The sequence below is a fragment of the Lampetra planeri genome, chromosome 3, assembly GCF_965212315.1.
Source record: "Lampetra planeri chromosome 3, kcLamPlan1.2.h2, whole genome shotgun sequence".
NCBI classification, from domain to species: Eukaryota; Metazoa; Chordata; class Hyperoartia; order Petromyzontiformes; family Petromyzontidae; genus Lampetra; species Lampetra planeri.
The window spans coordinates 6,427,292-6,493,279 of record NC_136109.1 but is presented as its reverse complement, the minus strand read 5'-3'; the positions used below and the strand labels follow the sequence as shown (position 1 = coordinate 6,493,279).

At 46.7% G+C, this 65,988-nt stretch overlaps 1 protein-coding gene across 5 annotated transcripts; it reads left to right on the top strand.

The window, feature by feature from the left end:
* Positions 1–13,306: 13,306 nt before the first annotated feature.
* On the top strand, positions 13,307–55,336 carry LOC144736897 (chymotrypsin-like elastase family member 2A). Of its 5 annotated transcripts, none has more exons than XR_013588845.1 (10): positions 13,307–13,911; positions 32,408–32,475; positions 33,681–33,778; positions 43,522–43,647; positions 43,877–44,013; positions 46,743–46,882; positions 48,550–48,708; positions 50,104–50,226; positions 51,104–51,181; positions 54,397–55,336. XR_013588845.1 is itself a non-coding variant. In XM_078619568.1 (9 exons), exons 1-8 carry the CDS (start codon positions 13,761–13,763, stop codon positions 50,191–50,193), a joined length of 969 nt encoding a protein of 322 aa, XP_078475694.1. In that variant the 5' UTR covers positions 13,307–13,760; the 3' UTR covers positions 50,194–50,226; positions 54,397–55,336. The 5 variants fall into 5 exon arrangements, 3 of the variants coding, with proteins under 3 accessions (XP_078475694.1, XP_078475720.1, XP_078475710.1); XR_013588844.1 differs by having other exon boundaries at positions 51,101–51,181; XM_078619568.1 differs by lacking the exon at positions 51,104–51,181.
* Positions 55,337–65,988: the final 10,652 nt, after the last annotated feature.

The window sequence follows — 65,988 nt, the reverse complement described above, 5'->3', positions numbered from 1 at the left end:
CTCGTGCTTCCACGCGACGCGTATAGCGTTAATTGCTTAGCTCTCGTCACGTTAGACGTGTTTAACAATCATGGGGCTCGTGCGGCGTGGAACGAGTTCATTTTATTTGAATGGGGGGTAAATTTGTAAATGCCGAGAGACGTAGCATAGTGAGTCACACGGACTGGAGTTTGGGAAACCGTGTTCTATGAGTTTTTTTTTATTAAAACTGTGGTTCGCTGGTTCGAGCTGAGACTCCAGACCCCTCTCACAAAGCAGATGCAATCCACAAAAACACTACAGCACTTACTCATTAGACACATTAATATGAATAAGAATGCGCTTTTTTAGGGTCCTGCTTTGGGATGTTTAGCCAATTCCATGAATGAGTGGTTATTTTAACTCGAGAATTCAGCCTTGAATTACTCTATACTGTTCCAGTGTCCGGTCCTGGAAGACATTTACAGGGTTGCCCAGATGTCGTGTGACGGCCATTTAATTCTCTTTAACTTAAAGGTTAATTTAATATATAAATGAATATATGTAATAAAAGACTTGACCACGATATCTGGCTCAGTGTCCTTTATTCGGTCCGTACTGCATTCCCACACGGCTGTCTCTCTTATTCTCTCAGTGCTGGTTCCGATGTCACTCCAGTCACCATCAGCAGCCCCGCTGCTGTTCTTTGTCGCTCTTGCAGCCCCACAGCAGCTCCGCTGCTGTTACTCACTCTCAGCCCCCTTGGCTGTAATCGCTGCTGCTCTTCTCGCTCTTGCTTACTCCGCAGCGCTCTGACAGACTCGTGCTGTCTCTCTCTCTTCGTCGCTCCTGCGACTCTCTGCAGCCACACCGCTGCCTCTAACACACAGCCTTCCTGGCTGTACTCTTCTCTCTCTTCGTCGCTCTTGCGACTCTCTGCAGCCACACCGCTGCCTCTAACACACAGCCTTCCTGGCTGTACTCTGGGGTCGGCTCCCGCTCGCCGGCGGTGCCCCCCTCCTCTCATTCGCCCTCGTGGCCTCACCCTTTTCCATTCACAACCCGACTGACTTCTCTTTCCGGTTTACCCGCTTAAGGACCCCAACCTTTCACCCACGTCACCTGGCTCCGCCTCCTCGTGACGTCACATCCGGAAGGTCGCTTACACCCGCATTACACCACCCTCCCCCATAGAAAAAACCCAGCCGACCTCGGCTGAACAATACCAAAGCGTAATGCGGTGAACCGACCTTCCCCCTTAAAGGACACTAAGCATGTAATATAACAACAAGAACAACAACAGCACAAAGCACAACAACGCACATCCGCATGTCGTACACGACAGCCACCCGGCCCCAGGATAGTGGAGATGATGTAATTCCGGGCCGCTTAAGAAAACCCCAATAATTACCCAAATAACCGCGATGGACGCCCCAGTATTTACATTTTAACAGCAATATTATTTACACGTGAAAACAACAACAACAAAAAAATTTCTGCTCTTACCCACCAGCAGTCCTCCCTTGAGGACCAGCACAGACCTCAGACGTACACAGCATGTACCCACAGTCACTCTCAACAAACCAACAACCCCTAATCGCACACCCTCGCGTGGAGAGAGCCACGCTCCCCAGCGGTAACGTTTAATTCGCCGTAACCCTCACCGTGGTCGTCAACCCACGGCAACATCCATTTACCATACTCTCAGCTAGTGCCATTTCGGGGATGAGCAGCACTCGGCCATGCTCCTCCCTTACTATCCCATCAGCGATGGACACACACCAGCCTTGCCAAAAATAATGACGTTGCAACGTCAACAAAGTCTTCTGCACCCCTAAATGCAATAGTGTGTCACAATGGAGAGTTCTCATCAACTCGAATCGCGAGGACGTTGGTAGCACCACACGCCAGCTTTCCTGGAACCCTTCTCGCCACATAAGCAGACCATCTCGGAGAGCGGTTCGCGGCCCCACAGCCGTACTCGGACTCCCATTGTCCCTCATAGACCGCTTCCGCATGGACAACAACAACTCATCCATCATTTGTTCCCGAATCCAGACAGACCGCGGCAGATTCAAAACCCCGTCAGTCGGTCCCGGTTCCATCGGAGTATCCGACTTCTCGACGGCCAACGTAAGCGGCTGAGGGGGGTTTAGAATCGGCGAACACCTATGCGTCCCCGATGCACATTTACAAGGGGCGCGCCCTGGTAATCTGGAAAGTGCGTCAGCGTTCGCATGGCGCACTCCCTTCCGATGTTGAATTTGGAAGGAAAATGCCTGTAGCGTGTCCAACCAACGTGCCCACTGTCCCGATGGCTGGTCCATTTTAAGTGCATATTGCAAGGCCGCATGATCCGTACCCACAATAAAAGAACGACCGTAAAGGTACGGTCGAAATTGCCGTAGGAAAAACCAACCGCCAAAAGTTCTCTACGAGTGACACAGTAGCGTGTTTCCGCAGGCGACAAGACTCGGCTACCATACGCCACGACGCGCTCTACGCCCCCTTTAGACTGTGATAATACCGCCCCATTATCTGTGTCACTCGCGTCCGTATCAAGAATGAAAGGGCGATCAAAATCGGGATAATCCAATGTCGGGGCCGTAGCCAATAGATCACGCAGACTCCGAAAGGCCGCCTCTTCCGGCTGTCCCCAAACAAATTTCCGTCCTTTACCCGTAAGGAGATGCAAGGGCCTCGCAATCGTCGCAAAACCCGGCACAAATCTTCGGTAATACGAGGCAAATCCCAAAAACCGCCGAACATCCCCCACGGTGGCCGGAGTAGGCCAATCCCGGACGCACGCCGTCTTTTCCGGATCCGTGGACACCCCCTCAGCACTCACAATGTGCCCCAGATAACGAACGGACCGTTGCAGTAGGTGGCATTTCTTTGGTTTAAATTTTAAATTCGCAGAGCGCATCCTCGTGAACACTGTCTCCAGCCGTGTTAAATGTTCCTCAAATGTGCGGCTGAAGACAATGATATCGTCCAAATATATAAGACACGTCTGCCACTGCAACCCCGTCAACGAGCTCCATCAATCTTTGAAATGCGCTTCATAGCCAAGGGAAGATCAATCCCTCGGCAAGGCCAGATATCAACGACCCCCCCTACGGGGTAATGTTCTCTTATAGAGACAATAACGCCCTAACCCAAAACCCGTGAGCCCCCGGCACACCAGGTTCAGTCTGCCTCCGCACAACTGAACCATGACTCCCCGAGCCATATGAGCACACGGCCCATTAGTTTAAGACATACCACGGAGGTCTCGCCTCCGGGCTGTCAGGTCAGCCATCAGCCATAGGCCGACGTGACCACCCCTCATGCATCACCCAATCAACAACGGCAGGCATAACAGATGGAATATTTGCCCCACCGAGGTTTTTCCCGCGCGCTCAAAATGGCGGCCCCCTTCGCCCAGCGCGTTCGCGCAATATCTCGCGCGCACTCAAAATGGCGGCCCTTTCCGCAAAGCGCATCGACGCCATACCCCGCGTGTGCGCAAAATGGCGGCCCAACGTGCGAACACGTGGCCAGTTTTCTCCATTCGTGCACCCCAGCTTCCCTTTGCTGGGGGTCACAAATTGCTTCCCCCGTCTTATTGTAACAATCCCAACAACGATAGACGCACAGCCCCAGCTTGCTGCGCGCCGCAGTCATATCGGGGAATTTTTAACCAATATTTTACCAACCACATTGGTTACACAACCCAACTCGCAAAGCAACTCGTGGCTGCATGCGACCAACCGAATACGCGCCGCAACTTGGCGCCAATTTACGGTCCCATTAGCATTAACCCTTGAGACACCCACAACGGTGTCATCACGCACCCTCAAAGCGCGCTCTCTCTCTCACAAAGTGCCGTTACCCATAATATACACAAAATCGCGTGTACATAACATCGATACGACCAAATAATAGGGTCCCCCTCGAATTTGTTACCAATTTCCAAACAGGTACGCACAATTAATAACATCCCAACCCCAATAGTCAATCAATGCATCGCACCCCATAACCGTACAGAACGGTGTAACAGCACATACAGTCAGCATATCGCGATCACACGCGCACATTTAAGCACAATAGCAAGCCGATCTGCAGGTAACCAACACACCATTAATCCAGTCGTAACATTGCAGCAACAACACAAATATTCTCTCTCTTGCAACAACCACATCGCACATAGCACCTCGCAGCACAATACACCAAAAAAAATATATATATTTTCCAATTAAGCCCATCGCACAAGGTAACCCACGAGATGATACAGCGCAAGATACCCGACGCTCCCGAGTTAATAATTAACTTCGCCATCAATATAACAACTCCACACCGCAGCGCACACACACAATTTAACACTCAGCAAGCACAGCATACTCTCCGTCCATTCTCAACACACGTACACACTTTAATTGACACCGAGCAACAAGCAGATAGCGCGTTCATCGTTATTACACACACATACCCACAGTCCGAACCGCGCTCCGCACAATCGAGTCATGAGAGAAAACAAAATCGCCCCCACCCGGCCCTCGAAAGATGGGTGAGGTGTGTGTAAAGGCCGGTTGCGTATCGTTACGACCCGCCCGGGGCTGCAGCAAGAAGAGGACGGCAGGGCGGCAACTTGAGTCGTCTCGCAGAACTCGTTCGGCGACTTGACTGCTCCGTTGTCACGCACCCGAGCCAGGACGGGAGAGCTCCCGCCCCAGCAGCTGTAGCGTCGTCGTCCTCTCCTCGCAGCTCCCCCTCGCAAAACAGCAGCTCACAGCAGGCTGCTCTCCCCGCGGCACCTCCAGATGGCAGCGCAAGGCTGCCTCTCCGCCGCGATGTTGAAGATGGCGGCGTCTCCCCGCCGCGGTGAAGACAAGATGGCGGCTTCCCGCCGTTTCTCCCCTGCCACGCCCAAGATGGCGTCTTCGTGCCGCGTGGCAGATGGCGCTGGCAGCGCAGGCAAGGCCTCGGCCTGCAGACCACCATCGGCTCTCTCCACTGCCGTCGTCGGCGTGGTGAGCTCACACGGTTTCGCCAGCACGATTTTCCAGGTCTCCAGCTGCGCCATCTGTCTCAATCGTAAGTCGGATGATGTAGCAGATGATGGCACAGGAATATTCTTTCTTCCGAGCCGTCTTGACAAGCCGTTTCACTTCTGACACCAGTGTAATAAAAGACTTGACCACGATATCTGGCTCAGTGTCCTTTATTCGGTCCGTACTGCATTCCCACACGGCTGTCTCTCTTATTCTCTCAGTGCTGGTTCCGATGTCACTCCAGTCACCATCAGCAGCCCCGCTGCTGTTCTTTGTCGCTCTTGCAGCCCCACAGCAGCTCCGCTGCTGTTACTCACTCTCAGCCCCCTTGGCTGTAATCGCTGCTGCTCTTCTCGCTCTTGCTTACTCCGCAGCGCTCTGACAGACTCGTGCTGTCTCTCTCTCTTCGTCGCTCCTGCGACTCTCTGCAGCCACACCGCTGCCTCTAACACACAGCCTTCCTGGCTGTACTCTTCTCTCTCTTCGTCGCTCTTGCGACTCTCTGCAGCCACACCGCTGCCTCTAACACACAGCCTTCCTGGCTGTACTCTGGGGTCGGCTCCCGCTCGCCGGCGGTGCCCCCCTCCTCTCATTCGCCCTCGTGGCCTCACCCTTTTCCATTCACAACCCGACTGACTTCTCTTTCCGGTTTACCCGCTTAAGGACCCCAACCTTTCACCCACGTCACCTGGCTCCGCCTCCTCGTGACGTCACATCCGGAAGGTCGCTTACGCCCGCATTACATATACAATGAATATACAAAGGAAAACATGTTATGGGTCAATTAATTGAAGGTCACATGACATCTGCACCACTCTGTACAGTGCAAGTAATAATGTGTAATTTCATATATAGGCTTTCACAACCAATATTATTACGATTCTGATTTATTTTCTATTTGGGCTAGATCGTGTCGGTATAGTCACGTAAACAAAATGTTACTCTAACCCTCCACCACCTGATATAATCAATCAGCTTCATTTGTTTGGCTTTGTAAGGTGTTGAAGGTTTACGATCGAAATCAATTATGAATAAGCAATAATAGTTCATTTGCTCACTCAAATAATTCATTATTTATCCCTCTATGTAATAAGATGTTAAATGTGTTGTATAACATCATGCAATAGCGGGTAAAGTGTCTACAGAGGGCATTGATACACTTGGTCTCTTGGACCCAGGGTCATCCAATGATTAAAGCTGTGGTTAGCACGGTTGGCTTCGTACGGTGCGAAATAAGTTCAACATACATTGTGTACCATTTTTTTCTCCTCATTAACGAAGCTCCGTGTCTATGAAGGAGGCAGAGTGTTGTTGTGGATTGTGTGTTCCTTTAGGCTAAGGCTTTGCGCGATAATTCTGTTAGATTCTGGCCTACCGCTGTCATGAATATAGGTATCAACGTTCCCACAATATAGCCTGACAGCCTAATCACTGCACCACCGCCCCCAATACAGACACACACACACAGTCACAATAATCATTAGCATCGGTGTGAAGATTACAAACAACGGGATAAGTGGACACAATTTCAGTCAACATGGATCGTTGTTGGAAAATTCTAACAACACGCCAAAGTTGGATGTTAACTGAGATGTCTCCAATACATAATTAAAATCTGAAATGAATATCTATGGTATACAAAGACATTAGTGGTGCTGCTTGGTGCACGGTATTGCAATGTGTGCAATCTCTCTTTAATAATCGCTGGGGGTAATTTTTATGAAATTAGTTTTTACTCTTGGAGTTTATCTTAAATATAATTGTTCATTCATAGGTTCAAGGAGCCGTCGGCAAAGTTGCACAGGATAACGGAAGCTAGCTGTTCACCATTGAACAAAAAACTCAACCCATTCGTCAATAATATTGTCCCCTTAAAAAGAAAAAAAGGTTATAGTAAGGGACGTTTCGGGCAATGCCCCTTTTCACAGTACATAGGAAAGAGAAGCCATTGCGTGAGACATCGCTGATTGTATCTTACGATTATTCAAGCCAATCGTGACGCTGGTTTCATGTCAATACTGCGATTCACATTCACGCCAGCGGAAGGCGTGAATGTGCCTGTGGATAGACTTTAGCCTCCTCATGCCGAGGCGGGGCCCGGCTGATATAAATTTATTCTGAGCTGTTTTTTTTAAATAGCAGCTCAATAAACGTGTCACGTTTACTGGGGGGTCGGGTGAAGGCAACATGTGATTTGATTTAAATACGGTGGTTTGTTTTCAACACCAGTTTGGTTTTCTGCATATTTGAATATAAACACGTCCGGTGGTGTAAACATCTCTATATATACCAAGTGTGGCAAATATCTGGTGTGTAAATTTCTCTGAAGTGAGAAATAAAGGCTTAAGATTGCTGAAAAATTAAGTGTTATATTTCAAAGTGCGTACAAAAAGTGTCTAAAGTGTGTGTGTGTCGGCGCGGTGGCACAGCAGTTAGTGCACTACGCTACGAACCCGGCCAGTTCGAGTCCCGCTTACGGCAAAACACCAGTGGTGAATACAGTATCTAACCTGGTTGTAGGCCTCCCCTAGGTTGACTCAGCTTCAAATGAGTACCAGGTGTGCTGAGTAAACATCGCCGCTTGGGAGACAAAGGTGGCTGGGAGTGGTGCTGGCCACCCATCCTCTTGTGTGTTTTGCTGGCCTTCATCCGTTCTTGCCAAAAGTATTTGTCCCTACAGTCTGTTGAGGCTATACGTGGGATCTTTGTTAACTCAAATGAGATTTCGTTAAACTCATCAAGTTTGGCAGTGTTCGCCTTGTTGATGCCAAGACCATCCAGCCAATCACAGCAGTACCATGGCCATAGCGCGTTCGCCGCTTGTTGCATGCAAGGTTCACGGATTGAATCCAGTTGGTTATAACCGAGGTTGTAATAATCATATTAATACTTCACAGCGGATGTTCAAGGTCCCCTGACGTCATTCACAAGAGGAGGTCACTGTGCGCCGGCGTTAGGGTCCAACATTTTCCAATGCTAAAAAGTACCGTCTGTTCTCCTGTAACGCCGGGTGTTTTCATAACGCGAGTTGGATATAACGCGATGAATGTATTAGGGATGCGAGTTGGTGTAGCATCACACAAGGCGAAATGTTGCTGAATGCTTCTAGATGCTACCCACGCACCTCAGTCTTTGTTCAACCTGCATACGCATATCACGTGATATCACGGACCGTGCTTTATCCTATTTTATATTATTATAACGCGATTTTCCATAACGTTGTGTTCTTCAGGAACGTGACTACCGCGTTATAGGAGAACAGACTGTAACCCATAAAGAATACTCGGTTGGGATGACAGTATTCCCTCGTTATTCACGAACTGCGAATCGCATCTGGAACTCTACAGGACTGCATCGAGAGAGCGAAAGAAAGTGATGCGAGAAAATGATGAGAGGAAATATGACGAGATAAAATGATGAGAGATAAAGTGATGAGAGATAAAGTGATGAGATATAAAGTGATGAGAAATACAGTGATGAGAGATATGATGCGAGAAAGTAATGCGATAACTTGATGAGAAAGTGATGAGGTTACTTTCCCGTATTGAATAGCTTATTTGTGTATTTAAGGTAATTCATTAACAATATGTTTTTTCATTAGCAAATATCATTGTCCGCGAAATGTAACATTAACGAGCATCTCCAAAACGTATTCCTCATGAAGGAATCCTGTATACACACCAGCAATCAGCAGACTAATGCCCCAGGTCGCTCTTGCAAATTAGACTTAATCCTTGTCTCTTGAGTTCTCACTGCATTAAACGCAATAAACGCAATAAACTTCGAGCAGTGCTGCCGCAAATGCAACAACACTCCAAAATGGCTTTCGTTAAATTTGAGAGTTGCACATTCAACTATCGTAACATTATTTGCACCCTATGACAAATAAAGCCATCCTGAAAAAAACACGTGCAGTTAAAAACAACACTGCAGGAATGTTGCACCGTTTTAACATCAGCGTATTACTGCTGAGTGCTGATCCATTTGTGTTGTATGCAATTGGTTGGATGGAAAGTAAAAAAACAAATTCACGTAAGTGCACAACATAAGCAATAACAATAATGAGTATTTATTATAACCGTGACTTCCCCTGTTGTCGTTTTCAGATCTAGGGTTGCCGCGGTGTAATTATTGCACGATGCGATATTAATGTTCACGATATGACAATAATCACGATATCAGTGTCCTATAACTTTTGTAATCGTATTTCACAATTGTATTGCATTGTTTTTGTGTATTTCCAGTAAGTATACTACACTTTAAGGTTCTCATTCACCTGTTTATCCCTTCATATATTCTAAAGGCATATTAATCATTGTAACCACACCTTCTGCATGGACATATGTCGAACTTCTTTCGTACCCGTACATAGCCAACCGTGCTAATCGGAGGTGCTAATCTATAACCATAAAGCCCCGTTAAGAATTATGCTTTTCCTTTCCATTACCGCAAGGCCGTAGCCATGGAGTCAACATGGGGGGGGACCAAATCTTCCAGGGGTCTGGGGTCCACCCACCCCAGAAAAAAAATCTAAATTTGAAAACAAATTTCCTGCCTAAAATAAATAAAAATTCACTAACAATTCATTTTTTACAATAATGTCTAATAGTGTATTGTATTACATTGCTCTATTTTTTCTTTTTTACCTTTTTTTTTCATTGCATGTAATGGCAAAGATTAGGGATTAATAAAGTGCAACCTTAACCACAATCATATGAACAGAAATCTATTTGATAGCAATATATTGGGGGGGGGCATTTTGAGCATATTTGAATATTGGGGGGGATGTATCCAGAACGGGATGTGTCTCCCACCCCCAATATATATTATAATTACGGCCTTGCATTACCGACAATGTCAGTCACTCGAGGCTACGCGATGGACGCACACATCAACGAGTCACCCGAGTGATCTCCCCCCGTTGGCACTCTTTTTCCGCGTTTTCGCTCATTGCGGGAATTGCTAAATCCGCTATTCTGCTAATAACAAACATTCTCACCTCCCCCTTCGCCTCTGTCGATCCGCTTCTGGATGAAGGCCACCCCATGTTTGTCATCCATGGGGGAAGGGTGGTGGTGGTGGGGGCTGTATTTGTTTAACTATACTTCACCAAGACAGAACCAGTTCCAGATATATCACTCGCTAGTTTTGTTCGCCTCAACACTGGATAAAGCTTGGGGCTTTTTTTCCGGAGTTCATAGCGCAGGAATAAGAAAACAGGTATCTTTAGCAAGAATATGTAAAGAGAGTAGAGAAGGGGAGATATTTTGATAAGATCGATGAGAAAAGTTGGTGAAATTAAGAGGAATACTTGGAAGACAAAGGGCACAGTCAATACTGTAGTGATCACTGTAAATAACAGGGAAGATTGAGCAAAACGTAATTTAAAAGTTGTTTGAAATAACCAGCTCGAAGATGTTGCTGTTGGAATTTGTAGAAGACGTAATAGATTTAGTCAGACGAAGGGTATCCAGAACGGACAAGAACATGAAGATCTAGAGGGTTGTCAACATGGACATTCAAATCACCAGCAATTATTACTGGAGTGGACATGCTCAGCACTGAACCATATCCTGAGAAGTCCGATGGTGGTTGATCATCTATTATCCGGCGCGCGATTATCTGGCTTCCAACATTATCCGGAATTTCTGGACCGATCCGGCAAAACTGCTTCAAAGGCTGTAAACCAGTCCGGCGATTGGCACCACGTGCGTGACAAAAGAGTAACTATGCTTGATTTCAGTGTCAAATATGATATACAGCACATTATACACTGCATACAATGTAAACAAAAAATACTACACGTATATACGTTTCAATGACTAATAACTACAGAATAAAAACATAATATACAGCACGATCCGGCGAAAAGTGCGTTGTGCAATTCGGCGTCTAAAGTCTACATCATCTGTCAGGCGATCGTCAAACACATCGAGTTGTTGACACAAGAGCATGGTACGTACATCACCCCATGCAAAGTCGTCGAGATTGGAGTGGTAAGTACAGTAAATACAGTAACTTTTAATAGTAGGATATTTATCTTTGTATATTTGTACGTTTTTTATGCAAATTTCATATAGTATAAACATTTAAAACACTCAAAATATATATATATACAACACCTAAAACATGTTATACAAGAATGTGCAAAATGGTGATTATCCAGTGTTTGTGAAAATCCGGCACCCCCTTCCCCCCTCCCGAAGCCACTGGATAATCGATTATCTTACTGTAAAAGTTAATTAGTCTCGGGTGGGCGGTAAACCATAGGCAGCTTCAGTTAAGAAAAATAATGGTGATTTAAGAGGAAGGTGTTCAAAGGTGGAGTAGCTGGAACATTTAATCTTAACGAATTTAAAGTTCGATTTTGCAATGACTGCAACACCACTACCCCGACCTGAAGACCGAGCACATTCAAAGAAGTGGTATACTGAAGGGACAGTCAAGAAACGGAGAAACATCTTATCACGAATGCCACGTTTCAGTGAGGCAGATAATATCAGTAGCCCCTCCAGAAAAAAGTCATTAATAATCGGTATTTTGATAATTGGTTCTTTACCCTTCTATCTGGCAACAAAACTGAAACCTTTTTTTACAAGGAGTCATGTTTGCATAGACCGCAATACCTGCAGTCATAATACAAACATGATGATCAGAGTTATGTTCTTTTGTTTGTATTATGACTGCAGGTATTGCGGTCTATGCAAACATGACTCCTTGTAAAAAAGGTTTCAGTTTTGTTGCCAGATAGAAGGGTAAAGAACCAATTATCATATTTTTACTGGCAAATGAGGTTCCCATAGAATCGGTATTTTATTGTAAATTGACGGAATATTTAATGAGGATAACTTTTAAAAAGTAATGGCCATGTGGTGCAGGTGTAGATGGGAACCGAGACAGCGAACAGAATAAATGGTGGGTTTGTTGGTATAAACGAGTCAGGCCAATTGATGAATTAATTCTTCCACTGCGACTCGACCCACAGTGTTTCATTTGGCCGTCGTTGTAACATTCCCAGCAGTTGACAAGCCGAGTAGACAAGCTTGGGTCAGGATGACGCGAAGTGTATTTCAAGCCCAGCAGAAATTTACGGGAGTATCTCGTTGCCATATTTCAGAAGTAGGTGATGAGTATAAGTGACAACTTTGGACCAGCTAGCCGGGGTTGTCACAGCACTTATGTACGCAGGTAACTTCCCAGCCACACAACACCCCTTAACTATGAACCAGCGGGCAGCAAGGTCGTAACCAATGACCACACAGGTGCCCAGGGTAAAAGCAGCAGTGGATGAAGGTGTTGTATATGTCGGGTTATGAAATTTTGATAAAAATTAAAAAAAATAAAAAAAATTGGAAAAAGCAGATTTCGCGGAAATTATGCTAATGTATGTGTAGGGGTGATGTAGTGGGGATACGTGCTGGCAGGGAGGATCGTGAGACAGCGCGTGGTGATTGGCTACATCGCGGTCCGCAGGCGGGTGCTCACATCGCGGTCCGCATAGGCCCCGCCCCCTGGAGCGGAGGGCTATGTAAGGCGATGCGCGGAGGCGCTCGGGGAGTTGGTAACCGGCGAAGACAGAAGACGGAGGAAGAGATAGGCCCTGGGACCCCTAGCCCCGCTGCCCTTGTAAGGGCCGGGGCTCTGTGAGGCTCAGAGGCGAGGCCTTGGGATTCACGGCCCGACGCCTCGTAAGGGTCGGGCTGTGTAACTCAGTGGTCGAGACCCGTGGCCGGGCAGGGCGGGTCTGATAGCTTCCCGTGGGGAGAGCGTAGCCGAGGGCCTGAGTGCAAGGCAGAGTTAGGTACGCGTACCCTACGGGAGAGAGTGAGTGCAAGGCCGAGTTGGGCACGTGTAGGGGTCTGATAGGTTCCCGTGGGGAGAGAGTAGCCGGAGAGCCTGAGTGCAAGGCAGAGTTAGGCACGCGTACCCTACGGGAGAGACTGTGTGCGTGGCCGAGCCAGGCACGCGTAGCATAGGCGTTATTTAGGTTGTGCCTGTCATTGTGCAACCATTGTGAATAAATAAGTGCTGCCCCGTCAACTCGTCTCCCGCCATTATTGAAGATATTACATATGTAATTATATGCATATATTATGATAATCACGGAGATAATCATATTGATTTATGCGAATGCTTGCTTTGTTATCCAGAGTTGTATCAATCAGGATAAAACGATTATCTTTGATTAAACATTTATTGATCATCTTGTGTGTTTATGTTATGTTAGGTCTCCAAATTCATATCTCAATGCAGGATACAGTTCTTATAAATAAGAGTTTTGCATGGACTTGGAAAGAAACACTCAACCACTTTGTGTTAAGAATTTTTTATTCTAAAAAACATATGACACTCTAATATGCAAAGGCGAAAGCATACGTCAATAGATTTATCGGCAAGATTATGCAATTAACGAAAATAAATTACTAAAACACTTCTTATTCATGTAACTCGATGGGCAGCAACTGCTTTTCATGATCAGTTGATATTTAATGCACCACCCTTAAATGGCAACCCTTTTCGAAACACAAAGATAACTTTTTGAAATAATCTTGTTCGTGTGTGTGTTGTGTGTGCGTTGTCCCCTTGTAAAATAATTTTTTTTTAGAGCCGGGAGTTGTGTTGTTAGCTTGCGGGGGGTGGGGGAGGGGTATACCAGCAGCAGCAGCTTCCCGCTCTGCTCCCTCGCTCGGGCGTGTCTCTGCTCTTTTGCTCACTCTCTCCACTGCTAGATGAGTGGCGTCGGCACGACGCTCGCCGTCGTGGTGCGCGATGATTCCGTCGTTGGATAGCGCGCAGCTCCTCCACTGCTGGATGACGAGTCGGCACGACGCTCGCCGTCGTGGTGCGATGATTCCGTCGTCGGATAGCGCGCAGCTCCTCCACTGCTGGATGACGAGTCGGCACGACGCTCGCCGTCGTGGTGCGCAATGATTCCGTCGTCGGATAGCGCGCAGCTCCTCCACTGCTGGATGACGAGTCGGTTCTCAGCGGGTGCTGGTCGATGTGTGTATGTATTAAACACACGGCGCATTCGATGGCGCTCTCCTCTTCCTCACGGGCGGCCGATCAGGCTCTTTCCACAGCTCCGTTCTCTCTGGCGATGCACGTTGGCTCTCGTCGCTCATCCGCTGCTGCTGGTCCTCGATGCTCGCTTGGTCGATGCTTGGCGATTTCCGCCCTTTTCTCCAGGTTGATTGCTTGTTATCGCAACTCTGTCGGCTCATACCGAACTCAGCCCCTAACAACCCCTCCTCGTCCCATCTCCCCTCGAGGCACGCACCCATGGTTGGTGTTGATGCCTCGGCAAGCCTCCGCCCCAACTCCCTTGCGAGCCTCCCTCGCAACGCTGCGTCGCAAGCCGAGTCACAAGACTGAGCGCGACTCGACCCAAACTGAACTGCGTGATGTGCGTTTGTGCTTAAAACCCAAAAACGTGAACCCCTCCCCTCTGCGCATCTCTTGCGAGAGAAACAACAACAGAAAAACAGACGTCCCAGGAATGTCAGGTCACAAACCCCTCCTCGCGACCGATCTAACCCCCTAAGTATTTATGGCTGTCATGTTTTTGTGCCGAACCGTTGGAAGACAAAGGTGGCCGGGGCTTGGTGCTGATGTTTGCAGTTTTTAATGGCGTTCCGCGTTTTTTTCAAATGCCTGGCGTGGCCTGTGAGGAGTAGCGGGTTGTTTTCATTATTTAATTTAACAAAATATATATATTGGCCTAATTATTCTTAATATAAATTTTTGGAAAAAGGGGCATAAATATAACAGAGGGTCCACGAGTTGGGTGGAGAAGGTTGAAGAGATGGTGGCCACCAGCGTATCCAGATGATGATTGGTCCAGAGGGAGAGGAGAGAGGCACGTGAGGGGGTGGGTGGCCAGCACCACACCCCCAGTGGCGATTTTTACACATCCAACCAGGTACTCATTTGATGCTGAGTCGACCTAGGGGAGGCCCACTGTGTTGGCCTTGAGCAGGAATCAAACTCGTGTCACCAGGGTCATAGCGCAGCATGCTAACTGTTGCACTGCTGATCCCCACGAGCAGCGAAGAGCGTCTTGACAAAATAATTTGCATATCAAGAGGAATTTTGCATATTTATGGGAAATGCAGATATGCGATTAGCACTACTTGTGAAATCGCGTAGGAGGTTTGGCGAGGGGTTTAAAGTCATTATGCCCCTGCATTATGCAGGATTAGCAGCATAAAAGGGAGGGAGTAAGGTCAGAATTAATAAAGGGAAGGAATGTTAATAATAAGGCGCCGCATAAACTAATATGCTTATTGACTATACCTTGTCATATTACACTATGTTTTATTCTACCCACTCAACTGTATAGCACACTACTATATATTCACTATAAAATTACGATACTATATATTACCTTATACATTGTATTAAACATTACACTTTGATACTATGTATTATTATTATATAATATGTTATACACTATACCATAAACCGTCGCGTGAAAGGTACAAAGAGGAAGCAATGAAATATGTCAATGGGAGAATGGTAGTAGGAAGCTTGCAGCGGAGCAAAGAATCCATTCCCTGCAGAGTGCATATCAAGAGGAATTTAGCATATTTATGGGAAATGCAGATATGCGATTAGGAGGATTGGCAAGGGGGTTTAAAGTCATTATGTCCATGCATTATGCAGGATTAGCAGTATCAAAGGGAGGGAGTAAGGTTAGAATTAATAAAGGGAAAGAATGTTAATAATATGGCGCCACAGCAACTAATATGTTTTTAGACTATACATTGTAATATTACACTATGTATTATCCTACCCACCCAACTGTATACCACACTGCTGTATATTCACCATGCAATTACGATGCTATATATTACCTTATACATTGCATTAAACATTACACTTTAATACTATTTATTATTATACAATATGCTATACACTATACCACTGACCGTCGCGTGAAAGGCACCAAGAGGAAGCAACGAAATATGTCAATGGGAGAGTGGTGGTAGGAAGCCCGCAGCGGAGCAAAGAACCCATTCCCCGCGGAGAATACAGGATATATAGTCAATGTCAGCGTGTGGAACGCGGTCCAAAAGTCACCGTAAACGTGGATACAATTAGTTAAGATCCGAAATGGTTTATTACGTCCTTCCAATGATTGCTAAGCTGGAATCCATCTTCTCGGTTGAAATTGTCTCTGTGTTTGTATATGTGGATCGCCTCATGAACGAATCTCTCATGGTAGCCAGATGGCTTGCAGAGAACCTCTGTCTTGGAAAAGTCAATATCATGTGAACCCACTGAATTGTAACAGTGATCTGCCACGGCTGAGGTGTTTGTCCTACCGTGTTTCAAGTCTGCTTTATGTTCACGGATGCGGTCCGAGACATGTCGTTTGGTTTCTCCAATGTAACTGCTACCAAAGAGGCAAATCAGTTTGTAGACGCCAGGGTACTGTATGTCTGGAACCACATCTTTTATAGACGGGACCAGATCACGGATTTTATGTACTGTGTTGAATCGGACCTGGATCTTGTGTTTAATCAGGATTTCGGAGATCTTTTTTGTGACCCCAGCAATGTAGGGTAAGGTGATGGTCTTGAGAGGCTCCTCAACAGGATCCTTCTTGATGGTTGGAGTGATGGCTTTGCGGATTGTGTAGTCGGAGTAACCATTAGCCTAAAGAGCTTGGCGTACGTGTTTGAGTTCACTGGCAATGTGTTCCTGGTCGGAAATGCATTGGGCTCTATGGTATAGAGTCTTGATGAGGGAATTCTTCTGGGATGGATGGTGGTGGGAATCCGGTTGTAGGTAAGCATCCGTATGGGTGGCTTTCCTGTAGACAGAATGGCTCATTGAACCTCCCTTTGATGCTGCTAATCCTGCATAATGCATGGGCATAATGACTTTAAACCCCTCGCCAAACCTCCTACGCATTTCACAAGTAGTGCTAATCGCATATCTGCATTTCTCATAAATATGCAAAATTCCTCTTGATATGCAAATTATTTTGTCAAGACGCTCTTCGCTCCTCCATCCCAGCATAAATAGTCGCTCCAAGCCTGGAGCGTGACATTCAGACTCTGTCTACTTGACGGACCTGTTCTCCACCTGAGGACGGGTGCTTGCGTTGGGGCCGAAACGTCGTGAGAATTATTTTATTATGTTTTTTTATTTTTTATTTTATTACTTCCCTTCTACTTGCCTTTACCGAAAGAACCAATAAAAAGAAACAACTCTGATAATGGTAATGATATGCACTGTCCTTGAAGTTGATTGGTCCACACCCGGGACAGCTTTCCTTAGAGCCTAGTCTCCATTGGTGTTGGACCAGATAACGCCAAAAGGCGTACAACTCAAGAACAGTGCACTATCAGAGTATTGAGAGCTCGGGGTAAGCATTTACACTATGAGACCGCTTTACCAGTGGCTAAATATAGTAGTAGGTTTTTACCCTTTAAACTGGTACAAAACTGACACCTTTATGCAAGGCATCATGTTTGCAATAACCGCAACACAAGCAGTCAAAATGCAAACAAAAAGAAACAACTCTGATAATGGTAATGATATGCACTGTCCTTGAAGTTGATTGGTCCACACCCGAGACAGCTTTCCTTAGAGTCTAGTCTCCATTGGTGTTGGACCAGATGACGCCAAAAGGCGTACAACTAAAAAACAGTGCACTATCAGAGTACTGAGAGCTCGGGGTAAGCATTTACACTATGAGACCTCCTTTACCAGTGGCAAAATATAGTAGTAGGTTTTTACCCTTTAAACTGGTACAAAACTGACACCTTTATGCAAGGCATCATGTTTGCAATAACCGCAACACAAGCAGTCAAAATGCAAACAAAAAGAAACAACTCTGATAATGGTAATGTGGACCAATCAACTTCAAGGACAGTGCATATCATTACCATTATCAGAGTTGTTTCTTTTTGTTTGCATTTTAACTGCTTGTGTTGCGGTTATTGCAAACATGATGCCTTACATAAAGGTGTCAGTTTTGTACCAGTTTAAAGGGTAAAAACCTACTACTATATTTAGCCACTGGTAAAGGAGGTCTCATAGCGTAAATGCTTACGCCGAGCTCTCAATACTCTGATAGTGCACTGTTTGTGAGTTGTACGCCTTTTGGCGTCATCTGGTCCAATACCAATGGAGACTAGGCTCTAAGGAAAGCTGTCTCGGGTGTGGACCAATCAACTTGAAGGACAATGCATATCATCACCATTATCAGAGTTGTTTCTTTTTGTTTGCATTTTGACTGCTTGTGTTGCGGTTATTGCAAACATGATGCCTTGCATAAAGGCGCCAGTTTTGTACCAGTTTAAAGGGTAAAAACCTACTACTATATTTTGCCACTGGTAAAGGAGGTCTCATAGGGTACATGCTTACCCCGAGCTCTCAGTACTCTAATAGTGCACTGTTTTTGAGTTGTACGCCTTTTGGCGTCATCTGGTCCAACACCAATGGAGACTAGGCTCTAAGGAAATCTGTCTCGGGTGTGGACCAATCAACTTCAAGGACCGTGCATATCATTACCCTTATCAGAGTTGTTTCTTTTTGTTTGCATTTTGACTGCTTGTGTTGCGATTATTGCAAACATGATGCCTTGCATAAAGGTGTCAGTTTTGTACCAGTTTAAAGGGTAAAACCCTACTACTATATTTTGCCACTGGTAAAAGAGGTCTCATAGTGGGCACAGTACTGTTTATTCAAATGGTGCATTTGCACGAATATTGTGCAGTTGAGGTAAAGTATAGCTTTGAATAGAAACGTCACGTGAATCAAACACAACAGTTATAGTCGGATTAATTTGAGCAGATTCAACACATTGATGAAATGAGCAGCAGTCATGATCTCTCACGGCAACGCAATGCAAAACATCGCTGCTTTTCTCCACATTTTCCTCCTGGGTGTGTCCCCTCCTTTGGCTGTCACCCCATCGTCCGTCCTGACCACAAGCCGTCACCTCTCATTTGTAACACAAAGACCAAACTGGTTCAACACTCAGATAAATGAGGCACTGTTGCATTTAACAGGGAGTTTGATTGATAGGATTGAATTGATATTTATTTTTGCAGCTATGCGGTGAATGTGTCTCGGTCCTCTAGGTAATATGTAAGCACATACTAATAATAATTTAATTTTATTTCGCGTCATTCATTTAATTGCATCCCACAACGCTGCACATCAATCAGCCAATCCCTTACACAGATTATACAAAAACAAAACCCCACAACTTACATGTATCCATTGCCTACTCTTGTAACTGTTACACTTCCTCTAGATCTGAACTTTCTATGGGTACCAGACAGGTTTGCCTCCTCCCCAAATACGCAGCTCTGTGTGATGTTAGTCAAGCCGATGGACACAACCATCCTCTGTAAGGAAGATGTTCAAGGAATTATCTTTAATAATTATTAAATTTAACATCAGAAACTGTGTCGCAGCGGATAAAATCCTGTTAATAATGGCAAAACCAGATAACACAATCCCACCATTCCGGAACAAGGATGTTAGCATACGCTCTCTTCTTCTGTGAGCAGCCCATTCTGTAAGCCAGGGGTGCGGAACCTTTTTTCTGCCAAGGGCCATTTGGATATTTAAAATATCATTCGCGGGCCATACAAAATTAACAACTTAAAAATTAGCCTGTTATATTTGGTCAAACATTTAATTAAATCACCCATAATGTGATGGCTGGAACTGCTTCTCTTTGATGAGGCGTGTGATGTTAGCTGGTATTGATGATGTTGCTACTCACAACTGCTTTTCCAGGTTTGCATCGGTCAGTCTGGAGCGCAGTCGACTCTTTGCGATGGTAAGTTTTGAATAAAACTGCACGCAGCAGTAAGTTGTTCCGAACACAGATGCATATTTCAATGCATATCTCCTCAAAGTGGGAAATTCATCATTGCTTATGTAACATTTATATAACTCAAGCAGTGGGAGGTTCTTGTACCTAGCTTTCAGCTCATCATCGCTTTGCAGCTGAATTATTTCGTGTTGTAGGTGATCAGGCACATCAGCTGGTTCCACATTGAACGGTATAGAAAAGATGTTCAATTCCATTTGTTTACTTTTCACGTCCTTCAATCTTTCATTAAATGCCTCAATTAGTTTCGCATATTCACCAGCATTTTCAAGTGTCGTAGAAGGCTTTTGTCCTTCCAGAGTGGGGAAATGCAACGTGTTATTCCTTTCGAGTTGCACTTTCCACAGCCTTAATTTAGCTTCAAATAATTTCACGTTTGAAAGCAGGGAGCTGAGAAGCTGGTTGGGGCCCTGCAGCTTGACGTTGAGCTCTGAGAGGTACTTGGTAATGTCCACCATGAACGCTAAATCACACAGCCACTTGCTATCATTGAGTAACCTGACATGTTTTCCCTTCATCTCCATGAACTGCTTGACTTCATCCCACAGTTCGTAAAACCTCAAGAGCATGTTCCCGTGACTCATCCACCACACTTCACAGTGATAAACAAGATCACCGTACTCAGAGTCAAGATCATTCAGTAACTCATTAAACTGGCGGCTGTTAAACCCTCTGCTTTTGACAAAATGTATGCATGATACTACTGTTGACATCGCATTGTTGAGCCGCAACGACTGTGCACAGAGACTTTATTGGTGTATGATGCAGTGACATATAATTAAATCACTTGGATCAAGACTGAGACGATTCAGTTATTTCTTGACAAATGAAATTAACCCTTTTTGCGAGCCAACCATGGCTGGAGCTCCATCTGTAGTAAAGCCACTTAACTTTTCAAATGTTAGCTCAAGTTTTTTCATTGATAAAACAAGTCTCTGAAACAAGCCCTCGCCTCTTGTAGTGCCATGCATGGCTTCCAGTGAAAGCAGTTCCTCTCGCGTGCGAATCTCTGCAGTTATCCCACGAACAAAAACGGCCAGTTGGGCAGTATTTGTTATGTCCGTTGTCTCGTCACAAGTCAGAGAGAAAAATTGTAAATCTCCTGCAGAATCCTTTAGTGTTTTTCAATATCTTGTGCGAAGTCAGTAATCCGATCTGAGACGGTTCTCCGAGACAATTTTACTTTGTCTGGTGCTAACAACTCCACAGCAGCCACCATGCACTCTTATCACAAACCCTCCCTCTACATGAGGCCTCAGCTTCTTTGCGATTAGCTCACTCACTACATAACTCGTCTGAATAACGTTGTCTCTGTCACAACGAGGCCTAGTGAAAGCGGCTTGTGATTCCATACTCCGCTGAAGAGCATTGATTTTATCCAGACGCATTTGGCCTCCCAATTCATTGAGTTTAGCATGTTTTGAGCTGTAACGACGCTCCAGATTGGCTTTTTTAATTACTGCTAACACATTGCCACAAATCGGCATACAGGTTTGCCTTTGACTTCAACAACATTTTTTTTATCCATTTCTCTTGGAAAGATCCATACTCTGTATCAACTTTTCTTTTCTTCGTAGTCGCCATTTGTAGGATGTCACACCACTTAAGTTTTAATAGCTATCCAGTGTGTGTGTCGCCAGCGATGTGATTATTCAGTAAAGCAAAGCTACCGAGCGGGGTGGGGGCCGTCACGTCATTGTGGACGGGAGCAACGTCGCCATGGCTCGCGAGTGGAAGTGAGCGAGTGAGTTAGGAGGTCGTGATGGCGTGGAGGAGGCCGTGATGGCGGGGAGGAGGCCGTGATACACTCACTCATCATACACTGACCCACTCACACATCATACGCTGACTCACTCATCATACGCTGACTCACTCACACATCATACACTCACACAACCACTGACGTATTCACTCATCATTCACTGATTGACACATCATACACTCACTCACACTACCACTGACTCACTCACACGTCATACACTGACTTACTCATCATACACTGGGAGTGACTCATGCTGCCAGCTATGGCTGGAAGATTGGTCGTACATGTTATGTATATCGTTTATTGTTAAATTTGAACCACAGTTCCTATGATCACTGTTGTTACATTGTTTTTATAGCTTTATTTTGGTGATTTCGAAAACATGGTTAAGCCATGTTTCTTGCAGAAGTGCGGAGTTGGCCTGATAACTTTAATCTAAATTGTCTCATGGTTATTGTTTGACTTGCATCACACTGGGATTTTTGCACACAGCGTTGTAATACGTTTTTTTTTTCTGGAAGATTTGCTGGTTTATCCAGGATATTTCTGTTGCACGTCGTCGCTTTAAGATGTTCTCTGTTCAAATTTTGTTTGTTGCGGTTGCACCGGACTCAAGAGTTGCATGGCTCACAGGGCTATACCTAATAAATGAAACTTGATTTTGCTTTGATTGCTGTTCTAATCCTGCATCTTGGATTTGGAACATATCCAACGTTCGTATCATCGACTCTTGAGGTCTTTTCTGTGTACTGTAATTTCCTTAATCTGCATCAGAAATTCAGTTTTTGCGAGGATTTGTTGATCGTGGACGTGTGGATAAAGGTTGGATTGGAGGTATTATCTGTGTCGACAAATAATTCGACAACATCGTCGTCAATCATCGGAGGCAAGGTCATCTCATCGCATCTCGTCTCATCATCACCGTATCGCCGTAGTTTCGCCGCAGTGTGTTAACACTTTCGCAACATGTACACTCCCAGCCTGCCTGGCACTGACTGTCCTCTGAGTCACCGCAATACAGGCAGACGGGCCGTGGGCAGCCGACGAGAAGCATACGTGTCTGTCCCGTCATGTAATCGTATGTGTCCTGTCTATCACATAATAGACATTCCTTGCTTGTCCATCAAAATTTACGTTATTATTAGGATTCACTTAATATAAATTTATGTTGCTATGAAAAAAGCTCCTAGATTGATTGAATTTCGAGTCCCGCCTGCGGTTGCCTTGGCAGGGCCAGACAAAATGATTACGCAGGCCTTATACGGCCCGCGGGCCGGACGTTCCCCACCCCTGCTCTAAGCAAACGTAACACTGGATATAGACCAAAAGATAATACGTGTCGTCATACACATTCAGCACCACCTTTGCATTGTATTATTTACATAGCATATGCAAATAAAGGGGTGTTGTAATGTTTTACGTGTTAGGTGTGTTTACAATCTGTGCAATAGGGGTTCACAACCCAACGTTAAACATTGAAAAAACAAATCGTGCCAGTCTCTAAGGGAGCCTTGTAACAGACAGAGGATTACTGCACAGAGTTCAGGAGACTCGCAGCAATAACCCGTCATGCTCCATCATCTTCTGATCTATGTGGCTCTTGGGGCAATGGGTAAGTGCTGTTCTCATTAAGAATACTCACGAATCAGTAAAGCATTTTAAACCAACGCCAACCAGTAATTTAATCACAAGTTCAAAGTGATGTTCTACTCAAATGAGTATTGAGCTGGCACTTAACTCCTGTTTTACAACCCTGTGAGCCTTTGGTGGATATTCAACATTTCCTCTGGTGGGGAGACGTGTTTATCCATAGGAAAATCACTGTTGACTTCTGAGACGACTGTTAGTAATTGTATCGAACCCAGAGGGATGATGGGCTTGTCAGTCCCTGCAACCAGAATTTGAACCTTTCGGTTGCGAGCTGCTGGTTCTGCTGCTCAGCCACCGGGTCGGATATGGGTTAATCTAGCCCTGGCTGTCCCGCTCTACTGTGATAGTAATGCGCCGTGCTGCATGTAATTCGCACTCCCCAGAATGTGCGCTGCCCCCAGTCACCATTTGCCGTGTGATATTTATTACCCCCGGGTTAGGCTTGGAGTTAGGGTTCCACAGTGGCGAGATGTGAACTACCTCGCCTGGTATGCAGGAGGTTGTGGGATCGATCCCGATCCTGACGCATGGACATTTGGAGTTTGCATGTTCTCCCCATGGTCGCTTGTATTTTTCTCGGGTTCTTTCGGGTTTTGCCTCCACATTTAGAAACACGCGTTTAGAGTATTTGGCTGTTTTAAAGTTCCACATTATTGAGATATAATTTGTGGCTCGGTCGCTTCTGAAAAATATCTGTATAGCTCAGTAGGCCATACCAGGTAAACAGTATATAGTTTGTCTATACCTCAACAGATTTTCAAACTAAAGGTTGTAGAATCGAATACATTTATTGACTCTACAACCATTATTAGACGGGTACAGGTTTATCCGGGAGATTGGAAATGACAGTGTGCGGTAATCTTATGCAGGTTGAGGTTATTTAGGGACACCCTGAAATGTATCGTGAATGTTGCTACTGGCGTATAACATTTTGATGGCCTACAAATTGGTCCCCCAGCCAGACTATGCTGGTGCCATGTACATGTGCAGGCGCCCAAGAGGTACGAGACCAGAGACAAGGGGCTATGTGGCCTGTATAGCGGGAGAGGTCAGGACACAGATGGCGAGCGTGAAGACGAGTAGTAATAGAGTGTATATATGTCTACTCGTGCATTAGCACCGTGGTAAAGTTGGTTTGAAGTTCGATATCCATTTGGTTTTCGCAACCGCATCTCATCTACACGCCTCAAACCTGAAATCATGGCCAGTTGTGAATTCTTTCATGACCTTCGCTTTTTGCTGTTAATGGCCTATGGGGAAAAATAGCTTGCCCATTTCCAAGTGTAATAGGCGCGTGTATATAAAAAAATGTGTATAGGATTCACAGCAAAACTCACTTATTTTCCAGAGCTCACCCCACGACCCTTTAATCTCCCTCTCGTAACCACCACCGTTCCTGTTCGCTCTTCATATTCCTGTTACGTCCACAAATTTGCGTGCGTAATGAATAGCATTATAATTATTATGATATGGCTATCACTCATTCATTCAATCCGTCATCATTTACTGTCATCAAATTCGCTTTCACCGAATTCACGCATCACAGATTTGCCCGTCGCTTCCTCCCATGTATTTTATTCACCTCATCTCCACCATGACATGCATTAGTACCGTTCTTAATTTTTTGTAAAGCGCCTTACTTAAGACGCTACATACATTATGTTAAGATGAGAGGTGGGAGGGCAGAAAGGTAGGAAACGAAGGCAGAATGGAGAGGTAACAATCTGATAGGAGAGGTGAAACGGAAGGTCATAACCGTTGGTCATTGGGGTTGTTTGACAATACTTCACCACGCTGCACGGTGTGATCTGATAAATGTAAGTGCCTAGGTTCGTTTCACACATCACCTGCTGCTGTTGTTAACCATGGCGGGGAATCAAGCCACTGTGGTTTTAGCGTTACATTGCTACACTTAACAACTACTGTAGGTTCAAAGTCTCAAAGCAATAACGTGTTTGTGTGACGCCACACACTACAGTCTCTCAAGTTTTAATATCTGCACAGAGGGAGCAAAGAGTGAGATGAAATGAAGTGGCCTATTTTTAGCGATTTTACACATGACAATCAGAAGTTATAGGCATCGCTTTCATGTTTTAATGCTCATCATATAATGTAGTCATATGATGGCAGTCAAAGTGCTCATCTTTGTTGGTGGTCCTGAGTCGTTTGTGGAAATTCCAAATTCTTTGGACGTGATCCAGTCTCGCTTGACCCCATTTTTGACTTTCCCCAAAGTTTGAGGCCCGACTCATTATAAGCGATCCTGGAGAGACAATGTATTGGTGGAGTTTATCCTCAACTTGCATTCGCACTGGCCCCCTTTCAAGTTTGAACTCGAGATCGGGATGTCATCTTGGCCAAAGCCATTAACGCCACCACACCTCGCCAACACCTTCTACCCTCTGCCAGAATATACAGCTGCTGCACAGTAGATACGTTACTTCCACTATCCACCCTCAGGATTTCCCACCGTCCGCTCTTAGGTCTTCCCCTTGGTCGTCGGACTCGTGGAGACCACTCCAATGCCTATCGCAGTAATTGTCCCTCCTCCGCCCGGCACACGTCCCACCCAACACCAAAACACTTGTCTACAATGTTAATTTCTTCTGCATTGCTGATCCCATTCTGCCATGCAATTCCCAGCCTCACACAGCTGGGCTCAACAACAATTCATTTTCAAGCTGCTTAATTAGAGTTCAGATTTACACTATGAGATCTCTTTTACCAGTGGCAAAATATAATAGTAGGTTTTTACCCTTTTAACTGGTACAAAACTGACACCTTTATTCAAGGCATCATGTTTGCAATGACCACAACACAAGTAGTCAAAAAAGCAAACAAAAAGAAGCAACGCTGATAAGGATGATAATATGCACTGTCCTTGAAGTTGATTGGCCCACACCCGAGACGGCTTTCTTTAGAGCCTAGTCCCCATTGGTGTAGGGCATAGGCTCTAAAGAAAGCCGTCTCGGGTGTGGGCCAATCAACTTCAAGGACAGTGCATATTATCATCCTTATCAGAGTTGCTTCTTTTTGTTTGCTTTTTTGACTACTTGTGTTGTGGTCATTGCAAACATGATGCCTTGAATAAAGGTGTCAGTTTTGTACCAGTTAAAAGGGTAAAAACCTACTATTATTAGAGTTCAGATCTCTAAGCCATACAGTAACACATGGAGCACTCCTGCCTCAAATACCCTGTTCTTTACACTCAGCCCTATCTCTCTTCACTTCCAAAGTCGTTATGTAGCCCATCACAACCCTGCCCTGCTCTAGCAATACCCTTCTTTACCTGCTTCTCATAGACCCCTGCATTTTGAACGTCACTGCCCAAGGACACAAAGTCCTCAACTACGTCAACATTCTCTCCTAATGGGACTCTTGACCATTCCTACTATAATCACCCAGGAATGTCTCTCCTTAACGCTCGTGACGTCACTACACATCGACCAGCCCCCCTCATTAATATTCATGAGCAGGTGACATCACTCAATATGGAGTACTCCCCCCCCCCCTCACTAATAATCATGAGCAAGTGACGTCACTCCACATCGAATAGCCCCCCTCAATCATAATTATGAGCAGGTGACGTCCTCCAAATGGACACCCCCCCAATTCAGAATAATTAGCGGCTGACGTCACTCCACGTGGGGGGCCGAGGCGCCTCCTCCCCCCTCCTCGGAGTCAACTTACAACCCTCACTACCAAGGCAGTACACTCATGTCACGCGATCACCGTAACGTTATTGAAACATCAAAGTAAAAATGACGTCATGATGAATAAGGGATTATAAATCTTGACTTAAAGCTTTCTTGACTGCACGAATTCATATTCTTTGGGTCTTTCGGTAAAGTCACGTAGAACAAAGAAATTACAAAAAACTGCAATGTTTCGATTGCAACACAATCAATCGTCATCAGGAGAAGAAAATAGGGGGAAAGCTGCTGAGGCAGGATGTTTTAAAGGTTTTAAATGGGTGTAGTCCAAGGGTCATAAACGAAGTGGGAGGAGCTAGTGATGTTAAAGTGAGAAATTGTCATGCAAATGTAAGCAGCAGGAGGAAAAAAGAGGGGGAAAGCTGCTGAGGCAGTATGTTTTAAATGTTTTAAATGGGTGTAGTCCAAGGGTCATAAACGAAGTGGGCAGTGCTAGTGATGTTAAAGTGAGAAATTTTCATGTAAATGTAAGCAGCAGGAAGAAAAAAGAGGGGGAAAGTTGATGTCTCGGCCTTGCTTTGCGCTGCGTTGCACCACTATCTGACTAGATAACCTCGTATTCAATTTCGATTTAAAGCTTTCGTGACTGCAGGGATTAATCTTCTTGGTTCTTTCGGTAAAGTAACGTAACCTCGTATTCAATACACCTTCAGAGCCAGGGTGAACATCCGACTCCAAACATATTTAATGAATTGAATGAGTTAAAACTTATGGGAAAACACAGCACAAAATACAGGATCTGTTAATATTTGGAAATATCAATACAATTAATGAAAACTACAGCATCATAACATTGTCTTAGATAACATGAAACTCAACAATAGATCCTGGATGGACCAGGCACCTACATTAGTACTGAATAGCTATACAAGAGAATAATCTACTGTGTTAAATAAGGGCACATCGTGTAATCACCATACTGTAGCCTAAATGTACAGCACTGCACATAACACTGAACTGTGGATGAGATATTTTGTCATCCTTGCTCTCAAGATCGCAATAAGGTTACATGAGTACAAGTCTGACTGGACTTATTCAATTAAAAGTAACATTCACAATAATGCAAGTGGCAGGCTTCGTTGTTAACTAGGCCTCATATTTATAATAACAATTCAACAGCATTATAAAGGCATTTACAGCATTATAACGGCCATCCATACATTATAAGAGCATTCCCAGTATTATAAGAACATAAACAAACTTACAGACAATGCTTCTTAAAGTCCTACAATGAACAGATGTACCTGTCTTCACTGAGACGCTATTTGTGCCTCCATTTTGTACTCTGTGTAATGGCTGACACCCTGCCGCATGGCTTAGAGAATGTAAAATCGTAACTTCCTGGTCACGTGACCAAACTCAACATCAATACAGGAAATTCCTGTGTATACACACCCCCACACCTGCCGTGAGGCAGAACAGTTGCTGAGGCAGGCTGTATTAGAGGTTTGAAATTGGTGTAACCCAAGGGTCATAAACGAAGTGGGCAGGGCTAGTGATCTTAAAGTGATACATTTGCATATATAATTGGATAGCTACCTCCACAACGAGGGTGCAGAGGTGGCCATTGTATTGTGAGAGATTAGCATGTCAATGTAAGATCGCAGAACCGCCGCCACATCGAGGACAAATAACTACTTACATCGGAAGGTAGGATGGAAACATCACAGCCAGTTATGACTTAAACTGGTTAATAACGTCCTTCCAATGATTGCTCAGTTTGTACCCATATTCTCGGTTGAAATTGTGTCTATATATCTGGATGGCTTCATGAACGAATCTTTGTTGATAGCCAGTGGGTTTGCAGAGTACCTTTGTCTTGGAGAAATCAATTTCGTGTGAGCCCACCGCATTAAAAGAATGATCAGCCACCGCCGAGGTATTGGTCCTACCGTGTTTCAGATCTGCCTTTTGTTCATGAACACGGTCCGAGACATGTCGCTTAGTTTCCCCAATGTAACTACTGCCGCAGACACAGCTTAGTTTGTAGATGCTGGAGTATTGCATGTGTAGAGGTATTATTGTGCATTCCCCACGCTGTTAGCCGAAAAATATCTATAAGGGGCGGAAGAGGGGCTGAGCCCCAGTGGTAAGGGACTATGGCCAATGGTAACCAGAGATGCAGACCCCAGATCCTAGGAGGGGGCTGGGGGATGACATCACCCGCAGGTCCTGCAGGAAGGTTCAGGAAGGAAGGCGTGGCCGGGGCGGAGCGAGCCATGGCCCGAAGACCGAAGAGCCTCCTGGAAGAGAAGAGCCCAATGGGCAGAGCCGTACCCCTCGCAAGGGTCGGCTCAAGCTTACACCAGTGAATGTTTGTAAGGTCTCAGACAGACATCGGGCCATTATTATTTGGTTCTTTCGGTTAAGTCACGTCTAAAGATAAAATAATAAATTAAATTAAATAATAGAATACGACGTTTCGATTGCAAACACAAGCAATCATCATCAGGTATAATGAAATAGCGACATAATATCTAACCAGAAAACTATAGACAGACATATTAGCAGACAGATATCACCAAGATACATACATAGCGAGAGCAACACAGATAACAGAGAGGGGTGATCGTCTCTGTGGGGTGGCCTTAAATAGACAGAGGGGGGGGGGGCGGAGGCAGAGAGAGGGAGAGGGGGGTTAGAGGAAAAAATTAGCATATCAATGAGTGCTCCAAAACACAGGAGAGAAACACACTAAAATTAAATAACCTAGCAAAATATCGAAATGTAATGTAACACAACACAGAGGGTCGGTCAACACACAATTCACGCATAGCCTGGTTGATTACGTATTTCAAAGATTGCTAAGTTAGAATTTAAGTGTGAACATTCTAAAGAGGACACAGGCAGAGAAAACAAGTCGCCAGAGAGAGAGAAAAAAGAAAAAAGACAAGCTTAAAAGATTAGACATCGGGCCAGTTTGTCGGTGGGTGAGTCAATGGTGGAGACGATAGGACGAAGTGGTGTGCCATCTTTATGGAATTTTGGTAAGCCCTACAATCTGGGTGGTCTAGCAACAGAGGGTTTTAAGAAAAACCGCTTGGTTGGTTCGATTTTACATTGACATTGACATGCTAATCTCTCACAATATAATGGCAACATCCGCGCTCTCGTCGTGGAGGTAGCTCTCCCATCTTACATTTACATGTCTCGCTTTAACATCACTAGCCCCGCCCACTTCGTTTATGTCCCTTGGACTACACCCATTTCAAACCTCTAAAACAGCCTGCCTCAGCAGCTTTCCCCCTATTTTTTTTCTCCTGATGACGATAACTTGTGTTGCGATCGAAATGTCGTTTTTTTTTGTAAAAAAAATTGTTCTATGCGACTTTACCGAAAGACACAAAGAATAAGAGATTATAACTTTAAAATGAAATAGGTTTGTGTCATCGCACTCTAAAAAATTGCACACGCATTAATGCAGTATCACGTCGCGGTCTGCTTTTCACTTGAAAGTTTCAGATTTACTGCAATACACCCGTCCTTGGACGGGCAAAAGGCTAGTTATGAAAGAATATCTATGCCCCCTGGTATTTCCATCTGCAACTTAAGGTAGTTGCTGTCACCCTAGTTTTTCAATATCCATCACTTAATCCTGATATGCCTGCAAACTACCACGCTATTTCAAATCTTCCATTCTCACCGAATGTCATCAAACGTGCCATATACGATAATCTAATTAACCATTTTCTTTAACAGTACCCTCTTTGACCAAGTTCAATCTGTTTTTTTTCTAATCACTTAACCAATCTGCTTTAATTCTTGTCTCAAATTACCTTTTTTTCCCCTGACTCTGGATCTCTTTCTTCCTTGGTTCTCATGTATTTATCCTCTGCATATCTGCATTTAAGACTATTCATCATTCTATTTTCTTCGAGTGCCTTCACATTCATGTCGGCTGGTTAGAAAGGCATCGAACCAGCCGACATGAATGTTAAGGCACTCTCATCGTCTGTATTACGTTTCTAGAAATGGTGTCACATCCTCTCACAAGCTTCTGCTTTATGGTGTTCCCCAAGGGTCTATTCTGGGTCCTCTTCAATTCACCATATATATTCTTCCGCCTTGGCAAACTCATTTCAAGATTTGGTATAAAACACAATTTCTACGCGGATGATACACAGATTTATATTCGTTTAAATCAACTTGATTCACATTCCCTTTCCACCCTTTATTCCTGTCTTGCTGCAGTGTCTAACTTGCTCACAGCAAATGTTATTCAACTAAATAACTCTAAAACTGAAGTTATCTTGGGGGAAAAATCAATTACCTCACAACATCAGCAAATCTACTGTTCATCTGCTTGAAACGGAATTTCATGTTAGTTAACAGGCACAGAATTTGGGTTGCATTATTGGCTCTAACCTCTCCTTTTCTTCTCACATTTCCTATATGTGCAAGACCACTTACTTTCATCTTCAGATTTCTCGTATCCACAATTATTTCTCTGATACAGCTACAGAAACAATAATTAATACATTTGTAACTTCCAGGCTGGATTATTGAAATCATCTGTATATGATGTTTGTTCGTCTCTCATTCAACGCGTGTAGTATATTCAATACGCAGCTGCAAGAGTACTCACTCATAGCCATAAGCACCATCATATTAGTGGGCTAGTAAAATAATTTAAAAAAATGTAATTTACATTACATCCAATTTACGATTCATCCACTGGCTACCTTTTCAGTCCAGAATCACTTTCAAGATTGCACTCACTGTTTAAAAAATTCTTCCCGTGCTAACCCCTGCCTATATTACTCCTCTGATTTCAGTTGACTCCCCTCCCCAGGTTCTCCGTTCATCTTCTCTAGGTCTGCTCTCCACCCCAAAAATAAAACTTAAAACCATTAGTGAATTAGCTTTCTCATGCACAGCCCCTGCAGTCTGGAATGCCCTCCCACTACACATCTAACAAGTCCAACATATTATTCAAATGTGAACTAAAGGCTTTTTATTCAACCAGGTATATGCTGAAAAATAGGTAATCACTTTTGGACATTGGACCAATTATATTAAGTTGTCGTAACGTTTTGAAACTTCACCGCCACCCCATCTGGCTTGGTTGGTAAGTTGGGATTGTGGTCTGGGATGTGTATACCTAATTGACTAACTTCTTTCTTTTCATAACTTATTTGTTGTTGTTTTTGTGCAATTTCTTATATTTTTTTCCATTTTGCTTGGTAGTAGGGATTTCATTTGCGTTGTATGTATGTGTGTGTTGGGCTTCTTTCGCACCGTACGTAGCCAACCGCGTATATGGGATTTGGTCCTTATAAAATTAATGTAAAGCGTTGTGGGATGCTTTTGGCATTAATGGCGCTATATAAAATTCAAGTATTGTTATTATAGCTAAACCGGGGTTATTGTTGTCTTTGGGTGTGCTCTTTGAACCTGAATGTTGTAGCGTATTGTGTCTCTTCAACAGGGCATGTCTCAGCTCAGAACCGCATTGTCAACGGGGTGGAAGCAGCCCCACACACATGGCCCTGGCAGGTATATACCTCACACAGCAACAGCTGCCTTTCCCCACGAAGTGATGGTGACATCCTCCTTGGCGTTCGTGCCAGCAACATCTGATTGAGCATGTGTTGGCTGGGCACGTGGGCTACATGACCCATCTAAAGTTTCCCTCACCCGTCAAAGGGCTTTTTTTCGAAGGCATTTTTTGTTATTATATATAAGCTCCCAACATAATTCAACCCTGATATAACCCACTATTATTGTAAGCAGGTCAGCCTGAATGTTTCAAGCCAGCATTAGGTGTTCATGTAAAGGGGTTCAATTACAGATTGTCCTCGCTTTATGGGGGGTTTGGTTTGTGCGATTTCATTTAGATGTGGCTAACCTGTTTCTACCCAAAATTCGCGATATGCGGTTTGAATTCACTCATGCCGCTATGCAGTCGGACGTGGGATATTGTGCATACTACTGTATGTGCCACTTTGCATGCCGCTGTCTCGTGCTGTGCATTGTGGATTGGGTGACTGCAGTCTATGCTACGCAATTCCACTTTGTGAGCCCTTATTTGGAATGCATCTACCGCATAAATCGAGAGAAACCTGTACATAGCATAAGATTTGCATACTGGCTGCAAAAAACCACAAGGAATTACACATCAGGCAGCTTCACAACAATATTACATCACCAATGCAATGCCAAAGCCACTCATCTGATTGAGCATAAGACCTCTTGCCATCAGCACAATCTCCTCCCATCCCTCTCAACAACACCATCACTCAGATGAGGGACGGTAGCAGACCCGATAATATAAAAAAAAAACCCAGATGGTAGTTAATCCCCACCTCTTCATGGATACTTTCAAGGGTAACAGAAGGATCCCTCCCTCCTCAGAATGGGTGGGCATCAGCATACTCTCCATGCCATTGTGGAGTAGTGGGGATGACGTCATTTGCGTGGTCTCAGTACACAGAGTTCAATGTTATAGGACAGAGGTCAATTTCCACCGTGTGCAAATTATCCCATGATTATACAGTGCACACAGTTCACCCTTGCCTCACTGGGGTGGACCATCAGTGAACGTGTCCACTAGAGCCAACTGCCGCGGGTACACGCACTCTCCGGGCCAGCCCCGTACCATTCCAGTTCCAGCACGGTTCACGAGCGGCTGTGGATATAATGCTTGATGTCCTTCTGTGTGCCTCAACTCGATAAACTCGACGTTTTTTTTCCCGATGCAGGCGTCGCTGCAGGCGCAGACGGGGACTGGCTGGTACCACGTGTGTGGTGGCTCGCTCGTGCGACAGCAGTGGGTGATGACCGCCGCACACTGCATCCAGTGAGTTGTGTTTGTGTGGCACAGGGTGTCAGGTAAGGGTCTGAGAGAAACTCCACAGCCCCTCCCCATTAAAAGTCCCACATCAAGGTAATTTTAATGGATCGCGGAGGGGGGGTACTAAGTAAGGTACAGTATTCATACGAGCTGTGTAACACTGAAGCTGCGCCCACCCTGCACGCATGCGCATTCTACAGTTTGTCAGCGTCTGATCCGGCTGGAAACAGCCAGTACCAGCGGAGAGCCATGGGGTATGGATGCACGCCTCCATACGGCGTGCACTTCTTGTGTACAGGTTTCGAGTTGGAGTTCGAGAATAAAACGGAACCCACCTGGAAGAAGCCTCACGTCCATCGTTGTGTGCAATGCGGACACTAGAGTATGTTGGCATACTATCTTTAAATCAAATGTGCAGCCACCGATCTGGGCACGAGCTCAAACAGTTCGTAAGAGCTACATTTTCAATGGTGTTACAATCATCATCATTGGCCACAATCCACTAGATGAAGACCTCCCCAAGCTGTAGTTGTAGGGGCCGTTGGCCCCCGGGGTCTCTCCCGCCATCATCCCCTATTCCGTTTATGTTACCCCACCTCCCTAATACCCGCTAGGGTTTCGCCGGCCTTCGAACGCGACGCCCCTACCCATACGGCTTCACGCAGCGCTCCCACGCTGCAAGCATACGTGCGCACTCGCGCACACAGCTCCCCGCGGCACCCACTCACCACGGAGCACTCACGTTGTGATCGCACACCTGTATCATACACGTAGCGAACGTACGCGCACTCACGCACACAGCTCCCCGCGGCACCCACTCACCACGGAGCACTCACGCTGTGATCGCACACCTGTATCGTATACGTAGTGAACACACGCGCACCCACACGCGCACCGCCCTGCGCAGCGCTCCCCCGAGGCGAGCCGCAGCACCACAGAACCACTGCGTACACACGCTTCCCCACGCGCTCAGCTCCGCGCAGCGCTCACTCACGTGGCGAACCACTGTGTGCACCCGCGCCCCCACACGCTCACGCTGCACGACAAGATCACGCGAGACCACGCTTCGCTATTAATGATTTATTATCTGCTACGATTCTAATTCACCTTCTTACTCACTGTTAAGTGTCCACGGCGGTCCGCTGATCCTTGGGCTAACAGCGTGCCTCGGCGCGTCGCACGGACGTCCGGGTCGCTGGCTGGAGCTGCGTCTGGTCGCCTGGCGCTGGAGTAAGAGAGAGCTATACCTCGCTACGCTCCCTTTTTTATCCTAATTCCCGGACTCAGGCCCCTACCCCCCTCCCATGCACCGTGCGCCTTCGCTATGCTAATTAATCCCCTGTCCGCGCGGCGTAAACTCCAAACAATGGCACGCGCCCCCCTCGCCCGGGCCAGGCAGCTCCGCGGTGCCTTTGTTCCGCTAATCAATGAGCGACCTGCACGGCGCAAAGTCCAATCAATCCTTTTCTCACGCACCGTGCGCCTTCGCTATTATTGCAGTTCAGATGCGCTGCGCGTTTTCTAATGATGCTCCTCCATCACAATGCTTATTCCCTCTGCCTGCCCCGTCGATACTCGCGTGTGTGGGGGGGAAATGCGCCTCAACCGCGGTGGCCGAATGCCCCACGCCGCGACCACACCATATTAAGGCCGGCCGCAGCGCCGCGGTGCCATGTAGCACGGGGGAGGTCATCCAATTCCCTGATCGCCGGAAACCGTGAGGGTTAATCCCGATAAGGGTTCCTCGGATAAAAACCGGTCGATCAGGTGACCTTCCCTTCCAGCTCTATGGGGGGGGGAAATGCGTGCGGGTGTGTGCTTATGTGGGGGGGGTGATGGGGGGCAGTGCGGTGGGGGAAGCAGGGCGGCTCCCTGGCTCGGCAGAGCGGCCCTGTCGCTGTGGCACCACATAGCCCCCCGGGGTGCCAGTCCTCGTCCCGGGTTGACTGGAGCACCTCGCCTGGGTCGCCCCCACGAGGTATCGCCGCGGGGTCCGCGGGATTCGCCCGGACCTTGTGGCTGGCCTCGGGGGTGGCGGCTCCGTCTCCTGGGGCTCCGGCGGTGGTCTCCTCCTCCATTCCAACGGCTCCCCTCGGCCCCTGGCACCTGCGGGCTGGGGAACAAACTCAGAGGCGGTGGGGTTTAAGGGTCGCCGTCCTCGTCGCCCCCGGCCCCGCCCGGGGCCCCTCGGAGCCCGGGGCTCCGTGGGGCCCATATACTGCGCGAGGCCCCCGGGCACGGGGGGTGGGGGGACCCCGGGGTTTCGGGGTACTTGGACGGCGGGGCTCCCCCCCTCGGGGGCTGCTCGCCACGGCTTCAGTCGGCGGATGTTGACCACCATCTCCCGGCCCCTCTCTCCTCCCTGAATCAGCACCGTCCATGGTGAGATCTGCCGTCTCACAATCCAGGGTCCTCGCCAGTAGGTGGTCAGCTTCCCCACCTGTCCGGCACCGACGTGGGGAGTGTACAGCCACACCTCGGAGCCCGCAGTGTAGAAGGGGGGCTCCATACGGGGTCGGGCGCCCTGCTCTTGCCGCTGGTGCGCGGCCTCTCCGTGCGGGTAGGCTCGGCCCCTGGCCCCTCGCAGGGTCTCCAGCAAGTGCTCCACGGGGTGGCTCCCTTCCTCCCGTTGCGGCGGAGGGACACCAAACAGCAGATCTGCGGGCAGGCGAGACTCGCGACCAAACATCATTAGGAACGGGGTCTGTCCTGTAGATGTGTGAACGGCGGTGGTGTAGGCGAACAGGGCATAGGGGAGGTGTTCGTCCCAGTCCTGTTGATTCGCGGCCGCCATGCGTTTAAGCTTCCCGGCCAGAGTCTGGTTCATCCTCTCTACCATCCCGTTCGCCTGGGGGTGATACGCCGTGGTTCGGTCCTTCTGGATCCCGAACTCTCGGCACAGCGCCTGGAATAGTTCGGCCTCGAATTCACTACCCTGGTCGGTAATGACTCGTTCGGGGATCCCGCACTTAAGTACGTAGTTTTCCACGAAGGCCCGGGCCACTACGAGGGCTGTTTTATCCGGGATAGCCACCGCCACGGGGTAGCGGGTGAAGTACTCCACCGCTACGAGAATATATCGATTGCCCCGGTGGGATCGTGGAAATGGCCCCTGCAGGTCGATTCCGACCAACTGATTCGTCCGACTGACTCGGAACGGCCTCAGGGGTACCTGGTACCTCGCCGGCTTTTGCCCACACTGCTGACAGGCCCGGCAGCCCTGCACCCAGGCGGCCACATCTTGCGCCAATTTAGGCCAGAGATACTGGCGATGCAGAGTCTCCCGGGTGCGCCGTTCCCCATCATGGCCCCCGAACGGGTGGTCGTGTACCAGTCGTAGTAGTTGGGGTCGCACATGGGCGGGAACGCAGATGCACCCCGGCTGCCCAGCATCGGCCAGTTCCCTCACCACCCCGTTTTCTACACACAACCGGGCATACAAACCGCTCCAGGGCCCTGGTAGTGCATCCTTCTTCTCTCGCAGTGCCGCCTCCACCGCCGCCAGATCCGGATCCCGCTGCTGGGTTTGTCGCAGCTGCTCGTCGTCCAAGCCCGGGAAGGCGCAGCCGACATCCTCTTGGATCCGCCCGGTTGGGGTGGGATGATCCGTCTGTCCCCGGGCTCCTTCTGCAGGTGTTCCTGCGGCGCACACCGCACTCTCTCTCGGGGGGGGGGAGTTTAGTTTCCGCGCGCTCCTTGGGTTCTGCTGCCTGGCGGCAGCGTCCCCCCGTGAAGCACGGGCAGGCGTCTCCCTCCCTCGTCTCAGCGCGCACCGCGGGCCGTCTTGACAAGGCGTCCGCGTTCGCATGTGTCCGCCCCGCTCGGTACTCGATTTGCACGTTGTACTCCTGCAACTGCGCCAACCACCGGGCCATCTGCCCCCGCGGCTCCTTGAATGTAAGAAGAAACTGCAGAGCATAATGGTCAGTGCGTACGCGACATCTCCTGCCGTACAAATACGGCCGGAACTGTTTGCATGCGAAAATCACGGCGTACAACTCTTGGCGTGTCACGCAATAGTTCAGCTCGGCCCCGCTCAGGGTCCGACTGGCGTACGCGATGACCCGCTCCGTCCCACCCTGTACTTGCGACAGCACCGCGCCCAGCCCACTGCTGCAGGCGTCAGTGTCCAAAATAAAATCGGTGATGAAATCTGGGAAAGCCAAGGTGAGGGTGTGGGTGAGGTGGTCTTTGAGTGTGGTGAAAGCCGTCTGACAGGCCTCCGACCACTGATAGGGGTTCTTAGGGGAGGTGAGTTGGGTGAGGGGGCGTGCAATCTCACTGAATCCCTTTACAAATCGACGGTAATAAGTGGCGAGTCCCAAGAATGACCTGATCTCCGTCAGGTTCCTCAGCCGCGGCCAATCCACTACGGCACGCACCTTCTCGGGATCGGTGCTCACCCCTGCCTCGCTGACTCGGTGTCCGAGGTACCCCACCTCGCGCTGCGCAATGTAACACTTACGCGGCTTGAGCTTGAGATGGGCTGCTCGCAGTCGCTGGAATACTTCCCGCAGCCTGGACCAGTGTTCGGACAGCGACCTACTGAACACTATTACGTCGTCCAGGTAAATCAGGCACTGTTCCCACTGCAAGCCCCGCATCACCAACTCCATCAACCGCTGGAACGTCGCGGGCGCGTTAGTGAGTCCGAACGGCAACACTCGAAACTCAAACAGGCCCATCGGGGTGGTGAATGCTGTTTTTGGCCGATCCTCCTCCGTCATCTCCACCTGCCAGTAACCGGACGCCAGATCGAGGGTGGAAAAATATCGCGCTCCAGCGAGGCTGTCGAAGGTGTCGTCGATGCGGGGTATGGGGAAGGCATCGCCGAGCGTGACTGCATTTAGTTTACGGTAATCGACGCAGAACCGGGTTGACCCATCCTTTTTCGTTACTAGTACCACTGGGGCTGACCAAGGGCTCGCCGAGGGCTGAATTACGTTATCGCGAAGCATGTCCCCAACTGCCTCTTTGATTTGGGCGCGTTCGGGTGCGCCCACTCGGTACGCAGGGAGTTTGATGGGTCGGGCTGCACCGGTGTCAATTTGGTGCTTAACAAGATCGGTCCGACCCACGTCCGAATCGTGCTCACTGAACACGTCGGCGTACTCCCGCAATAACCCGCACAGCTGATCGGCCTCCACCTTAGGTAAGGCTGCCCAAGGCACATGTAACGCATCCTGCAGGGGAACAATCTCGGCTCGGGGGGTCGGGCCGACCCGCCAGGCCAGATCCTGGCTGTCCTCGGGGCGGCCAGGGTCCTCCGCCCAGAGTGCGAACACCGAGTCGTTCGAGTGGCGAGCGTGCAGGGGGTGTACGGTGGCTACCGGGGTGCATCGTCGTATCATTGCCGGGGTACTGTGTGGGTTAAACACACGTATAAACAGCCGGCCCCCATCTGCGTTTACCAGTGTGGCTGACCCTACCACCCCGTATCGCGATGCCAACTCCGGGTGAGGAGTCAGCATTACCTCGCCCGATGGTCGGTGGGTTGGGTCGGTGGAGAGGGTTGCCACTGGCACCAGCATCTCGGCGAGAGGTCCGATGGTGACGGCCGACACCAGCGTAGCGGCCACGGGTGTGAAGCGTGGGTGATTCGGCTCCTGTCCTAGGAACGGAATCCGCTCCCCGCTGCCCTCCACCGTAGCGCATCGTTGCCGGGGCTGTACGTTAAGTCCCAACTTTTCCAGGAGGTCCTTTCCTGCAATGCACTCGTGGCACAACACACTCGAAACGTAGAATTCCTGTGTGCACACCTGGTTTCCTAGACGGACCTCGAGGGAGACCTTCCCCAGCAACCCCATCCCGGCTCCGCTTGCCGTGTGCAGCACGCGATCGGGGGCCTGCTGGCAGCCCACGTCCACCCCGAGCATGCTGCAGTGCGCGGCGCTCATGAGAGAGGCCACGGCGCCCGTGTCCAGCAGGATCCGGGTGCGCTGCCCGTTCACCTGGCCTTCCACCAGCGACGTGGCTCCCGTTATCCCTGCCACCAGCTCCCGCAGCCAATCGCTCGAGGTCCCTGCGCCCTTGGGTGTTGTCGTTGTAACCTGTTTATGGATCACTCGCTCGCCATTATTATTACAGCTGGTTTGGGTCGGGTCTACGTCGATTTCATCCCCCGGTGGTCCCCTCTCTAGGGGGGCCTTAGTGTTTGACCTATGCATCTGCCTCGCACGGGCGAGCTGAGGGCAGTCCCTCATTCGGTGTCCCCGTTGGTCGCATATATGGCATGGAGGGGGAAGGTTGGCGGCTCTGTGGCGAACTTTCTGCCCACTCCCTCCTCCCCCCGTGCGCTGTTGCTCATACTCTGCTTCTAGTCGGGCTATCCTTCCAGTTAGCCCTCCTACCGTGGAGTCTAGGTCCCCCATTTCGGATCGGATGGTCTCAACGGAGGATTGCAGTTGGGTCATATTTTTATTCGTTTCCTCGCGTACCTGGGTTACCCTCTCATCTACTTGGTTTACCTTGTTGTCTATCTGGGTTACCTGGCCGGAGACATCCTTTATACCCGTTTGTATACCGGCAACCCATCCCGGGGTTGTCTCGCGGGACACTGGAGGCTCTCTTTCCCGGCTCCTTACCGTCCTCGCGAGCTCCTGTTCCTCCTCCTCGTCTTCCGAGAGCAGGCTCGCAATGGCGCGCTCTCGTCCCAGCCCCCGGAGCTGCGCAGTTTCGCTGTGAATTCTTTCACACTTACGTGCGCGCTCGACAAGGGCGTTAAAGGGAAGACGTGGGCAGCTCATGTCTGGCTGCCACCACGCCGTGCGAGACAGGTACCACTGGATTTTCTCGGCGGCCAGTTCCTCAATAACATCAGTTGCGTACCCCGGGCGTGCGATCTTTGTTAACTCGCGCACATCCTCGGCGTAATCACGTAGATCTTCGCCAGGTTGGCGACGGCGCGCCTCTAAGGCCGATTTTGCTTCCTCCTCGTCACGCGTGCCAAAACGCTGATCGAGTCGGCGCATCAGCTCCTCTAGCTGTGTCTGTGCGCTCGCGGGTAACGCTTCTACAAAATCGGCTGCCCGCCCATCAAGATTCATATTAAGTTGACGTACTGCCTGCGCGTCCGTCCATCCATTAATTTCCTTGGCCCCTAAGAGATTGCGGGCTAATGCCTTCCACGAAGGGGCCCCCCGGCCGGTAAATATTAGTCTTATTTTAGCGTGAGGTAACGCGGGGGTCCGTACCGCTTCTGACACCAATTTGTAGGGGCCGTTGGCCCCCGGAGTCTCTCCCGCCATCATCCTTTATTCCGTTTATGTTACCCCACCTCCCTAATACCCGCTAGGGTTTTGCCGGCCTTCGAACGCGACGCCCCTACCCATACGGCTTCACGCAGCGCTCCCACGCTGCAAGCATACGTGCGCACTCGCGCACACAGCTCCCCACGGCACCCACTCACCACGGAGCACTCACGTTGTGATCGCACACCTGTATCATACACGTAGCGAACGTACGCGCACTCACGCACACAGCTCCCCGCGGCACCCACTCACCACGGAGCACTCACGCTGTGATCGCACACCTGTATCGTATACGTAGTGAACACACGCGCACCCACACGCGCACCGCCCTGCGCAGCGCTCCCCCGAGGCGAGCCGCAGCACTACAGAACCACTGCGTACACACGCTTCCCCACGCGCTCAGCTCCGCGCAGCGCTCACTCACGTGGCGAACCACTGTGTGCACCCGCGCCCCCACACGCTCACGCTGCACGACAAGATCACGCGAGACCACTCTTCGCTATTAATGATTTATTATCTGCTACGATTCTAATTCACCTTCTTACTCACTGTTAAGTATCCACGGCGGTCCGCTGATCCTTGGGCTAACAGCGTGCCTCGGCGTCGCACGGACGTCCGGGTCGCTGGCTGGAGCTGCGTCTGGTCGCCTGGCGCTGGAGTAAGAGAGAGCTATACCTCGCTACGCTCCCTTTTTTATCCTAATTCCCGGACTCAGGCCCCTACCCCCCTCCCATGCACCGTGCGCCTTCGCTATGCTAATTAATCCCCTGTCCGCGCGGCGTAAACTCCAAACAATGGCACGCGCCCCCCTCGCCCGGGCCAGGCAGCTCCGCGGTGCCTTTGTTCCGCTAATCAATGAGCGACCTGCACGGCGCAAAGTCCAATCAATCCTTTTCTCACGCACCGTGCGCCTTCGCTATTATTGCAGTTCAGATGCGCTGCGCGTTTTCTAATGATGCTCCTCCATCACAATGCTTATTCCCTCTGCCTGCCCCGTCGATACTCGTGTGTGTGGGGGGGAAATGCGCCTCAACCGCGGTGGCCGAATGCCCCACGCCGCGACCACACCATATTAAGGCCGGCCGCAGCGCCGCGGTGCCACATAGCACGGGGGAGGTCATCCAATTCCCTGATCGCCGGAAACCGTGAGGGTTAATCCCGATAAGGGTTCCTCGGATAAAAACCGGTCGATCAGGTGACCTTCCCTTCCAGCTCTATGGGGGGGGGAAATGCGTGCGGGTGTGTGCTTATGTGGGGGGGGTGATGGGGGGCAGTGCGGTGGGGGAAGCCGGGCGGCTCCCTGGCTCGGCAGAGCGGCCCCGTCGCTGTGGCACCACATAGTCATCATATCATGGTCATGAGATGCAAAGGTCCCTCTAACTCATGCATGGTGGATGTCCTCTTAGATGTGGTCGTTTATTTTCTGCTGGCCATTGCGAGTTTAGTCCAGTGTCCCGTATTGTCCCTTCTCGTGTATATTGTCTGCATTAACAAATGGATCAGATACGTGGACATCGACAGATAAATGAAACAAACGATGAATAGTGTGCAAAGGAGCTTAGAGACGTGCATCCTTATTAGTGCAATGAGTGGCGAGGAGAGCAAAAAATATAATAATAGGGGTTTTCCCCTTTTTTTCTCATTTTCTGCCTAAAATATTAAAAAATGTACTTACTCATAGGATGCACTTTTTTAATGTTTTACAATAATGTCTAATAGTGTATTATATTACATTGCTCTGTTTTTTTCTTTTTTACATTATCTTGTTTCATTGTATGGAATGGCAGAGATTAGGGATTAATAAAGTACAACCATAACCACAATCATATAAACAGAAATCTATTTTATAGCAATATATTGTGGGGGACATTTTGAGCATATTTGAATATTGGGGGGGGGATGTGTCCCACACAATAAATATTATAATTACGGCCTTGCTGCTGATCAAGATCCCTGTTTATAATCTTGGTTTGCCACTGAATAGCATGGGTTTCTTAAGTGCAGCGAATTCATGACTGTGAACTACAAATCACAGCCTACATTTGGTTTCAAATCTGGCCTAGGTCTGCAGATAATTTATTTTTGTAATACTGTAGAAGTTGAAAATTCTATGCTCCAACAATCCACAAGTTCTATAATTTTCAGCGCCCATGTGGTCCACAACTCCTATATAATTCACAGGGCCAGAGATCCCAAAATCAGAAATTTTACTGCGGAAGTTTGGCTTTTATTTGCGGTGTACCGCCGGTTACAAAATCTACTGGGAGATCCCCCACATATCACCGTGGATTATAGGAGTTTCTCTTTATATATGTTTGTAGTTCACTCATGATTCGACTCCAATATCCTATGGTGATAATAAAATCCATTTAAATTCCTTTGTTAAGCTACTTCTCGATGAAGGCTTTCTCATATTGTCTAACTTCATGGGTATTGTTTAACCGTATTTCATCTTGGTGGTAAATGCAGAGCACTGTCTGGTCCCATCCCCGCACACAGGGCAGATCGTGTCTATCGTATGGTACTGGGCAAGCACAACTTACATCTCAACGAGGCTGGGCAATTCAAGTCTACAATCGCTCTGAGTGTCGTGCATCCTTCCTGGAATAATGATCCAACCAGAGGGTGGAGTACCACATTGCACATTTAACACCGTCCAACTTTAAGCACAGCGATTGTGCCACCACTCCACACGATCTTGTAACGAGACGAGCAGACTGCGGCCGCAATTTACAGACAATAAAAAACTAAGTTGTTTGGGGTGGATTATTGGTGAGGGGCAGACATGTGACATCTGCACCGTAGTCTCGTTTTATACCGAGTTCTCTCTACTCCACCCCCATCTACCCTGCAGGTTTGACATCGCTCTGATGAAGCTATCTTCCCCCGCACCTCTTAGCGAGCAAATTAAACTCGCGGTGCTGCCACGCGCGGAGCAGGAGCTGTGGGATAACGTCACCTGCATGGCTACAGGCTGGGGTCTCCTCGCGAGTGAGTGCACATGACACCGACAACACGACCAATGCAATGCATATTCATTTGGGTTGTTTTGATATTAAGTGACAATCACATGAAGAGACAGTAAATATTTGGGTACCTGCTTGGTTACATATACAGTAGTAAAATGCTTCAAGGCTGCAAATGATAGGAAAATGCGATCACAGGCCAAATTAGTGGAAACTTGACAAATAATGTTTGATTAGAGGCGCCACGGTAGCGACATGATAACTATCTCACCTGGTATATAGGAGGTCGTGGGTTCGATCTCAACTTGACGCCTTTATATTTAGAGTTGGCATGTTCTCCCCGTAGTCATGTGGATTTTTTTCCGCGTCCTCCGATTTTTCCCTCTACATTTAGAAACATACGTTTCGAGTATTTGGCTGCTATACATGTCCACATGATAAGCCACTTCTTTGAGCTATCATTTGTGGCCAGGTCGCTTAAAAAAAGCTGTAAAGCTCAGTGGGCGTTACCTGGTAAAATTAAAATAAAGTTTAGTTTTAATTAAAACTAGTTTTCAACTCATAACGCAGCACACCGCAGAGAGAGACAGAATGACTCAGAGGTGCAAAGGAGAAACCACAGACAAGTGGGAAGGCAAGAGCTAAAGTCTCCCCTCCTCCAAAGCTCTGTGGACCTCCAAATATTACGGTGTTATCAGCCAATTAATGAATGTTTATACATGTGGGAGGAAACCAGAGCACCCAGAGAAAACCCACCGCTGAGAGAAGGGCAATACTCATTAAGGTGGAACAGGTGGAGTCCACATTTGCTGTACCGCCGTCTGCCAGGCTAGGGTACGGCACCTCCTTGACACCCACGGGAAGATAGTTTGACAACTTCTGTGTGATCCACCAACCATCGCTGCCTCCACAGCGCTGGATTACAGGCCACGTGCATAGCCACTACCGCTCAGGAACTGGTGGTTTTGCACAAGGCTGAGAGCTTTATGTACACAGAGTGCACTGCTTTTGTGTGTTGTTGAAACGTTTATAAATCTCTGGCAATGAACGTAATATTGCCCTCTGTGCACTCTCTAGTCGATCATCCACAGTTGTCTAAGCCTCCAGTGAACCACGTTGCAGTGGGACATTGCTCTTTCCCCTCGGCTGCGTCGACATCCACTAAACTCGCCGCCGCCAGCTCGTAGTGCTGTCTATTCCCTACTGGTTCCAATCTAGGGTTAAAAATGTTATTTCCCCCAACATTTAATATGCAAAAACATTTGTCAGTAACACCGTGGCACTCCTTCATAGCACGCAGAGAGGCTAGAGAGTAGATTGGAATTTGAGACCAAACCTCCTTACACGATGGAGCCTGATGAGCATTACATTTTTAAAACGTTTTCTGAGGACCAGTTTTTTTAATTGGCATAAGTAGAGTTTGCTAATGGTAGTTACGAAGTAAGAAATATATTTAGTAACAGACACAACATTTGCTCTTATTTTATCATGACTAGGTAACTCAGGTGGCTATTTACCCATCGTATGAGATCCTCAAATCAAATCTGTATACCCACCCATGATTAAACTTAGTTTTCAAATGTACTGAGTTGACCAAAATAAAAAAAAATTGTCATCCAGATGCAGCTTATTCCAGCTTTGAGAATGAACCGTCTTAGTTTAATTTTAATTCAACAAATACTCCATACGTGATGTTGTGCATTCACACGCTGCTCACAGAAATAATTTCAATGGGGAAAATTTTTGCATGATGAAATTATTGGAATTTTAAATCAAATCAAACACTTTTCATCGCTGTAACGTGACCTGGGTATGGTGGTGCATGCCTATGATCCGGCACTTTGCAGGCGAGGGTTGCTGGATCACACAAATGTTATAAAACTCCCTTCCTGTGGGTGTTGAGGAGGAGCCAAACCCTGACTTGCCAGGAGATGCAGTACAGGAAAAAATGTGGACTCCACCTGTTCCATCTGTAGAGTGTTGCCCCCCGTGCACACCTGGGTTTTCTACGGTTGTCCTAGTTTCCTCCCACGTGTAAACGTTGATTGGTTGATAACACCTTAATATACAGAGATCTGCAGAGCTTGGGCAATTGTTGGAGCAAGCTCATCGGGTGGCTATCCTCCTGCTTGTCTGTGCTTCCTCGCGCCTCTGACTCATTCTCACTACGTGAGTGAGCGAATACTGTGAGGCATTACAAAGTTGAAATTATTATACTTGGAGGCGAGTGCTGGTTGCATCACGTCGGTTTATGAAACTCTCACACCTACTGAGCTGCGAGATAGCCAAGAGATGGCAGTACTGGGAATGGATTGTGAAGCCATTCTGTGCAGACCTTTATGCATGTTCCTCTCATATGCATGACTTCTCCTTGGTACTGCGGTTTTCTCCAAATGCACAAATACAACCTCTTACACCCCAAAAGCTGACACCTTCTGAAAAAGGGGCTCGAGACTCGTCCGGGCTTTAACCAGGTGAACTAAGAACATCGTGTGTGTTACTACTATGGTAACTATGCAGGAGCTCATACTGGGGCCTTCCACTGCCCCAAAGGGATGTGGCAATGCCCCCCCCCCCCTTGCCTACTACATGGAGGGAATACCTCTGTAAGTGTTAAAAGTTAACAGTTAGTGAGAATTTCCGGGTTCTCTGCTGTCACGGTGGAACTAGTACACTAAGTACGATTCGGAGCCAGGAAGATACTACATGGGGTAATAGAAAAATAACACACTACGTGTTGCTGCTTGAGTGCAGGTGATGGTCAGTTTCCCAGCGTGCTGCAGGAGGCCAAGCTCCCGTTTGTGAACTATTTCACGTGCAGCCAGCGTGAGTGGTGGTGGTACAACGTCAACACGAACCTGATTTGTGCTGGGGATGATCACGCAGTTTGCAATGTAAGTAGAAATGCACCGAGCTCACGTGTGGCATGGCGATGCACACCCGGTATCCAGCAATTACAATTTCATGTCAATATCTCTTTAATAAGTAACTTTTTTTCTTTCTTTTCACTTTTTCCCACAATTTCATCCCAATTTGTGGTATTGGCGTCGTGTCATGAGACAAAGCATGAATTCGGATCTCTCACAGATAAGTCTGACCCGTCATATTTTAAAAGGGCCACATAAACTAAACTAAACAATTTTTCAAATAATGTGTTTTATTTTGATTATTTTATTACTTCCCTTCTACGTGACTTTACCGAAAGAACCAAGAAGATGAATCCCTGCAGTCACGAAAGCTTTAAATCGAAATTTAAACAATTTTTATTTTACCAGGTAAGGCCAACTGAGCTATATAGCTCTTTTTCAGAAGCAACCTGGCCAGAATTGATAGCTCAACGATATAGCGTATCATGTGGATATTTATAGCATCTTAATACTTAAAACGCATGTTGGTTTTAAATGTGGACAGGAAAAAACCTGAGGACCTGAAGAACAATCCACGTGACCACAGAGACCATGCAAACTCCAAATATGCATGTGTCAGCGTCGGGATCGAACCCACGAACTCCTGTATACCAGGTGTCCTTACATCAGATCTGAGATCTCTTCGTAAAATGACCTCTAGTTCACACAATATGGGGTGGGGGGACGGGGGCAGTAATTCCCACTCGCTCTGCCACTGACAGTAATGTTCACTTCATGACAGTCAAACAAATAGCCTTGAATCTTAGAGCTGATTCGCAATTTTCGCTGTTTGAGATGCAATTTTCATGAATGATGCTGTATAAAATACAATTGTTATTAACGATTACTTATTATTACTATTAATAACATTAAGCCAAATCACATTCGGAATACAATTAGATAATTTTATATGGAGGAGAATAGATGAATTGACAATCTGTGTACTCAACAGCCATAGGCCACCACGAGATACCTTGGCTGAACCGATATTGCGCATTTACCAATCTGAACGTTGAGTGGAAGCCCCAAAGCTCAAATGATATAACAATAATTTAGAGCCATTTGACAATCCACTGCTAGATGGATACCTCACGGCACCATGTCGGTCTTGGGTGGTTGCTTGGCCATACTTCACCACGCTGGTCTGTATGAGTTGGTGAACGCCTAGCAGTTTTCAGGGGTTGGGGCGGGGGAATGCAAGGCCGGTTCACATTTCAAATCGCCACTGATGTTATCTGTGGCCAAGACATAAACTCAAACCGCTGGGTTCGTAGTGTAGTAATAACAATTGACACTTCTAAAGTGCCTTTCACCCGGAGGTCACAAGGCCCTGTAGAAAAAAACACACACACATGCACGCAGACTCACATCAATAAAATACAACTCCAAAACCAAGTAGTGAGGAAATAGACAAAGCCCTTACAAATGAATCAGCAGAGAAAATATCCAGTGGAATTGAACTCCACAGCCTGGGGTCCACTTGAGGAAATGCCCGGCCAACCATCATCGTACAGAGACTTGACCTCAGCACACACAACATGCCAGACTCAGAATACCGAATTGCAGTGCGCTAACCACTGTAGAATCACAGCACTGAGAATGCTCGTAGATTCGGCCTGCACAGCTGCCTTTTTTGTTCTCTGCCTCCCACACAGGGTGACTCGGGTGGGCCACTGAGTTGCCAGGAACCCAACGGTTCATGGGTTGTGTATGGAATCACCAGCTTTGGACATAAGAACTGCAGCGTTTTCCACAAGCCCTCTGTGTTCACAAGGGTGTCTGCCTACACAGACTGGGTCTCTCAAGTGATGGAGGTAAGGAGGGATGTATTACAGGCAGAATTATGTCCCTTTTCCACTGGTACACCCGAGCTGAGCCGGTGCAGAACCCTCACGGTGCAGGTGGTTTACCGCTGGCTACTTTCCATTCCGAGCCAGAACCAAATATTGGTAGGTTGGCCTCACAAGATATCTCAAATCTGGCTCAGAGCCTAGCAGGGTCAGGGGAGGCACTAATGACATATTTATTGTGTGTGGCGTCGGTGGCATGGCTCGGCTTCGACAATGGAAAAACGACTTTGTGTCTCCCGAGCCACACCGGGCTTTACAGCGGAAAATAAATCTTATTGGAGTCCAAATCGCAGTTGGGGGGGGGGGCAATTCAGGGCTACGTCTCTCTGAAAGCAATAAAATGAGCAGACCTACCTCTTTGAAAATAAACTTCTGCCCATCGAAAACTTGGGAGTTTTAATCGGGAAAAGGAGTTTTACATGGGTGGAACACGTCTGCGGGATGGAAGAGGGCAGGACAGGAATTAAAGTGGCACTCAGAGGTTGGCGCCTAAAGGGGAAGACTTAAAATGGCATTGCCCATGCAGACCACCTGATCTGTTAATCTTGAATAATTTGAAGAACGTGGCATGTCCACCACTGGCTTACTGCCAAACAACACCACTGTGCATATTTGTCGTGGTTGTGCTGCATACTCTGCATTGTGCTTGTGGGATAGGGCCTATCGGGCCAGGCAATAGTGGCAATGGGGCCAGGAGGGAGAGACTTCCTGAGAGAGGACAAAAGAGTGGTCCGAGGAACTTCAGCGCGTCGGGTAGAAATGTGGACATAGAGAGGGGGGTTGAGTCAGGGCCAGAGGGAAAGTGCAGGTGCAGGGAAAGTAAGAGAAGGGAGCGGTGCAGCCGGCCAAAGGGGGAATCGTAGAATGCTGCGAAAATGGGAATAGATCGAGGGCATGGGCGACCGTGTGAGGGAAATGCTTTCGGAGATTGGTGGAGCGAGCTCGGAGGGGAACCCTGCCGGCAAAGACACGGAGGCGAGAGCAGAGAGTGGGATGTTTGCGCTGACTTTCACAAAAGCTGCTCATATCATAGATGCGTTCCGCACATCACATTTGGTGAGACATATCGGGAGTGATTTTTTTCTACATTCAGGGGCACTGTTGACAAGTCACGAGCACGTGGATTATTGAGTACGTGGATTATTGAGTACGTGAACCCAATGTGTCGACTGGAACTCGGTAACTACACGCGAATTTTAACCCCTTAATGGAATAAAATACGATGCACCCCAAAACGATGTTAGAAATTAACTGAGAAACAAATGGTCTCGTTGTCAAATACTCAGAGGGAAACATTCAGCAGGGTGTGCCCTTCGGATGATCTTATTGTAAAGTGCGCTTTGTGTTCTCTGTTCACAGACTCCATCACGATCAACAGCAAGTCTGTGCTCTGCACACCTTCTCATGCTCGGCCTCACCCAGTTGCTCGTGAGCCTCTTCCGGAACTGACGCTCGCTCTTTCGATCTGCACGGTCATGCACGGTGAGCCTCGCAGTGCTAATTTAAGAATCGATTATTTGTATTTCTTCAACGTGGTAGTGATGTGTAACGAACTCTCGTGGCTGCAGGGGTCAAGGAAACTAATAGCGTATGATGCAAACAAATAATAAAATCTTCTTGGTTCTTTCGGTAAAGTCACGTAGAAGGGAAGTAATAAAATAATAAAAATAAAACATAATAAAATAATTCTCACGACGTTTCGGCCACAACGCAAGCAGCCGTCCTCAGGTGAAGAACATGTCTGTCGATAAGACAGAGTCTGAAGAAGATGAATCCCTGCAGTCACGAAAGCTTTAAATCGAAATAATAAAATGTTTAATCTATACTCCCACGTACCATTCCGATTCATATGCCAAGTAAACATGCAACGTTGGGCCAACGTTGGTCTGACAGTAACAACCACATGCTAATGTTGGCCCGACGTTCAATGTTTACTGGGTACGTATCAAATTGGGCGTGTGGAAATAGATGATTTTCGACCCAATGTTGGCATGTATTTGGAACCGTCGGACTCACATTAGCCCAAGGTTGCGTGTCTACTGGGTGTCTCTTGAGCATACAAAACAATTTTAAGCAAGTAATGGATGTTTTGTTGCATTCGTAACGCACAGATCAGCTTGGTTTTATGAGTTTCTGAGTAACTAACGATTGTGTAAAGGCACGGCCCTGCAATTCCTTGCTAACGCCACTGCTGGCAGAAGGGTCTCCACTAGAGGGAGCTCTCGGGAGTCCCTGTTGGAGTATTTTCACGTTCGCCAGAGGCCTAGGGAGAGGTGGGAGTACCCATACTCTACCCCACCACACGCAACCTGCGGATTGACTGACTGGTGACCCATTTACACTGCTGGGTGGACAGCAGCGGGGAGCAGGGGATTTCAGAAACCTTCCCAACATTCCAACTGCCACTCCGGGAGCTCGAACTGTCAACATCTGGGCTGTAAGTATCGTGTGCTCAAAAGTTTATCCGTATATGTTATGGCAACAGTCCAATGATTCACACGATAATTTAAATGTAGCCTAAGGTCTTGCTCAGCTCTGCCAACCACTCTTTACAGAAAATGATTGCCCACCACCTAGTGGTGGATACTGTCATGTAATGCCATACTCTGGGATGGGGGTTCCCCTCACATAATATACAGATGTCTTGTGATCCACATTTAACTTTCTAAAGCAAGGTTTATTAAAACGGAAATTAATATACAAAGGAAAAAATAATAATTTGGGGTAAATTGATTGGGGGCCACAACACATCTGGACCCCCCCCCCCTGTATATAAGTGCTCTGAGATGCCCCAGAGTATAAGGCGCGATATCAACGACAAATTATTATCATTGTATGTACAGCCTTTTGTTAATCCATTGCTGCATAAGGGGGCCTCCCTCCCTACCGTATCAGTCATGGGAGCTGCTTGGCCGCGCTGGTCAGTGCGGAATATTGTGAAGGGGAGGGCCCAGCACCGGTTTTAGAGATTACCACTCATGACCAAGTAGCAGCAGCTGGGTGTCGAACTTGGGTCACTGGTTTCAGTGCCGTTTTCAGGAAGAGGTGGGTGGGGCGGGATAAGCGCCCGCCCCTCTCGGTTGGAGCCGAATTGATGCGGGTATTTTGGGAGGGTGACAGTTGGGGATGGAGGGAAGGTGGGGGACGATGGCACTACGTGCCGGTGGCCCAAATGGGCTAAAATCCACTATGGCCACCACTCCACTCGCGAATCCTGTAAATGTCCTTAATTTACACCCAGGAGAGCTTTGCTAAGTGTCAAGGCTCATTTCCATATTTTTATGGCATTCTCAAAACGATTGTTTGGCACAAGGGAGGGCACCACTGTTTCCAGATATACCCCACGCAGGGTAAGAATTTACACAAACTCTATTTCTATTATAAGTATAGGTTTTACCCTTTCTGGCAATAAAACAGGTGTTAAGATGTTAAAACACCAAGCTTAAACCTTTCGCAATGGATAATATCTGCATTAAGCACGTATACCTGTAGTGAACATGCAAACAATAAGCATGCTCTGCTAGTATATGCATTGTCTTTGGTCCACACCAGAGACAGCTTTCTTGAGAGCCGAGTCTCCAACAGTGTTAGACCAGAGGACACCAAAAGGCGATAAGCACAAAGACTCTATTCCTATATGTATGTTGAACTTCCTTTGCACCATACGTAGCCAACCGTGCTAATCGGAGGTGCTATGAAGAAGCGCCATTGCACGAAACATCGCCTATGAGATATACTGTATTGTATATGTCCTTTTCAGGAAGCGTTGTTGATGAATGTGTTAAGATCTAATTCATGTAAGGGAACCAACTTGCTGTACCACCATCTACTAGCCATCTCATGGCATGGCGCTTTGCCTATTGAACACTTTCAAACCAATCCTTAATATTTCGATTTAAAGCTTTCGTGACTGCAGGGATTCATCTTCTTGGTTCTTTCGGTCAAGTCACGTCGAAGGGAAGTAATAAAATAATAAAAATTAAACATAATAAAATAATTCTCACGACGTTTCGGCCACAACGCAAGCAGCCGTCCGCAGGTGAAGAACAGGTCTGTCAGAAAGACAGCGTCTGAATGAACACCACCAGGCTTGGCAGCGTATATTTAACCTGGGTTGGAAGGGGAAGAGCGCCCCGACAAAGTAATTCGCATATCAAGAGGAATCTAGCATACCCATGGGAAATGCAGGTATGCCACCAGTACCACTTATGCCCGTGCATTATGCAGGAATAGCAGCATCAAAGGGAGGGGATATGGGAAATGCAGGTATGTGATTAGTACTACTTATGCCCGTGCATTATGCAGGATTAGCAGCATCAAAGGGAGGGGATTATGCATAAGGCTGCCTGCCCTACGCCGAACTCTGCGGTATTCATCCGCAACCTCACTGCGCTGCACAATTTGCGCTTACGTAGCTAACACAAACAATTCTGCACATTTAACTTTTTTTTACACGATTTACTGGAGAATTTTCGTAAGGTCGGATTTCCGTAAGTCGGGTCTTCTATAACCCGGGGACATACTTTGCAACCAAGATATGCAGTAATTGGTCTAAAAAGGGAACACCTACACACATCTCCCAATGCTGTGAGTCGAAAATTATATGCTTAGAATGTTTTTCAAAAGCGTCCCGAACACCAGTCTCCCTGTCACCTGGAAACAGTGTTCAGGTCACTGAATATTGTTCACTCGTTCAGGCTCCACCTATTCGGGAAACCTATTCAACCAATGCTGCTGCTGATAAGATGCACTTCCAGTGGGCCCTGTGACAGATTGGATTTGTCTGCTTATTTATTTTTTATTATTGCACGCTTTTATTTAACTCACTTTGTCTGTTTTATCCTCAAATCTTGTAACTCAATTTTTACCCACTTCCCAATGTGGTATCGACTGCGAACTTGGTATACGTATGTCATACTGATGACAATACTATATTCTATCATTAAAATAAAATATATATATATTTTTAAACAATCTTTTTAAAATGTTATGTTTCGGCTTGGGTCTAATTGTCCACGCTCAACTCACGTTGGCTGTAAATCACCACAGTCCCTTACGTTGTGGCAAGCTTCGGGGCCACTTCCTGGAGTCGTGGAGTTCCGCCATTACTCGTACGGTACATATCATTAAAGCGTGTTTTTTAAAAAGTATTTTTAAATATGACTTATTTTTACTTATATTCTCCACAATTATATTTTGTGTAATGTATTTTACGAACCAGGAGCCATATCTAACAGAGAGGTTCTTTGTCTATAAGTACCTGGCAGTTCACCAGCAGATTCAAGCAATCCCTACTCTGCTGATGAGACACGCAATGTCAAAAACTGGTTCAGAGTATTCTTGTATTGAACCACTGCAGCTGATTAGATGCAAGGAGGGATTTTGTCTGCTTATGTATGTTTGTTGCTGATATTCTACGCGGTGCTCATGATTATTTCAGTCCTAAAAGGTAAGCTAATGCCCTACATTATTTACACAAGATTTGCTTATTCAGATTACAGGTGGTTTATCTATGCATCCGCACCTCTAATTAGCACGGTTGGCTACGTATTGTGCGAAAGAAGTTCAACATACACATACATCTGTGTTTTCTTACACGTTTTGTCATCTCAGCTCCCTGTTCTCCCCTCTTCTCTCTCCCTGTGTGTTTAGGCTCCAAGATGACACCGACTTGCAATGCCTCGCATCACCTTTCCCAATTGAATTGCATCACCGTGCATCATGCATCACCTTTCGCAATTGAATTTATAATAAAAGCACTCATATGATAGTGGAACTATGTTTTGCGGTACAATGTCGCACGTCCGACTCGCTGGAAACCAAGGTCATGCCATGCTCGTGTAATGAAGATATGTGCTGTACAACATCTGTACCATCGAAAGAAGCCCATAGAGCCTAGCCGCTCATTTTATGTGTAGTGAGCGACTTCCGAGACACGTCGAGTAGAAGGCTTCTTATTTATTAAAAGCACACGGGGTGTGCAGGTACACATAGTCTATCCTAACACGCAGCCCATCTCCGTCATACACTATGCGAGCTGTTTGACTAGCGTAGTGGCGGCAACGGAGATGGTCTTGCACAAGAACAGTCACGTGGTCGAAGACGAAGAAATGACAACGAGCAGCGACGCAGCCAGGACCCAGGACCCGCAGAACAGCCCCGAACCTCTGGTTCGGTCCCCCTTATATCTGCCCGGCGCGGCCAAGCTCCACCTTTGGCCACGCCCCCTTTCCAGAACCTTCGGGGCTGGTTCCTGGAGCTTCTAGACTGACTCCGCCCTTCACATTTACCCCAGATACCCTCTTATAAGGCATTATGTAATGCAGCCATAACCATAATTACCCCCTGTCATTACATATGTACGTTGAACTTCTTTCGCACCGAACGTAGCCAACCGTGCTAATCGGAGGTGTGGGGGGAAGGACAACAAACTAAATTCTTGTGTAATAATTCAATATAAATCTCTATATCGAATATATAATACATCCATAAGCCTACGTGTTAAACTGATATAATATACAGTACGCTGATATGAAAAATGTCTGTTATGTGAACATCTATGGAAAAATACAGTTACACCATGATGCACAAACACAGCACTGGGTGTTATTAATTGGTGAGAGTGGATAGGTGACGGTCGGATATGCAACACCGTACCACACGTGTGTAAAAGTTTACATTTACTGTCGCTTAATACACATTTTTCAGATAATAGCATTAGACTTACTGCGATTCGCTGTATAAATTATTAATATGTCCACGGCAGTTTCACTTTTTTTTAGTGTACATACAATGAACCTCGCTACGTTGTGTAAACACGTCTGTCTCGCGCACATCTGGCGAGCACTTTAACGACCTATAGCACACGCGTTTGTCCACAATGTGTGAGTACGCATTGCTGTCCGGCAACGATGTCAAACATTTACACTTTGCACACGCCGCGTCAACGTCCGGAGGTACGGAATCAGCGTTCCTGATGGGGGAAATTGCCCCCCTGAGTAACCCAGACGCGGGTCTTTAACTCACTAAGTCTTTAAATTAATGGCTCTTCTTTTCCCAAAGAGATCCAGCCAAGGGGATTGAACCCAGATGCCTGAGTATGAAAAATGCTCTTAAGATGTCTCGTAAAGCAGGCTAAAATTGTATGATTTATAAAATGTCATAAGATGGATTTTCTCGTCAGACATTCGTGATGATGTGTGACGACAAGGGACGGGGGGTTTGAGAAATGTGACGTCAAATCAAAATGCGCAACTTTAAATATCGACAGCACGTTCTACATAATTAAATATACTTTTTAATAAATGTATTTTCCTACAACATCAGAGTGCAGCGCCACATTAAATACACACTACAATGACAATAGTTTAAAGCGATTTGAAGTATGTTTTATATTTGGGGGGGGGGGGGGGGGCAGAGCTTTGTGATGTCATATTTGAGGAGGGGGGGGTCTCACTTTTTGTGACGCCGTGTGACTAGGGGGGGTGTCAAAAATCGTCCAAAATCGCGTGACGTCATTTATGGACGGCCCCTTATGCAAATTATTAGGTCCTAAGCAGAATATCTGCACTCAGCCATTCACTATCTTCAATAAACATTTCATCATCCTAATGAATTGTAATTGACACCCGCTGTGCCTGTAACCAAGTCCATCTGAATGTTTTGTGTCCAATTTTTGAGCATGACCCAACTTACATTTCGCTACTCTCTAGCCACACCATAACATTTCAGTGACGTGCAGACTGTTGCTCGTGACAAATCTGCATAATCTGTGTAATTATATATAATCTGTATAATTATTAATATAATAATCTAGTTGTCCTTCCCCCGCACCCCCGATTAGCACGGTTGGCTACATACGGTGCGAAATAATCATATATCAGCTCCTAAGCTTTGCATTCATAAACTAGCATTCTCTTGCTTCTATATTCCCTTTTACCTTTTATTTTAGTCTGTCATGCTCACTGCTGCATGGCACACAGCCACTGTGTGCCTATGTGGCCCACCACCTCGCAGTAGCTGCAGATGAATGTCCTACATTTGCATTCTGTTGGGATATACTGTAAAATTGGGAATCAAAATTTGGTGTTCTGTTTAATTCTGGCAACATTACAGCTTTGAGACTTAAAATCAATAGGGTATATTGACACGTGACTCTTTTTTCCAGGGCATTAAAAAAGGTTCGCGACCCTTATTGGTGTAGACAAAGAGGTCAACACGAGCCATTTTCATAAAAAAAACACTTTCATATATTAAATAGTCACACCATCTGCCGAAGCCGTTCTCTCACATAGGCGTTGATGCACCGTTCGCTGCGAGAATTTGGGGAGAACTTCATATATTCTCACGACATGATGCCAAGCACTGCGATCGCAATGAAATTACACAAAACAACCGCGCTCGGTGAAGATAAACTGTGGCAGACCGGATGAGGACACGTGCGGGAGAAAATGGGTTTTAAATGTATTTGTTTATGTGGCACATTAGGAATGGACCACCCTTTTTATTATTTCCTTGTGCAGCAAGGGAGTAAACTAATAAAGTGTGGTTTTGTGAAAGTCCTTATGTGCTGTGCAGGACATCAATGCACGTGTGTACATCAGCATGCGATAACGGAGTTGGGCCTGTAGGCGGCTGGCAGGGTTATTGATTAGCCGGACGTGTACACCAGTAACATGGTTAATGGAGACTCGGTTGAAGATTGCTGTGCGTGACACGCGTGCTGTTGCATTTTACAGATTAACCACAATAAATGTGTTTGCCCTCCATTGGAGCACCTGCCCACGTCCTTTATTTCGAGTGTGCAACATTTGCTTTTCTAATACTTTTTCACTACTTTCGTGTTTCTTTCAGAATTGCTTGTTGTTGCAACGTTGTGACTCACCCCTACTGGACATCTGTGAAAATGAGCTTCATAGTTCATTGGATTCCTCCAGTATAAATACATATTTTTATTCTTTATCTGACATTTGTATACTAAGAAAAGGACAAGCGTCCTACCCACCTGGGATACAGCGTCGGTGCTGAGATGTGTTTTATTCCTACGTTTCATCTATCACCCTCCGCCCAAATCCTGGCCCGTGGAGTCACAGCGCGCAAGCCCCCACCAGCGATCCTGCTTGTGAAATGATAGCGTCGACCATTGGTACTGTACAGGTACCCCTCTATCTACGGACATTCGGTTTAGGAAATATTATTTTGACGCAACTGACAAATCATGGGCACTTTTGGAATTTCCATGTTTACGAAATTTCAAACAGCACGCGTCACGAGATCGAACAAGAAGGACCCGGGAGCCTGCGTCATCCGTCCACAACAGCATCACGGTATCCCTGCAGTGCCACAGGAATGCCTCCACATCACCTGTACAGGCATTTCAACATGCAGGTGTTTTGGTTAATTCCATGACAAGTTGACAAGGGTAATTATTTTTTTTGTAATTGGATTATTCAATCGTTTTTAGATGTATGATCTTTATTTTTGTGTTTTATACAGGTGTATATTTTGAGGTTAGGAGTCGAGTTGGAATGATGTCCAAAAACGCATCCCAAATTTTTCGATTTACAAAATTTTGTTTTACGCGTGTGTTTTTTTTAAAGAAAGCATCCCTTTCGTAAATGGAGGGCTACCTGTACTCGTGAATCCAGTGCACTGGGGAATAACGAGACGTTAACCTGCATTGATGTAAAATGTGCATGAGGTGGCAGGCAAGACAAGTCTATTGTCCAGCAAGCAGAGCATGTTGATGTTCGAGTAGTCTTGTGTCAGTGATGTTCTCTATGTCCAGCCAATTATGTTCTGTACAGCCAATTAAATCAGGTCCTCAAGTGTACTGAATTGATGGCCTTAGCTCGGTTATCTCATGAAGGAGCATAAACCATTACGCCAGTCATCTTCGCAGCAGCTTTTGGCTAGCCATTGGACAAAGATGGGCACTGCATCGCGCGTATTCAGATGTGCTTCTGCGGCCGTCTGGAACGCTCTTCCTTCCGATATTAGAAAGCTACTGGAGCTATGTACTTTTTAATCTATATTGAAAACTCATTTCTTTCGAATTGCCTTTTGTGTTTAGTTTGTTGTCCTTCCCTCGCACCTCCAATTAGCACGGTTGGCTATGTGCGTTGCGAAAGACGTTCAGCATACACATTCAAACAACGGCACAACAGAAAGCATTGCATCTAAAGTTGCTTCTGCACTTCATTTTGAATAAATTGCAGCTATTGAGAAATAAATATGCTGGTTTCACTGTCACGTGATGAACATTATTCTCAGTGGGAGAGCCGGCAGGAAAGTGCTGTCCCCTTACTGTTTGGACAAATGTGTCGAGGGATATCAGAAGTAGCTCTGTGATATTCGCTTCTGTGGGCTATTCTGTAGCACGGCGAGTTGCTCTGCTCTGAGAGGTCTGCATGGGTTGATCGTCTCACGACGCGATAACACAATCTGAACACAATTGGAGATTAGCCAATTGTAGCTAATCGCCTGATGAAGCTGCTTGTGATCACCAGTGAAACGTCGTACTCAAATTGTAAATGTTGTGAGTTTACTCTCCAACGTACCGGTGTGCTGAGGTAGAAACTCATCGGTACGTTTTGTTTAAGTGACAAACCTTACTCATTGACGGGTTTGGCCGAACGTTCATATTGACGTGATCTGCAAAAAATTACTTTATTACGGATAATTTTGGTCGCGAAAGCCTGCGTGTTAAACTGGGCATTGTGGGTTTTGTTGTTGGGGTCCGGACATACTTCTTCCCAATACAACCAGCAACCATGTACAAGAGAAAGTGCTTTTGAGGTTAAATGATAATGCGTTCGTCGTATCGGAAAGGATTTTATTCCCAATTGGTGCGCTCTTGCGTTACAAGGCTGATGGATCACAAAAGACAAATATCCCCCACGTAGCCTACACAGACGGATGGGGCGAACGCTGTTAGAAAGCACGAATAAAGGCTAAAATGGTGCACAAGGGGAGGAGTGGCCAGCACCACGCCCGGCCGCCTTTGTCTCCACAGTGGTGAAAGTTGACACACCGCACCGTGTACTTATTGAAGGCTGAGTCGACCTAGGGGAGGCTCAGGACCGGTTCAGATATTCTTCACCGATGTTGGCTGTGATTGGGAATGCAACTCTGGTCGCCCAGTTCGTAGCACAGGGCATATCACGCACACAGTTACTCCCAACCAGGAATATAACATGACGAGAAAGGGGGCAGCACATCACTGTTGGTGATGCGTAGTTCACCAAGATGTGATTCACCCTTCAAAAGTCCACACGTTATATGCTTTAGCGATGATCAAATCCAGAAGGCGTCCTTGTATGTTCAACTTCTTTTGCACCGTATGGGGCCGTCCATAAATGACGTCACGCACCTGGGAGGGGGGTCAGACATTTGTGACGATGTGTGACGAGGTGGAGGGGGGTTTGAGAAATGTGACGTCACATAAAAATGCGCAACTTTAAATAAATATAGACAACACGTTCTACTTAATTACCTTATTTTCCCGCATATAGCCCGCATACGCATATAACCCGCAGACGCATATACCCCGCAAAGATAGCGTTTTGTGTAAAAAAAATTAAGATAGCCAGAACCTCCATATACCCTGCATGCATTAATATATTAACGTCGTTACCGCAGCTTAATTCCACCATATTAATACGAAGTTTACATTTGTAATACATTCCACTATCAATTGTTAACATTAAAATCATAACGTACACAAAGAAAACAAACGAACTAACCGGAAACGAGTGAACTTAAAACAGTAAATAAGTAACAAAAGTAAATATCCAATAAATAAGTAACACATAACTGGTAGATACGTAAGTACAGTTTTAGCACTGGTAGATTGCGCACTGGGAAGATAATAGCGACATTACGGTAACACCATCGCTTCGCCCCCCACCTCTCTCTCCCCAGCTGCCCCCACCCCCCAACCTCCCACCTCTCCCTCCCCCCAGCTCTCCCTCGTCGGTAAACAAAGTGCACGCACTTCAAACATGGTCGTTCAATTGTACAAACAATTCATTTAAAACGTGATAACATGTGCAATTTTAGTGTGAGTGGTTTATTCAGCAGTGCTTTAGTCAAAGGTAAGTGTTGCATAGTGGATAGTGCTACCATGAAAACATTAAACGAGTTATGACATGTCACACGTGTAAAATATTTTTTGGGATAGCCCGCACCTCCATATACCCCGCAGGGTCTTGTTTTGTTTGTAAAAAGTGGTATACCCCGCGGGTTATATGCGGGAAAATACGGTAAATAGACTTTTTAATAAATGTTTTCTCCTACATCAGAGCGCAGCGCCACATTAAATACGCACTACAATGACAATAGGGGGGGGGGGGCAGAGCTTTGTGACGTCATATTTGAGGGGGGGTCTGACTTTTGTGACGATGGGGGGGGGGGGGTCAAAAATCGTACAAAATCGCGTGACGTCATTTATGGACGGCCCCTATGTAGCCAACCGTGCTACAGATGGGGAAAGGAATTGGCGGATGTCGCACAGAGCGAGGTAAGAGGTCCTGCCAAGAGTCCGAGACACGTGGGAGAAGATAGAGAAGCCTGGGATCAAAAACAAAGTCCAAGGTTTTGCTCAACCTTTGCCAGAGTGAATTTGTCTGTGGATATTAGCGGTGGCATATCCTTCACAAAACGTCCCTATGGTACTTACGAATAAGGGGTGCTTGGGGGGGGGGCGTTTCGACGCCATTGTGTCAGATGTAATACTTCCAGTTTAGTTTTAAAGACGGCGGTTGTGATTTTCCCCGGGACGGCCCTGTGTGCTACGTTGAACGTACGGTGGGGAATGCATGTCGCGGGGGGCAGGGTGGGGGTTAGTTTACTATTAAATGCATGAGGTTAACCGAATTAGTGTAGAAGCAACAACTATTACTATCCATAATACAGGTTTTTTTTTAGTTAGATCGTGTAAATATATAAATGTGCTGGTAAACCCGCCACCACCCGACACATCCAATTCGTAAGGTTTGTCACGTAAACAGAACATGCTAATTGTAACGAGTACAGCGCAGCCGCAACATTTACAATCTGAGTACGACGTTTCGCCAGTAATTAGCATCATCAGGCGACAGCCAGAACTGTTACTAGTTAACGTGTATGGGTCATGGGAATGTCATTCATGCACCGCTGCTGTCACTTGCAATCTGCTTTTGTTGTTGTTACGGTCCAGATATGGAAGATTTAATCGTCTCCTTGAGTTAGTTTACAGTATGAGGACCGTTGATGAGATTTTAAGTTTAAAACAATTTTATTTTAATTATTTTAATAGTATAAATGTTGTTTGTCTCTTAACTGTGATTATCACACATGTTATTGTTAGTTTTAATGTTAAGTTAGAAACACATACGCTGTGCTCTCCAGTTGCTTGGGTGAGTTTTGCCCCATCCTAACCAGCTGGCTCAAAAACTTAACAAACTAAAGTGCCATCTTTATTCCCTATGAAGCACAGTGGGCGGTGTTACGAGCATCGTTGGAGCATGCCGATAAGCACGATTCAATGGGAAAAAAAATTCCGCGACAGTGGCAGACTGCAAATGTATCTGATTTCAGATCAGCGTAAACGGTGGATGCAGCCGTGATGGTAATAATGGTCAACACATGCACTTTCAATCGCGAGGTAGCCGTTTGGAATCGATCTCTCGGTGAGGCAGTTGATAGAATGGTGCCAGTTTCTTTTTTTAATCCACCCCCCGAACGCATTGCCGTATTAAGCTAGTGCAGGGCCTGTAACATATGTTATGAAGGGGCCCTAAATAAAAAAAACACAAATATTAAAACACAATTTTTTTACTTGCATAGTAATGTAATTGTATTTTTTTTCTATACAGCAACATAATACGACAAATCGCTAACCTTAAACACCAGAGTCGTTCATAAAAGTTGAAGGCGGTACAGTACTATAGTGATAGAGCAAGTGCAGAATCACTGAACCGGAATTGATAGCTTTAAAGCATTTAGCGTGGGGCCTTGAAAGTGCGGGGCCCATAGCATTTACTACTTTTGCTACTACAATAATCCGGCACTGCCCCCCCCGGTCTCTGTTCACCCAGCAGTATAAATGGATACACCACAGTCGATTGTTAGGTCACGTTCAGTGGGGTAAAGTGTGGGCACTCCCACATCTTCCAAGGCGTATGTCCAGCATAGAAGAGGAGGCCAAATACCCTCTACAAGTGCCCTCTAGAGCTCCACTTAGTGGAGGCCCTTTCTGGAACTGTAGCATGACCAAGACATTTCAGGACTCTACCTTTATCTTTTAGGTCCAGTGATATGTATATGTGTTGTAGTGTTGCAGTTAACGCATTGCGCTACGAACCTGGAGACCGAGGTTTGATTCCAGCTCATGGCCAACACCAGTGACGATTATTATCTGAACCGGTCCTGGGCTTCCCTTAAGCCGACTCAGACTCAAGTGAGTATCTCATGTCGTGTGTAAACATCGCCACTGGGGAGACAAAAGCGGCCGGGCGTGGTGTTGGCCACCCACGTCCTCGTGTGTCGTGCACCAGCCTTCATAGGTGCTCGTTCACAACACCTGCCCCAACAGTCTGTTCAGGCTATACGGGGGATCTTTGTCTTGTATCTCTTGCATAACTTTACAAGGCAGTAGTTGCTGAAATACATCAATAAAATTATTGTACAAGGCACCAGTAACTGATACCCTATGTTGATTACCTCGTGATATAAGGCTAACGAGATAAGAACCTGGTGAGTCAGCGAAGTATGGTCAAATATAATTTCCATGACCCATACACGCTCTGAAGAATGGCCATTTCCTGAAACTGTCGCCTGTTAAATGCGTGTACTTTTAAGAAAACTGGGTTGTTGGTGAATGTGTTGACACGTACTAGTGTTTGCTTAACTTTGAAGACAGAGAGAACATTAGGCATGGAGAGCTGAGCTCACCCCGTTGCTACAGTGTGGGGAGCAGAGGGCAAAACAGACAACATCCACCGTTGGAGTGTATTGTACAGTGCGTATATGCTCCCACGTTTATGCCCCACCTTCATTTAAACCACATCGATCAGTATAGTGAACTGTGGTCAAATAACCCCCACGACTTGCACTGCGTGAGGGGCTTAGGAGAGGTCCATAAATGACGTCACGCATTTTGGGGGGGGGGTCAGACATTTGTGACGTCACATAAAAATGCGCAACTTTAAATAAATATAAACAGCACGTTCTACTTAATTAAAATACTTTTTGATAAATGTTTTCTCCTACAACATTAGAGTGCAGCGCCACATTAAATACGCACTAAAATAACAAGAGTTTAAAGCGATTTGAAGCATGTTTTATTTTCAAAATGGAAATATGGTTGGGGGGGGAGGCAGAGCTTTCTGACGTAATATTTGAGGAGGGGTCTGACTTTTTGTGACGCCGTGTGACGAGGGGGGGGGGAATCTCCAAAATCGCGTGACGTCATTTATGGACGCCCCCTTATCTCGTAGTGGATTGACAAAACCGCTGTAAACTTGATCTGTTTTTAATATTTATTTTAATAATTTGTTTTCCTATGCTTTGCACTCCAATCGTTTTTTTGTATCGTTTGTTGCTGTAACATTCTGACCCGCCCCTACTGGACATTTGTGGAAAAAAGAGCTTCATAGCTCTTCGGATTTCTCCAGGGTTAATAAAGATTATGATTCTGACTCCGATATGGAAACATGCCGACAAATTGCGAAAGAGGCGATGGCTGTTTTTACTCCCTCACATTGAAACAATCCGGTTAGACAGACTTTGTGAAAAACCTGTGCCTTTATTACTGAATTCTGAGCATATTTGGGTGTGACTTAAACGCGTCAAGATTACAATTATTTGTTTGCGAGCGTCATATTGCAAGACACCTTTAAAGCGCACTGCTCGTGGTCTCGAGCTATGGCTGGTGAGAAAATTTAACCAAGCGGCAAAGTCTAAACAAGTGGATTCACTGCTGTGATGCAAGCCGGTTAATGTCGTGGAGGAAAGTCCAAAACATTTTGGGGGGATTTTTTTTCTCTCATTTTTTTATCAAGAGGGAAAGTCCCCTGACAATTACTATACCTGTAACGACCCTCGATAACGTTCCCGCGCAACATCGGCATCCCCTCACCCCTTACACGCTGATCTCAATCCCTGCATCGAGTTGACCGGGAGTAACCCCGCGGACATGAAGACAAGGGATTGGTGGCTGGCGATGAGTGAGACGTGGTCCGAGACGGGAGGATAGGGGATTGGTGGCTGGGAACGAGGAGACATGGAAACGGCGTACCCATGTCAATATTGTGAGTTTACTCTCCGCACACCGTGTGCTGCTGAAGCAGTGAGATACATTTGGCACGTTTGACACCTTTATTTATCCGCTGTGTCGGGTGGAGGAGGGTTTACGACACATGTGTATATGACCTAACCTTAAAGACACCACGTATTAATCACAGTTACTCAATGAACACGAGATTAAACTCGTTGTGCAAACTTTGCGCTGAAACTGATGTGGGATTTTCCAGCCTCGTAGTGACCCAATAATGATGACTTCATGCCCATGTGTTTTAGCCGGGGGCGCTTTCGCTCGCCGCTGTTGATTTTATTCTTTAATTCTATTTACAGGAGGTCAATGTCAGCACCTATAGCCTCAGGGCTCTGTGCGGTATAACATCCATTATCTACACATCTAAAAAGGTAAAATATGCAAAGGTGTGGCCCTGCAAGTGCTTGCTCGCAATGTAGCTGTAGGAACGACCTCCACGATAGTTTAAATCCATCGTGGTAGTTGGTCTACTCCTCGACGTTGACCAAATGTGTTGGAAGAGGTGGGTGTGCCCACAGTTTAAACTGCCACGTGCGACATGCCAATAGAGTCACTGTGGTGTTTTAAGTTCGACTGCTGGATGGACGGAGGTGGCGGAGGGGATTTTAGAAAACTTCCACTAATGCTTCATGAATTCGTTCGTTAGTTCGTTTCTCAATTCGCTTGTCCTGGTAAAGGGTCGCGGCGGCAGCATATTGTGTAGGGCGGTCAAGACCTCCTTTTCCCTGGCGACGGGCTCCAGCTTCTGGGCCGGCCCCGGGGTCTTCGCCCAGTTTGAATCGTGTATTCTTTGACTGAAATTTATTCCAATGCTAGCGATAAAAGCTTTGGTGTGTGCATGTAAGACTCTATTGTTAAGACTAAACGCGAAACCATGCGAAGGAGAGTGTGAAAAACGAGACAAACAGGACTCGATTAGCCTACTGAAT

Coding starts and splice junctions, on each gene's coding strand:
- LOC144736897 (XM_078619568.1), top strand. CDS start 13,761: ATGATTCCGTCGTTGGATAGCGCGCAGCTCCTCCACTGCTGGATGACG. Junction 44,014..46,742: donor AGGCTGGGGTCTCCTCGCGA/GTGAGTGCACAT, acceptor GCTTGAGTGCAG/GTGATGGTCAGTTTCCCAGC. Junction 48,709..50,103: donor GGGTCTCTCAAGTGATGGAG/GTAAGGAGGGAT, acceptor CTCTGTTCACAG/ACTCCATCACGATCAACAGC.